Source organism: Poromitra crassiceps, assembly GCF_964638095.1.
Source record: "Poromitra crassiceps genome assembly, chromosome: 7".
Lineage (NCBI taxonomy): Eukaryota > Metazoa > Chordata > Actinopteri > Beryciformes > Melamphaidae > Poromitra > Poromitra crassiceps.
The window spans coordinates 8368171-8440259 of record NC_139628.1 but is presented as its reverse complement, the minus strand read 5'-3'; the positions used below and the strand labels follow the sequence as shown (position 1 = coordinate 8440259).

At 43.2% G+C, this 72089-nt stretch overlaps 1 protein-coding gene across 1 annotated transcript; it reads right to left on the bottom strand.

Moving 5' to 3' along the window:
* Positions 1 to 28772: 28772 nt before the first annotated feature.
* On the bottom strand, positions 28773 to 40505 carry LOC310779942 (claudin-14-like; the record flags this gene model as incomplete). The annotated part of the gene is made up of 2 exons (XM_083640465.1): positions 28773 to 29282; positions 40272 to 40505. 2 exons carry the CDS (start codon positions 40503 to 40505, stop codon positions 28773 to 28775), a joined length of 744 nt encoding a protein of 247 aa, XP_083496591.1.
* Positions 40506 to 72089: the final 31584 nt, after the last annotated feature.

Below are 72089 nucleotides of genomic sequence, written 5' to 3'. Positions count from 1 at the left end.
GGTCTTGCCTGTTGAGCTGCTGCTGGGGTTCTCCTCGTAGCGCCTCTCCCGTCCCCGCGCAGTGCATGCATGTGAGTTTGAGTAACAACAAAGTGATATCCATTCTCCTAGCCGATTGTCACATTTGCCCATGTACACTGTAGGTCATTTAGAGGCACCAGTATTTCATAATCAGTTCAAAAGTTTTGTGTATTGATTTAATTTTAACGTTATACTTATAGCCTACTTCGGCTATGGGCGGAGGGCAGATATGCGGTCGATATGACGACCAGGTGTGGGCGGAGGCAAGTAAACTTGCTATGGAAACAGTCTATATCAAGTAGAGCCGAGTAATACCAGATCGAGTGGAGCTGTACTGTGCCGTTATATGTGGTGGAAATGAGCCATAATTGGAACATTCCTACATATTATGTGGGAGTGTCCTTCAGTTAGCATCTTTTGGAATGAAATAACAAAACGTCTCTCTGAAACTCTTGGGGTACATCTTGTCTGCTCTCCAGAAAGTATGTTGCTCAACGATGACTTGGAACAGAACTTCAATCTTAACTCAAAGACTGCTGTGGCTGTCAGCTTGCCTAGTTGCAAAAAGGATGATGGCTGTTAGATGGAAACCACCGCACCACGCTATCTATTTCTCAGTGGAATCACTCTTTAATAGAGTCTTTATCCATGGAGCTTTCTGTTGCGAGGATGAATGGTGGAGCCCAGGTTATGCTCGAAGCTAGGTAGGAGGCGCTCAATATAGCTAGAACAATGATATATATATATATATATATATATATATATATATATATATATATATATATATATATATATACCTTACTAAGTAAAGATATCTTTAGTTACAACTAGACATCATTTCAATGGAGATTCATATTTCAGATCATCAAAACTGAATTGTACATATTTTAAATTGGAGACTCCATAGAACTTAATGGCAGAAAAACATCAATCATTTTAGTCAAAATGTTATTAGAGAATTCATAAATTAGCATTTTGACAAGATGATTACGGACACTTTTACTAAGACCTATGTGGGATGCCTAGTTCTTCAATCTTCTGTGGTGTTTTATGGCGGTTGCCATCCATCTGTTGCATTACCGCCACAGGATGCTGAGTTCTTTTCCCTGTCCTCCTTTGGTTTTATCCTTCAGAGCAGTCATGATCTTGGCCAGAGTTCTGGGACTGCCTCCAGGCTGCGCTGTAGGGACGTGCTGCTCCTCCTTGCCTCCTGACGTTGGGATGTTGTAGAAGATGGAGGTGGGGGAGAGGAAGAATGGTGGGAAATCTCTCGAGTCCCGTGTCGACGCCGTGGTGCTCGGTGTTCCCTCTTCTTGCTCAGCCTGATGCGATACTTCTGAACCGAACTGTCAAGAGGCCCCTGAGACTTTAGCACAGATAAGTCAGTGTGTCTCAGGCAGCAGAGGTGGGATAAAGCGCACAGTGTCATAAACGTTCTGAGTCCCTGGGCCGTTGGGCCCCCATCGCTCCCTGCTCTTCCTCAGCTGCTCACAGCTCAGGGGTCTCATCTATCAAACCTTGCGTAGAATCCCTACTAAGGATTCCTAGGACTGTGTTGAAAAGAATGACTAACCTATCAGTGACGGCGCACACACCTGAACGCAATTCCCCGTTACCAGCAGCTGCCACAGTGATTACACACAGAGATCTGCCCTATATCCCGTCCCCTGCATGCTCAAATCCAACCAATGGTCAATGCAAATCACAACATGAAGTTACAGCGCATATAAATGAGCCTGATTATCAATTCAAAAGAAAAAGAGTGGCAACATGTTGCTGGCTACAGTAAATGCATGACTAGCGCAACAGAGGGGGAAAAAGGAAATAAAACCGGTCCGATTCAGAGATGGAGGGGAAAAAAGGGGGATTTGGTGCGAGAATGTCATATGTATTATAACATTGCACCTGAAACATGTATTACATGTATAGATATTTTGCTCAGTTAAATTTATTTGGTTCCTCTTCCTGTGAGATCTCTATGGCCTCAACTTTGTAGGCTGCACAATTGTTGCTGGTACTGTAGCCTCAGAGGCAGCGACGGGCGAATGCGAATGGAAAGCTGCTAAAGGTCTAGCCGACATTCGCAATACTGCCTTGCAAGAGAACGTGGAGACCCTGGCCCCTATTCTCCCAGAGGCCTTCGGCGCTAAAACGGGCCTTAAACGCAAAAAAACGTGCCTTGCGCCTGCCTCGGGAAGATATCAATATGGCTTTACGCTGCCAAATGCGCTTTAGGCCGAATGGGCGTGGCGCAGTCCCAGAATGGGCCAGAATGGTCGTGTCGGCCTTAAATGCCGGCGTAATGATATCTTCCCACCTGGCGTAAATTTAGCGCTTTGAGCTTTTGAAAACCAGGCCTATTCAGTGCGCCGGTTGCGCGGAGCACTCCTCTGGCTCCCCTCTGTCACCCTTCTCTGTGTCACTCCCTCTCTCTTGCTCATATCAGTCTGATAGGCACAATACGACTCTCTCTCTCTGACTCCCTCGCTCAGACAGACACAACACGTCCCATAAATAAGTTGTAAGTTCACTGCAATGTGAATGTCCCAGCATGCATTGTGCTTCTCCATTTCGCTACTAAATAGCAACCAAATGAGCCGAAAACCTATATTAAGGGAGGATCTAAATAATGTGTAATGGTAACACAACCTCCAATTGTAGAACATTTCAATATTGGACCAAATAAAACGAAATGAAAACACCACCCTATGTGAAACATATATGTCCTCCTGGGCCTATATATACCCCTTGTCGATTTAACGTGATTTAGATAAGTGACAGCGGAACGCGCTTCTACTGGCATCTGCTATACTGTGATGTCTACTCCAATAACTTGGCCCTATTTCACATTTAGTTTTACAATAAAAACACATTTATGCAATGACTTTACATAATGTAGGGTATATTTATGTGCATCATCCTTCCTGCAGCAGGCGAGAGAAAATGATATCTTTCTGGACAAACTTTCACCAATCTAATAGGCTTATATTTTTTTGATGCATTTAGAACATTCTTTTCACTTTGATCTTGCTATAGTGTAGGGCAGTGGTTCCCAACCTTTTCCAACTCAGGGCCCACTTTTATGTCTCAAAATTTTTCGCGGCCCACCTCCGACCCCATAAATACAAAGGCCATATAATGCGTTCTCAGAGCACTTTTTTATTGAAAATTGAACATAAAGGACTGAACTGAATACAGGAGAAACATGTTGGAAGCTCCACAGTCACTAACACAGCACCTGTAACATGTTGCAACACCTTCAGTATTACAGTTTTCAAGGAGCTGTCCACACACACACACACATACACACACACACACACACACACACACACACACACACACACACACACACACACACACACACACACACAGACACACACACACACACACACACACACACCAATCATTCAAGGAGCTGTCCATCAGCACCACACAGATGTCAGAAATGACAAGCAAGGGGCTGTCTGTAACAGGCTAATTAACAAATGATTAATAAATAACGGTATCCTTCAACAATGGAAAAGTGCATTCTCATAACAATTTGACCTCCAATATCAGATCCAAACAAAATCCAAATATCAGAAGAAAGCCCATTAAATCGATAGATAGGGTTACAAATAAACACAAACCCAATATAAAGATGATGTAAAGATGAAACTTCAATTCAAGCAAAAGCAATAACATCAAAGAAACAAAATTAAAACATTGCACTCATGGCTTTTTCCTTTTAAAATAAAAACTGCAGTGGATCATATTAAGACGTCATGGTGTTGGTGTTTGACATACAATGTCGCAGAACACAACCAAAACCCAAATATCAAAACAAGCCAAAACACAGTTAATTTCCATCCTACTCACGACTCCCCGCATATAAAGAGAGCATGCGTCTGCTGGCTCATATAGGGGCTTTCATCCCCGACGCATTTCCACAGCTCATTAACGAAAAATTACAGATGTGTTTTTATATTAAAATTTAATATAAAAACACATCTGTAATTTTTAAATAATAATAAATAAATAATACATTTTTAAATCATGAGCCTACAAACAAACCAGTGTACAGATTGCAAAATTTAGCATGTAATGTTAGGCCTCGGCAGAAGAAAACTATTTACATACAAGCAAAAGCAATAATTGCAACGAAACAAAATTAAAACTTTTATAAAGCTGCAGTGGATCAGTCCAACAACAGGCCAACAACATGTTGACTCACCTAATGAGACGGCTGGTGTTGCATGGCGGCAACCAGATGCTTGATGTCTGGTACAATGGATGAAAGTTTCAGTCGAAGATCTGGCTCAACATCCAGTTTGTTTCTGTACTTAGTTTTTAATGCCACGAGTGCAGAAAATCCAGTCTCACAGAGGTACGTCGTCGGGAAAGGCATCAGGAATCTCACAGCTCTGTTGGCCAGATCAGGATACTCAGAAGCAACATGAAGCCAAAAGTTTGTCAGGTGCTTCTGTGAGAAGACCAGCTTCAGCGCGGTGTCACAAGCAAGATCCAGGAGACTATCTTGCTCTTTTGCGCTCAGAGCGGCGAGGGCCTCGTCACTGTGGCTGGCGAACGGGTTTTCTATCCAGTTACACTGCACATCTGGGATGGGGAAGTATGCGCGCAGCTGGGTGCTCAAACCTTGCAGGTGCTCTCTGACAGCATTGCTCACGGTGATGGGAAGCTGACTCTGTTCCTTTGTCAGAAAATCGGACAGATTTTCAAATGAGTCATAGTTTGACTGGTCGACACGCTTAGCCCACAGCGCCAGTTTTCTTATGGTCGCTTCCACTTTATTCTGGACATTGAACGTGTTCACTGCTGTCCCTTGAAGACCGAGGTTCAGTCCATTTAAGTGGCTGAAAATATCGGCCAGGTAACCCAACTTAGCCAACCACTCAAAATCATTAAAGCGGTGTGCAAGTTCAAACTTTGTGTCGAGAAAAAACACACGCACTTCATCGCGTAACTCAAACAGGCGCGTCAGTACTTTGCCCCGGGAGAGCCAGCGCACTTCAGTGTGTAACAACAGCTGGTGATGATCACTGCCCATCTCTCCACATAACACCGCAAATAAACGTGTTTGCAGTGGACGGCTCTTGATGAAGTTGACTGCTTTGACCGCCTCATCTAAAACAGTCTTCAGATCCGGGGGCATTTTCTTTGTAGCTAGTGCTTCACGGTGTATGCTGCAGTGGACAGATGCTGCTTGCGGAGCCACCGCTTTCACACGCCTGACAACTCCGCTGTGCTGCCCCAGCATTGCACGGGCTCCGTCAGTGCTCACTCCAACACATTTGGACCAGTCAATCCCATTGGAAACAATAAAAGTGTTCAAAATGTCAAAAATGGCCTCAGCAGTTGAACGGGTGGGCAGAGGTTTACAAAATAAAAACTCCTCTTTTATCTCGCCACTTTCTTCGTACCGCACATAAGCAAGCAGTTGTGACAGACTTGCGACGTCGGTCGATTCATCCAGTTGCAGTGCATAAAAGCGGCTCTCTTTTATGCTTTGGATCAGCTGTTCCGACACATTATCTGCCATGTCATCAATTCTTCGTTTGACTGTATTATCCGACAGTGAGACGAGGTTGATAGGCTGCACTGCCTTCTCTCCCAACATCACCGCAACGATCTGTTTTGCTGCGGGAAGAATTAAAGTCTCGCCGATGGTGTGTGGTTTTCCCGCTTTGGCTATGAGTTGGGAGACCCGAAAGGACGCTTCCACAGCATTCGTATTCTCGCTGCCCATACACTCGATTACCTTCTTTTTACTCTGATATTCCCTGAGCTTGTTCTCAAAAAAAGCCAGTGGCTTGGCTACATACTGTCCATGTTTTGTCTCGAGGTGACGGCGCAGTTTACTTGGCTTCAAGGCCTCGTTTGACAGTATCTCAGAGCACACAACGCACAGCGGTAACGGTTCAGCTTCTGTGCCGGTCCAAAAAAATCCCAGCGCTAAGTACTCAGCACTGTACTTTCTCCAAACTCTTCTTTTTTGTTTGACGGCGGGGAGATCACCTGTCGATTCACCATCGGTCTCTTGTCTCTTTTTAATTCTCCCTGTTGCTAGCCAGCTATCCATCTTTAAACTCCAGTTTCAGGTATCAGCATCAAACGTAAACAAGTCAAGTGCAATGCAGTCCCGCTGCAAAGTGGTCCGACCATAACAACAAAAGTTTCTATCGCTCATTTGCTTGTCACATGTCTAATACTTGAAGGAAAAACAAAACAAAATAATGAAAATAATATTTAAACATTTTTAATATCATTTTAAACATAACTGAGTTTTAACATTTAAAACATTATTCTGTATATTTTTATATAATTATATTCCCCCCCACAAAAATCATACTTTCTTGGAAATGATTTGGCGGCCCACTTGCAATACCTTCGCGGCCCACCAGGGGGCCGCGGACCACAGGTTGGGAATCACTGGTGTAGGGTATTTACATGCTTGCAGTATTTAAACTGCAGTTAGATTGGTTTGAGAAGCATAATAATATGGAATAATAGCCTATATATGGAGACCGACAGACTGGATGAAGGGGGGGGGTGTGCTCTGACAATCTGCATTATTAAAAGCACATACAGTTACAACTGTTTACAACTATTTTCGACAATACAACTGAATGCGTATGTGCTCTGACAATCGCACATTGCCCAGATCTTGATTCCATACCGGGCAGGTTTTGAGGGCATGTACTGCTTGAAGGGGCATCGCCCCTTGAAAGGCAGCAGCTGCTCGTCCACGCAGACGTGTGGTCCCGGGCTGTAGAGGAGGGTGAGCCGACCCACCCATGACCCCCACAGGGGCTGGACGGCTGCCAGCTTGCCTGCCCGGCCTGTCATGCGCTGCTCCCGCTGCTCCTTGTCATCAAAATGCAGGGCGCGGCTGATGTTGGAGAAGCGGGCGTGCGACATGGTGGCACGGAATATTGGCCGCCCGGTGAACTCATCCCACAGGCTCAGGGTTGCTTCATCTCTTGACCGGTAAACACCGGCCAAAATCAGCAGCCCAATGAACCCTCTGAGCTCTAGCGGGCCCAGCTCCACCCAGCCAGTCAATTTCGATCTACAAGATATAAGATAGGCCATATCATTCATATTGCTTTTATTCAGCATTCCTTATAATGTAACATAATAATAATTATGAATAATAGGAAAAATACAATATCTACAATAGCCTACTACAATAGGCTATAGGCTATAATAGAAATAAAATTAGGTAGGCTATAAATTACCTGCGAGCATAGAGGTTGGTCATGAGGACGATATCCACCAGCATGTCATCTGTGATAAAGAGGCGAAATGCCGACTGAATCGTTTGCATGCGGGCCGCAGCGTATGGCGTTATCCCCGGCCGGGGTACGGTCCCTGGAGCAGTGCGCTCCGTTGGCAGCGGTCGTGGGAACCAGGGTGTCCCGTCCTTTGCGCTCCATTCAGGGCCCGGCAGCGGGAGCAACACTCCACCTCTCGCACCTCTCGCAGCAGCGGGTCGCGCCTCATCGTCATCGTCACTGTCATCGCCTTCCTCACTGGAGGAGGTGTCGATCCCCGCTGGCATGAAACTCGGGTCGGCTCCCTCGGACCCCGACTGAGAGGACATCTCCTCGTCCTCGCCCAGGTCGCTGCCATCCTCTGGGGCATCAGCCTCGCCCTCCATCCGTGAGCCACCCTCTTCGGGGGAGTCGGCAGCAGCATCCTCGCAACCCATACCTGAGCCGCTACTCTGATCATCGGAGCCGGAGGCCGCAGGTTGATAGGCCATCAGTTCCATGAAATCTTTCCCGATCTCCCAGTTGGAGTCTAGGGACTCTGAGGACGAGGAGGGCTCATTGGCAGCGGACATATGCCGTGGGTGATGCATGGTCGCGGTAGTAAGAGAGAAATGATCCCCCGCCACATTGACATATATTTATTGATTCGGCCAGGGGTGCACCTGCGTAAACAAAATGCAGGTTCCCAGGCCTTGCAGACGTGTTTTGTTTTTCTCCGATGCGCGGCTCTTTGCAGGTGATCGGATCGCCCCACATTGTTTTTATTCCGTGAATGGGCTTATGTGTAGGTGTGTATGGGCCTCTGTGTGTGCGTGTGCGGGTGCATGATCAGGACACATCGGGATGGAGCTTTGAACTTGCCTATCAAAGTCAGCTCAAGTTTTCTCTCTGCATTTCACATGGCATCAAAGTGTGTGTGTGTGTGTGTGTGTGTGTGTGTGTGTGTGTGTGTGTGTGTGAGAGAGAGCGTGTGTGTGTGTGTGTGTGTGTGTGTGTGTGTGTGGGGGCGGGGGGGGGGTTGTGTGGTGTGGGTGAAGGAGAGGTCAGTGAGGTGAGGTTGTGCACACACCACGCACACACGCACACACGCACACACACACACACACACACACACACACACATATGAACACCAATTTAGCTGAAATGATTTATTCCATTGGGCTGTAGTGGCCCTAATGCAGCACAAACAATAACCAGCAAAATTGCTTGCAATAGATAGCATGCCATACATGAGAAAATGTTGCAATGTGCTGAAAAATATTAAAAACCATAATTTTGAGGCCTTATGTCCAAAATATCTGGAGGAAGTCATAAAAAAAATGCTTTTTTGTGAAAAGTGTCTTAGAGCTCAAAATAGCACTTTTTTGCACTTTATAATGGGTTTCAATGGGGAATTATCTATTCATTTCTGGATAATAACAAAAATGCAGTAAACATTTTTGATTCCCGGGGCCAAAAATGAGCTGAGGCACTGAAGTGTGAAAATCCTTGATATATGCCCCAATCCCCCACCCAATTTCAAAATTCATGGCCATTTGACCATTTATATCACATTTATAACAATGCGAACACAGAAAATTACACTGCACTAGCCAAAAATGTACCAACAGACAGTTTTATTCCCGTTTTCGACACATATTGTCATAAACTGTTCCCTAAGGAACGATCAGACTGCATTTCTCCCCCTCGCTCTTTTCACTAGTTACAGGCAGCCCATTTTTGCCTGTCGGGTCAGTGAGAGACCCAACTCTCGTCTGGAAAGTCTCGAGGGACTTTCCAGACGAGAGTTGAGTGAGGGGGAGAAATGCAGTCTGAACGTTCCTTAGGGAACAGTTTATGACGATATGCGTCGAAAACGGGAATAAAACTGTCTATTTAAATGGAGGAAAAGCATGCTGCCACTTGGCCCTCACGGAGCTCCATTCTAGGAGTGGCATGGACACTATTGATCTCAAAACAACGCCTAGGATGACAAAAACGCTGCGGAGAGCACTGGGTGAGTCGTCAGATCATAATTAATGCGAGGAGAGGGCTGCAGGTTAAAAAAAAACGAAATTCTCCTTTAAATAAAGTCCATAGCTTGGTGTGTGGGTTATGTCCTTAACTAGGCAGAATGAAAGGCACACAACTTACTGTCAAGCCAGGCGAAGTGTGCTTCCTGCAAATACGATTCTTCTCTCACCACCCCCCAGAAACGTCTGCAAATGAGAGCCAGGGTGCGGATTGCAGGGTCGCCATCTTCCAGCACCACAAGGATGAAGATCCTCCGTAAAAGCTCCTCAGGCAGCTGTGAACATAAAACATGAGTCATTACAAAAGCTTGTTGGCTCAATATTAGGTCTCTATCATCAACTTGTAACAAGCACAGTATAATAGTCAACAGATCATTCGTTGTATAACCTTAGCATTTGTGTCCTGCAGATAACATACTGTATTGTCTGTAGTTATTGTCACGTATCGGATTAAGATACAGTAAGAATTGCCAAGCTGGCTTGCGCTCTAACTGACTTACATAATCAGTTAGAGCGCACATCTAACTGATTCTGTTAGGTTAGTGAGACAGATACCATTGCATAGATGTGCTTCACATAAAAAAAAACCTAAAGGAAGGACATCAAATATAGCTACTTGCCTGCAAAATGCCAACAGCCATTCCCTCTGGCTCCTCCATCTGGCATTTCTTTGAGAGGTCAGGTTCCTTTACATCAGGGGAGGGAGATACATATTACCTTATGGCTTAGTACATGTCAACACAAGCTAATTGGCTCTGTAAAAATGTTGCCTATTTCTTACCATGTTGACCTCCTCAAACTTTCTCTTACTGGGGATCCTCAACAGCAGTGGCACACTTCCGCTGTGAATCTGTCTGGACATCTGTTGTCCCTCCACTGTGAAGTGGGCAAACCTTCGTCCATGGCTGTAGTAAATATTAAATAAAACTTACATTGCTGACCCAAATTATTACTAATAATATCTTTATTTTTTCCCCCAACAAGACTCGTACCCTTCAATCTGAAGATTCTCCAGTAACAGTGTGCACCACCACCTCCTCAAACAAGGCATGTCATGCTGAAAATCAGAAGAGTACAATACATTTACAAATCAGTTTATTTGGAGGGCAAAATCACTATTTGCCTAACAGACCCACAACTTTACAACAAACAAAGCAGGATTACTTTTCTCTTGACCCCTCATAGCAAAAATAATATAAAATAAAAAGTCAAGGGTTGTTTATTGGACCAAACCCGAAAATCTAATTGCACTATTTTTAGCATATGAGCATTGATTATATACTTACAACTGTGAAATCAAATGGAGCCTCCATCACAACATACCAGGTGTACTGCAAATATATCAAAGTTGAGTTGGTACAATTTATTCAGTGTACATGTAAATTCACCACACTTAATAGAGAGGTGGGGGGGACGGGGGGGACTCTACTGAAACAAAATGTTAATAAAAATGGCTTTAGGTGGAACTGAGGAAAAGGGAAACAAGTAAAGCTGTGTCAGAGTATTGACATTTGAACCTTGTTCCTTTTGCCAGTTAAGTCAAGGTAAAGAAGCATGATTTCCCTTCTGAAAACATTTTCACTCACCATTAACATGAACAGTCATTGCCAGTGGATTGTTTTGGGAGACCCTGTTTAAAAGAAATTCGTTTAATGAAAAGAAAACTACAAAGTTCAATAGCTTAAAGATTTAGGAATGTGGCTTGGTGGGTTGTAGCTTAATTGGATCTCCAACCAGCCTGGGTTATTAATGTTTTAGCTGTTTTTTAATATGCATTTATTATGAATTGATTATGTATGTTTACATGGACCACATTGGAAACAAAAGCCTATGGCTTATTGTGATTCATCCATTTGGCAGTTTTAATGCTCTACTGTAATTTTTAAAACTGTCAATAAAGTAATCAATCAATCCAAATTCTCAGTGTGAAATCATTAACACAGTAAAGTAAAAGTGTGAAATGACAAATAGATGAAGTAGTAAAAACTGATAAATGCTCTTTGTAAATTGGTTTTACCTCAACATCCAGGCCTGTCAATTCTGACCATGCTCCTGGGAAAATGTGCTGTGCAAGAGACCTGATAAATAAAAAATAGCATCAGTAACTTTTTAGAGATACTCTAACAGTTCTAAAGGTTCAAGCAAGTCTGTGTAACAGAACTCCCAATAACAACAGTATTTCAAACAGTTTTTAAAAAGTCTGGGGAACACGACTTCCAAAAACAACAGTAGTTCAAACAGTTTGAGCAAGTCTTTGGAACACGACTGTCTGAACACGAAACTGGTTACATAGAGGAACCAGTTCCAATGTTGAGATGCAAAATGGAATCTACATTGTAGGTTTTCGGAGCTTATCAATTCCTTTTATCAATGCCATCATGATGACAGGTGTTCATTGCAAAACAATGACATCACGTGTCTATGCTGCTGTAATTTATTTGAATATATTAAAATGTTATTAGGCCATGCAATGCAACCATGACCACCAATCTTGTAAACCTTAAGACATGCAACCCTTAAAAACATGCAGATCAATCTAGGGCTGGGCAATATATTTATTTTATAATGATATCATGATATGAGACTAGATATCGTCTGGGATTGAAGATATTGTAATAGTGGCATAGGTTTTGTCTTTGCCATTATATAAGCATTACTGATGATTATCACATATCACGTTTACATTGAAAGCAACAATAGTCATCCCCTCAATATTGATAGAGATATTTTGTCCATATCACCCAGCCCTAGTGCAAACAGTTGGAGCAAGTCTGGGGAACACGACTGCCAAATAAAATTACTTTGAACAGTTTGAGAAAGTCTGGGGAACACGACTTTCAGCAAACATCTTCCTTTCAAAACCTCAAGATCTTTTGATAAGGCTCGTGAGCAAAGCCTTTTCCCCTGTGATATTTCGAATCCAGGAACAGAAGCTCTCTCTTAGAAGGTTTCATAACCTATAGGGAAAATAGTCTCGGAAATGAGTACACACGGTTTGACCATTACACCACAGAACAAGTCAATTGACACCACAGATGAAGTCACACCAAATCTCTTCACAAAATATAGCTGAATTACAAGCTCACAACAAGATCATTCTTTCTATCAGTGTGATTTGGCAATCAATACTAAAGATTCACTTACACACAGAACAAAGTGCCCCGGGATCCACAGGGGGAAAATCAGGGCATCTTTCTTGTGGGGGTCCATCTTAAACAACAAAGAAAATATTGCAAATATTATTTTTGATTAAGACTTTTTTCCACACTTTCATCTTTGAGGTCAGTTTTTAACAGCTACTTTCTTGAAACTCCTCATTAGATTTATAACTCTTTCTTTTTAATCCATGTTGTATGTCCTTAAAGGTTTTCTTGTGTGTTGTGATTTGTTTAAAAAGTGTTATACAAGATTTAAGGGTTATTAACAACAGTTGAGTATTGTGGCTACTTACTGGAAGAGAGAGTAGAGGGTCACATAATGAGGGTGGCAGCCAGGTGGGTGGAATATGTAGACTCACAATGTAAACATCTTTGCCCTGTATAAGACATCAGTAATTACAGTTTTTCTATTGAATTTGTCACACATCTTTATATAATTTATATACAAACACACCTGATACTGAACGGCTTCCTGGATTAGCCTCAAGCAAGCATTTCCCACCTGTAAAGACATCACTTTTAATCCAAATTTCAGAAAAGTGACAAAAAAAAAAAAAAGTCAGACTAAAAATGTTCCTCACCATTGAATCGATTTCACGGCGTAGTCCCAGGGTTACAAGGTTCTCCCTTGTGAGGCCTGTCTGGCCATCTTTGACGATTAGCTCTTCCATTGGTCTGGTTTCATCCAGTACATAGTTGACCTTCACATTACGCATATTTCAAACAAATAAGGAATTAAAGCAAGAAAAGATTTGAGAGATTGAAAAAGTTGTCCAGGATGAAATGTGTAAAATGAATAATGCATAATTGCAACAATACATTGTATTGTATTAAAACTTTGTGACATGGCAATGCAACCACATACCAATTTGTCTTGAAGGGGATGCACTCCTGGGGTCCATGTGGTGCGACAGGGCCTGATGTTTGAAGTCGTCGTCAGAGGCTCACACTGATCCCCACAGTGCTGTGTCGTGTTGACATCTGTAGCGACTCTGTCATGCTCGTCTGTGACATCTTCATGCGTGTCTGTCTGCACTGAAAGACAAGGTCAACATTTCATAAATGTAGGTTTCTGTGATGTTCGACCACAAGAATGCTGCTGCTAATTAATTAGCCAGTAATGACTACCTATGGTGATCTTTCCATTTGCATCAAGGCTTAAGTCTGCATTGTTTCCCACAATTTTTTTGAACTGTTGTTTAGCGCAATGTTGTGGTGATGTAAGATATTTCTCTGGAGGAAGATGTGTGCAGATGGGGTGAGCATGTTCAGGAAGTAATTGTTTTTCCGCATTCCGCAGAATAACTGCTCGGCACATTGGCTGTTGATGTGTCCAGCAAGTTCCGGAACATGTTGAATTCTTCGCAGGAGATCCTTTTCATCTTTGCTGTTGCATTGATGGAAAACATCAAGCAAAGCATAATGCTCCGAAGAGCCAGTGACTGGATGGCAGTCCTTGTCCTCTTCTGCTTTCCTGTGCCTAAGCCATGGCAAATGCACCCTAAGCTTCCTTTCTTCAGCCAGTTTAATGTTCTCTGGTGATGGATGAAGTAACCTGCCCTCATGTGGTCGGAAAGGAGGATCCATTGGCTGTCGGTTATTGGCATGCCTGGCCAGCCCTCTTGCGTAGTCGTACACGGTAATGTTCGGAAAATGCTTCCATGAGAGAAGCATGTCAGTGAAGTCTCTGGGACTCTCAGCTCTTAGAATGAATTTGACCGAGTATACAACTCCACATGGGCACGTTATGACAGCCCACCCACCTGGAAGGAAAGACAACTCAGTAAAATTGGTGGAATGCTAATCATACAATTTGATTTGGACAAGTTGTCAAAATTGAATTGATAACATAAATCTGGACTATTCTTTATTCTAAAAAAAGTAGAGAAATTTGACAGATGGATCACTAACCAGAAGCACCCCAGACTTTGTCAAACACTTTATTGTATGTTGTCCTGCTGGCCATTTTTTCACGAAGACGAAGGACAAGGTCCATTTTTGAGCCCTTGCTGTCAAGGCCACACTGCTTACAGAGAGCTCTAACCTCTGCTACCTATTGTGACATAAAAGTAAATGTATTTAATCACAGTCAATTAAAAATAGTTTCATCATGCCACTGCAAAAACTCTCGATCTTACCAAGTTAATTTGTCTAATTTCTAGTCGAAAGATGTCATTACACTTAAAATAAGACAATTACCTAATAAGTAACATTTCAAGAACTGTTTTTAGACAATGCATATTTTTTCAAGAAATCTTAACATTTTACTTGTCCCATTGGTCGATTTTATTTTTACTTATTTCAAGCAAAAACACCCTTGTTTACAAGGTGTTTGAGTACCAAAAAATATACCGTATATGAAAAATTAAAATTAGCTCAAAAACAAGTCTCTAAGTGTTACTTTTTAGGTAAGTGTTTTTTATATTAAGTGTTATGACATCTTTTGATTGGAAAATATGCAAATATACTTGTTAATATTTGAGTTTTTGCAGTAGATCGAGGTACTTTATATACCTTGAGATTTAAAACCTCATCAGCAAGTCGCTCCTCTGTCACATGCTCATCTGCATCAGTGGAGGTGTCTGGTACGGCTACGGTCTGCCTTTCCGAAGCCCTGCCACTCCGAACGTTAACTTCCATTATTCGGACTGGCGGTCGTTCACCTTAGAAGCCGCAATGCCGACCTTAGGTTTAGGCGTGGGGGTGGGAGAGGTTAGGTTTTGGGTTATGGTCTGGGGGAGGTTAGGTTTAGGCATGGGGGGAGGTTAGGTTTGGCGTGAAAAACGGGGAATATAGAACCCGGGGAACATAGACATGATCCCTTTCTGAGTGCCGATATTTCGGAGTGGCAGAACGTCGGAGTGGCAGCACGTCGGAGTGGTAGCATGTAACCGTCTGGTACATGGAGCTTGGCATACTCTGTGTTGAACACAGTGTCAGACTGCCTGGTTTGCTGTCCAATCCATGGTGCCCAGTTTTCATAGCTTGGATGGACAACAAAAGGATTCTTCTGACCACCTATATGATATAGGTAAAAAATGTTAAGTTTATGAATTAAAATTACTTCAAGTATGCAACACTAAATTATCCGTCATTGTGTGATGTAGGCTGTTGATATACAATTTCACACATTTTATTTGCCTTCAAACTGATTGTACAAATGACTTACAAGGGTAGAAACCATGGCTAAGGATTTCCATCGTCACTGCATCCCAGAAGTCTTTCACATCGACTCTCCCATCAAAATGCTGTGGTGGAGCTGGAATTTCACTGACTGAGGAGAAAACAAGAGGAAACAATGGAAAAATCATGACTGTACTAAACAAAGACCCTGATAAGTCATTCCCTCCCAAAATTTTTGATCTTGCAAAGCATTTCTTTTGCCAGACTTACAGTATTTTTATTAATTAGAACATTCTACTCCATTTTACAAGCTTCTTACCAGGCATGCTGAAAACCCCCTTCTTATCTTATCCATGATGAGTGTTGGAGGGTGGTACCCACAGGATACACAGGAATACATGTAGTCATGTTGAGTGAGGGCCTCGAAGGAGAGATATGCGTGCAGTACCCTCTCCTTGTTAAGAAAAGACACTCCTTCAGTTTCCTCTATGATCTCAATCACACGACTAACTGCAGTGTGGGTCTGAAAAAGAGTGACAATTATTTTAAATCTTTCATTACCCTCTGTTCAAATATATACTGTATGCTGCAAAATATACACTATGTGCTGGTGAAAAACTTAAAAGTCTAACCTGTAAAGCATTCCTTAAAGTGAGGCACAAATGGAGAGAGAGCATCACATGGTTGTCAAAATTGTGGATTCCATCCTTCCATTCTTGATAGCGGTAGACCATACCACAAGTGGGACATGTCTTTTTGTATGTCGATATGTCTAAAATTGAAAATGTAGCATACAGATGTTATTTTAATTGGGTTGCAGCAACAATCTTCAAAAGCTGTACTGTCAAAAGTATTTTAACACATTCACTGCCAACAGTTTTTCCAATACAGTAGGTAGCTTCTGCCAAGGGTTTTTTGAGGATTCTGGCTCATCTTTCAAGAGCCGAGGATTATTTTCTGCTAGGACTTTGTGAACACAAAATATCTCAAAAGAACTAATAGAATGTGTGCTTTCTCTGTCTAAAAGAGTTAGTTTTTATCATGTTCTGTTATGTAGGCATTAGCAGTTGAATACAGCATGGTTTCAGCGTCTGAGAAGGAAAGCTGAGAAAAATGCATTTTTGTGAAATTCGATAGAACAGGCAGAACAGTCACTTTAACCATTTATTTTTGGCATCAGTGAGACATCAGACATCTAAACAATAGTTCTGAACAGTAATTTCCTCCATAACAGCACCCCCACCCCCCTCTCCTTCAAACTCCTCCCTCCGTGGGTGTGGCTCTGCAGCGTGTGTCACAACTTAAGCGAGTCTCTGCTGCCTGTCTGTGCTGCCTGGCGGCCGCTCGTCGGGCGAGTCTGGATCGGGCTCGTTCGTTTCTGGGTTTTCTGTTGTGAGCTGGGATGAAGCTGCGTGCGATTCTGGGCTTTCTGCTGGTGTTTCAAAGTGTGTTGCACAAAGAGTCTATTTTTGGAATCCCCCACCGTTGTGCACCAGCTCCCAGCGCGAAAGCGTTTTCGCCAAACCATTTTCATGAGAATGGCTTCCTCACGCTTTTTCCTCCTGTTTTTGCTCGGCTTTCTCTAGTCTGGAGAGCACTGTCGCCACTTAGTGGGTCGGTAAAATAGGTTATACACATTCAATAGCTCCCATATTTTTATAGGAGATGTAAAAGGGTTGATCCACATCCCACCGTCAATTTTTTTATTTTTATTTTTTGACGAGTTAACTCGTCGACGGCAGTCAACCGTTGTTGTTTTTTTGACGAGTTAACTCGTCGACGGCAGTGAACGTGTTAATACTGATAAATACAATTCTAAAAATTTGAAAAAATATCAATAATTTTTTAGACTATTGTTTAGGCCCCCCTAAACAACATGCTCTTCTCTCCCAACCGCAGATTGAAACACACTCTTGTAGTGCTTACATAGCAATAAATCCCCCAGGCCAGAGCAAAAAAACAAACATTGAGACTGTGGTTCACTACAGTAGCCTGATTATATTTATCTTTTAATGAAAATCTGAAATTGAATGCCCTCGATGTTGTATCAACTTTTCCCAGTGGTATTGAACATAATTTCAAATAAATAATTTTCAAGCTATCGTCCCAAAGTCAGAAATCCTAGCAGAAGGACAACAATACTTTAAAGAACTACTTTTATGTATTGCTAGGGTAGCAAGTAGGCTACAGGATCTATGCATTGTGACAGACCTTCAACGATGCCACAGGAAGTTAAAATCCTTGCTCTACAGGTGATCAGCTGGGGGGGCATAGAACACTCTGTTCAACACATTCCTTGCAGGTGACCTCAGCAGGGACAAGCTGCTTGGGAAACTCAGAAGTTCTGGAGTTTGCAACCAGTGTCTTACAAAGTTTAGCTGGTATTCTTTTGTGGGACATGATGTAGGTCAACATCTTTTCAACACTGTTGTCACTGTTGGGGTCATTTTCATTGTCAGAGTGACTCAGTTCGCCTTCAGTCAGTGAATATTTCTCTTCTGTACTTTTTACTTTTTTGAAGAGGTCCCGATTTGTCTCAAAAAGATGCCATTTGCCAATAGCCTTGTGGATGCATGACTTTTTGTATGATGTTGTACATTGGCAATGGCAAGTGTTTTTCTTTGCGTCATATCCCACAACAACCCTCCCAAGTCTGCTGTAATATGACACGGAAGGTTCATACACAGAGATGTGCAACTTTGTCTGGGATCCACCAACATTTACAAGAGCTGAAAGGGGTGCATCCTCCAGTTTAGCATCCTCTTGTTTCTTCAAAAGTTCATTTTTGCGGTTTTCCCCAAACCAATGGTTTTGAACCATTACACACAGTGTCTTTTCAGTCAGGCCAACATTTGGAACATTGGCACGAGGACAAAAGAACAAAGACCGAACGTGTTGGCATTCAAATGGAAGAAGACCACTTCTGCAGGCAAAGTCTGCATTCAAATTGCACTGATTGACCTCACACTCAGATCTATGTGTTTGTGACCATGTGTTTTTGATGACATGAACAGGGGTTGCTGGGCCACTGAACCACTTCTCAACAGCAAAGACTCCTCTTTTAGCATCTACACACTGCGACCTCAGATATCTTTCTTCAGAAATTGTATCCAATTTTTCAGCATGTTTCCTCCTTAAATGAATTCTCAAAAAAAAAATCAATTCCAAATTGCACTGCACACATTTTACTGTGTCAGTTTTTTTGTGTTGTCCAATAAGAGGACGATCACCAGGCTTCTTTTCATGTGCAGCAGGAGGTGGCCGAGCAGTTTGTTCCCTGGCTTGTGGTGATTTGACTGATGGTGGTTCCACTGGAGTTGGCAGGATTCCTTCAGATTTCTGCTTGGTTTCGTTGTCATTTTTTTCACAGGGTTTTTCATTGATTGTTGGCAGGATTCCTTCAGATTTCTGCATGGTTTCGTCATCATTTTTTTCACAGGGTTTGAGATTGATTGTTGGCTGGATTCCTTCAGATCTCTGCTTAGTTTCGTAGTCAATTCTTTCACAGGGTTTTTCATTGATTGTTGGCTTGATTCCTTCAGATACCTGCTGTGGTGGATTAGGGTGAGTTGAGTACGGAAGTAGTTGTGGTCGGATGGTTGTGTGCATTTTGTGACTTGAAAGGTGCTTGATGATTTGGTCTCTCCGAATAAGTGTAGCAGGGCAAAAGCAACAGTGGAAATGTGTTGCTGTGCGGCACTTCAGGCCACATCTAACAATGGTGAACTCTGAAAGAAAAGATTTTGATTCTGGGTTAGGGTTAGTTAGTTAGTTAGTTTCAATCCAGAAAATAGGCTGGGTGTTATGAGGTTAATGTGTATTATTTTCTGTTAATTGTCTTTCACCTTTATACTTCACTGTTGCATGGTTCTGCATATGGCAATGCACATAATGCCTCGCTGCATTCTTGTATGAGCAGAATGGGCAGTGATATGATTCTGAAGACTTTGTAGGCACAGGCTCTTCTCCATCTTCTAAGATGGTGAGGTGTCTGAGGCAGATGTCAAAAAGGTAATAAATAAACATCCAAATCTAGGCTACATAGAGCAGAGGTTCCCAAACTTTTCCGACTAGCAATTACGCATGTTAAAGTAAAAAAAGTGTTACACTGCTGCTTACCTATGTGCCACCTCTGCAGAGTCTGTAACTGTTGGACTGATAACAGGAGACTGCGTTGATGAAATGGGGGCCACCACAGTTGGAAGCACGGCTGTAGACGTTACAGCAGACTGTGGGCAGAGAGACACAGTTACACAGGATGTTCCTAAATGCCCAACACAATAGCTAAACTTCTTTAACCGTAAGTAAATCTGGTCACCGGAATAGTCTGGTGGATGATGTGCTGCACTGTGGGCTGGCCAAAGGTCAGAGGTCCATCCCCGCTTGAATTTGACATTTTATAAGACCTAAAATGGTGTAAAGAGTTGTACTTGTACATTCATTACAGTATTGGACATACAGAAGATATTATGGTTTAAAATCAATTAACACGTTCACTGCCATTGACGAGTTGATACGTCAAAAAAAATCCAACGGTTGACTGCCAATGACGAGTTGATACGTCAAAAAAAAAAAAAAAAATGTTGACGGTGGGACGTTGATCTAACCCTTTTACATCTCTTATATAAATATTGGAGCCACCGAACGTGTACAACCCATTCCACCGACCCACTAAGTGGCGACAGTGCTCTCCAGACTAGAGGAAGCCAAGCAAAAAGCAGTGTGAGGAAGCCATTCTCATGAAAATGGATTGGCGAAAACGCTTTCGCTTTCGAGCTTGGGAGCTGGCGGTGGGGGATTGCAAATTTGCATAATAGATTATGGGTGCAACACACTTTGAAACACCTTTGAAACACCAGCAGAAAGGAATCGCAAGCAGCTTCATTCCAGCTGAGCTCACAACCGAAAACGAACGAGCCTCATTCTCATACTGTAGGCGAAAACGCTTTCGCGCTGGTGCACACGGGCGCACAACGGTGGGGGGTTCCAAAAATAGACTGGGTGCAAAACACACTTTGAAACACGCAGCATAAAGCCTAGAATCGCACAAAGCTTCATCAAAGCTCTCAACCGAAAACCCAAGAAAAGAGCAGCCCCATCCAGACTCGCCGACGAGGGGGCCGCCAGGGAGGGAGGCTGCTCAAACTCGCAGCAGCAGCAGCAGAAGAAACTCGCTTGTGACAAACGCTGCTGAAAGCCACCAGAGACACGCCCACGGAGGGAGGAGTTTGAAGGAGAGGGGGTTCAGAACTATTTTGTTTAGATGTCTGATGTCTCACTGATGCCAAAAATAAATGGTTAAAGTGACTGTTCTGCCTGTTTGATTGAATTTCACAAAACTGCGATTATCTCAGCTTTCAGTCTCAGACGCTGAAACCATGCTGTACTCAACGGCTAATATCTACATAACTACTAACTCTACAAACTAACTCTTTTAGACAGAGAAAGCACACATTCTATTAGTTCTTTTGAGATATTTTGTGTTCACAAAATCTTAGCAGAAAAGAATCCTCGGCTCTTGAAAGATGAGCCAGAATCCTCAAAAAAACCCTCTGGCAGAAGCTACCTACAGTAAAAAAAAAACCGGCTGGCAGTGAATGTGTTAATCAGAATTAGGGCTGCAACTAACGACTATTTTGATAGCAGACTAGTCACCGACTATTGAAACGATAATGAATCGCATAATTATTAAATAACTCTAATGTAGCTATTAGCTTTTATATTTCGAACAAGGTTTTTTTAATTTATGTGCTAATAATCAATAAACACAAGAAAGATGGATACTTAATTTAAAAATACATCTTTTAATCCACTTTGCTGCTGACATTTGGCTGACACTGATACAAAAATAAATAAAAACCATTGTGTTAGTTGTTTGCTCTATAAAATGGTGGAAAATGTTGATCATTGTTCCCCAAAGCCCAAGATATTCACTTAAAGTTTAACTACAGAAATATTCATATTTAACAAGCTGCAATCAGAGAATTTTGACTAGTCGATAATCAAAATAGTTGGTGATTAATTCAATAGTCGATTAGTCATCGATTAGTTGATTAATTGTTGCAGCTCTAATCAGAATCATCTTTATTTGACATGTTTACACATAGAAGGAATTTGACTCCTATTTAGTGGTTCTGAATGTACTTACACAAAATAACAACAATCTTCAGAGATATACACAAAGAATATTAAATACAGGAGAGGAGAAAACATTTCTTTAGACTGTGAGTAGGATATAATACAAACAGTGCAAAGTAGTGTAGCGATGTGGGTTTTGTAAGTAAACATGGGTTTGTCTGGTTGTCACGTTTAGTTGCTGGTGTTGTACCATTTTGTGTGTGTGAAACGTGTGTGTGATGGCTAGACTGTTTTGGGGAAGCTAACTGGAGCTACAATTGCTCAGGTATATTTTGGCTGTAGGTCAAAGCCTAGAACAGTGACCTAAGACTGTGAATAAATGCACGGATTGCAAGTCGTACTTCGTCTCCTTCCTCCTTGCTTTCGGTCCGGGAGCGGATCATTACAGTAGGTTTAAGGCCTGTTGAGATAATTACATATTACAACAACTGCATCGTTACAAATCAAATATGAAGTTAACATACGATCACTTTTTGACTTCATACAACACAATTAACAGACGCGATATCAGGCCAGTAAGATAATAAACGCTTCGTCTGGTGGTTTTGGTCCGGTAACATTAAAAATAAAAAAGCTAGCGAGCTATCGTAGCTAGCAACAAGCTAACGCTGTATTCGCTAACCTGTTTTTCATGCACAATGCTGAACTTTGGAAACAATACAACGAGTGGCTGCTGCAGGCACAGCTAACGTTATGCTTCATGCATATCGATGCATACCGATGCGGTTTCCGTGTCCCCACGGCTTCTTCTGTTTTTTTCCTCACCTTTCTATAATCTGGAGAGCACTGTCGCCACCTAATGGGTCCGTAAAATAGCTTTTACACATTCAACATCCCCCATACTTTCACAGGAGATGCATCAGGCTTTGATCCACGTCCCACCGTCAAAAAACGCAATTGACGACTTTAGTCGTCATTGGCACTCTACGTTACTATTTGAATTGACGACTATAGTCGTCATTGGCACTCAATGAGTTAATAAGCTCTGACCTTATCGGTTCTGCTATCGGTACTGGTGTGTGCTTTGCGGTGCAGGGCAGCTCTCTCGCTCTGACACATGCTGCAGTGTGCTGTCTCAGTCAAATGGTCAGATTGAATTCATAAACGCTCCCATTTAAAGATTTTTGAACTTTTTTGTTAAATATATTAAACAATTTCTGTTTTTAATTTATGTATTTTTCTTAAAATGTGTCTTAAAATTACACCCAGGTGTGTAAGCGGTGCAGACATCACACTTAACCAATTTTAACTATAAGAAAAAAAAGACAATTGCTCGAGTGACATCACTGATGACATCACAACTGCCTGATGACATCAGTCGAGCAATTGCGTGATATCATTTCGAGTTGAGTGGCATCCATTCACAAAGACGCCCTCTTCCTTGTTGCCTCGATCCTAGTCTTGCTAGCCAGCCTCTCTTCCTTTCCGTCAGAGAGCCTGGCGTCGCAGGTTTCCATTGTGGGATTGTGAAAAAAATGCTCTGTTTGGGTTAACCAATCAGCCTCGTCTTGCAGGCGGTGCTTAGCGTTAGTGCCCTTGGAAAATAGTTTCGGGGTGGAACTTGTGCCGAGCAGGCCTTCTTTATTGCACAATCCAAATTTTCTTCAAAACTTGCCATTTTCAGCGTGTAGCAACGAGTTAGCCTGTAGGTTTCTGCCGTTAGCTTTCTACGCTAGCTAGTTAGCGTTCGGCGGGAGCATTACAGCGACACACATGGGAGCGGAAGCTGCTCTGATTGACATGGTCGGAGCCAATGAACAGAGCGTGACAGAGCTTGCAAGCGGGGGAGCGGATATCCTGCTGCCACCGAAACAGCCGCTCGAATGGGAGAGCAGCTTTAGAGCAGGGGCGGGCTGATCCCTGTTGCCTGTTTCCACAGCGCCAGACTCTCTGACGGAAAGGAAGAGAGGCTGGCTAGCGAGACTACCTCGATCCAGACCCAAATCCAGACCCAAATCTCGGGTAACATCACAGTTGAGCAATTTGCAAATGCAGTCAACACAAACACACACACACACACACACACACACACACAACTGCCCGACTGACATCACTTCCGTCACACATCACAGTTGCTTGAGTGACATCACAGTCGGGCAATTGCAAATGCATTCAACACACAGGTTGTCGGTTCAATCCCCGGGACCGGCAGGATAAATCTGGGTGGGGAAAGTGAAAAGGCAGCGCTTGCCCCTCCCTCATTACCACCACTGAGGTGCCCTTGAGCAAGGCCCTTATCCCCAACCGCTCCAGTGGAGCTGATCAGTGGCCAGCAGATCAGACTGTGGTTGTACTGGTCAGCTTCCAGGTATGAATGTGTGTGTGAATGTGAACAGGGCGCTCCTGAAAGAGAGCATTGCTGTCAGTGAGACTCCCCCTGTATAAAAAAGAAAAAAAGAAAAGAAAAAGAGTGACATCACTTCCAGGTGACTCTTAGGTGATTACATTTTAGGTGACTACAGCACAACTTTGCATGTGAGCGGAGTGGAGCGGTGATAATTACCGCTCCTCGCTCATGGAGCAGCCCTTTCCACCCGCGCCATCGCTCCACTCCAGACCGCTCCCCGCTCCATACAGATTTCACCCACTCCCACTCACCGGTCCGCTCTGCTCCAAAAAATAAAAAAGATCAAAAGGCCAGGGCGTTTTAATTTGCGTTTAAACGCCTGGGCAATGGGCATTGCTCACTACAAATAATGAGCTCAGCACAGAAGGGTGCATGTTCGTTGTCGGACCCGGCCGCAGTTTAAAAGTAATAGCCTAATAGCCACAGTCTCACAGAGACAACACAGTCAAGGATCAAGGATCAAGGAAACTTTATTGTCATATGCAGCAAGCTACAATGAAATTTAAAAGCCTCGGCCCATGACTTTGCTGTACAGTCTCACAGACAATTGTAAAATAGCAATGTTTTGGACCAATGTAGCTACGTTACAATTTTGGCTCCAAAATTGAAAATGGTAACGTTCTGAGATTTTAGGTTTAGAGTTAAGGTAGGGGGAGGGGTTAGAAACGGAAAATCTCCACGCCCACCCCTGTATAAACGTACGTTACCATTTTACAATTTCGGAGCCGAAACGAACGTTTTGGACCAACGTTGCTATTTAAAAAAAAATTGGAGATCGGGTTGCAATAGCGTATATGTGTCTTTATGTGTGGCTTGTGTGCCAAGGGGAAAATGGCGAATGCTGGCAGAAAAAAATAGATACTCACAATTATCTCATGAATTATCAGACTAAATTGATCGGATTCAATGTATATAGATTAATATAAACAAATTTAAAAAAGCTGATAGAGACCATGTGGGTAACACTTTATATGAAGGTCATGTCTATAACGTATTATGAGCACATTCATAAGGCATTATAATGCATTTATAAGGCTTTATAAGACCCTTTATACATGTTTATAATCATGCATAACAACTTATAACAAGGTTTATACCTATTATAAGCGGTGGATATAATGTCTTACAGTCCTGGGTTACATAGCACGTTATAACTACCATAACTTTAGCCATTTATAAAGACACAGAGAACTGCACTACCGTATCAAGACCGACAATACATTTTAAGTTTCTGGATTGGAATAATAGCTTATAAACATCAATAAGGCGTTATAGCTTGACTTTGGGGGCTTTAAGTAAAGTGACAACACTGTATAAGGTTATTAGCAATTGTATGATGCTATAACACAATTATGAAGACTCATGAGCAGTATTTGAGCACTAGGGAAAGCGCTATATAAATACCATGTATTATTATTTGCTGGCTGCAAGTAAAGTGTAACACAAAAAAAAACATTTATCAAAGCAATGTCAACTGAACTCTTTATTTTCCACATTTTCACCCAGGACTAAGATTGTTCTTTCAAACACTTATGTGCTTGGAGATATAAAGCATTATGAATGCTGAACTTATAAGACATTATATCCACCACTTATAATACTTTATAAACCTTGTTATAAGTTGTTATATGATTATAAACATTTATAAAGCGTCTTATAAAGCCTTATAAATGCATTATAATGCCTTATGAATGTGGTCATAACACGTTATAGATATGACCTTCATAGAAAGTGTTACCAAAATGTTTGCTGGTGCAACGAAATTCAACTTCAAACAGAGCGCCATCACTCAGCGCGGCTCTCAGTACGCTGCGTAATTACGCACGCAGCAGCCCCGCAGCGGAGATGCAGAAGCAGAAAAGGAATAAGTATACCGCTTATTACATGTGCAATAATAGCCTGAGGAGTCTTACTCAGACTCCTCAGGCTATTATTGCACGTTTCATTACATAAATAAACAAACGTTCTGTCTGTCTTCCGTCAGGGTCCATGAGTCCTTCTCGTCTCGCAGCAGCTGGCAAGAAAATAGTGGGCGTGCACACGGCCACGCACCGATGCATTCTGGTTCGAAAATGTGATCGAACCTGGAGCGGGACTGAGCGGGTGATCGGTGCCGCTCTATCTTTCGCTCCGGTACCGCTCTGGTCCCCGCTCACCGCTCAAGCCAAAATCCCCCCGCTCCGCTCCGCTCACATGCTCTGCAGCACAACTACCGGGTGACATCACAGTCGAGCAATTGCATGACATCATTTAAAGTTGAGTGCCGTCACTTCACATGGTTTTTAACACGAGATGGGTCAGCAGTTGACGTTGGCGAATCCATCTCAGGTGAACTCCAGGTGCATACGGACAGTCACGCCATAGAAGCGGTTGCACCGCTTAAAAACGAAACAGAGAGTATGAGCAATGTGGAGCAAAATCAACTGCAACATGACAACATACCATTTGGAAAGCATTCTAGTTGAATGCATAATTAAAAATATATTATCCAGCAGGGGCAAGCAAGTGTCCACTAGGAGTCTTATGCCAGAATAAACTGATCTGAAGTCAGTTTTGTGGATATTTACAGGACTATACTGCCACCTTCTGGTCTTTAGTTTGACCATCAGCTTTCCTCAATTCAGCCACACAGCGTCAACTAAACAGCTCTCCTCTGCCTTAAAGCCGACTTTAAAACCCCAAACTGGACATGGAGACTACCTGCTTAGAGTTTGGGTCAGAGATTAAACTGGACATAGAGACTACCTGTTTAGAGTTTGGGTCAGAGATTAAACTGCACACCCTTGCTGGGCGAAACGTTGTTTGTGGAGGGAATAATTAAAGCACGGGATAGCATTATACTGTGTGCGGACTTTTCTTTTCTTTAAATCTACAGTGTTTTGTGATCCAGCACCAGTTTATTGAGGAGTCCGGTGGATGTGCATATTTTTTCATATCAGAGATTAAACTGGACATATAGACTACCTCCTTAGAGTATGGGTCAGAGATGAAACTGGACATAGAGACTACATGCTTATAGCGTTTAGGTCAGAGATTAAACTGGACATGGAGACTACCTTTTTATACAGTTTGCGTCAGAGACTAAACTGCATATGGAGACTACCTTCTTATGGAGTTTGCGTCAGAGATTAAACTGGACATGGAGACTACCTGCTTATAGAGTTTGGGTCAGAGATTTGCGGGGCTCTCTCAGACTTGAACAGATTAAAGTTCGAGGAAAGCCTGGGCAGTTTGGCAAGTTGTAATTTCCTTACGAGTGTTCTTGTTATATATATTCCTCCTTTTTGCTGCTTGTCTTATGTTTAGAATTATCTCCCTATCTTTAATTTGCGAGCATGATTTAAAGATTTCACGTTTGAATTTTGTAAGTAACCCCGCCCTCTGACTCAAATAGCCCCCGCGGGCCCGCGTGTGCTTAGATTTGCTCTGCTTGTCTTCAGACTGTATGCTCACACTCAAAACTATTATGCTTACATTTCAAGTAGCCCCTGCTCACGCTTACATTTGCTCTGCTTGTGCTCAAACTCTGTGCTTGCATTCTGAAACTGCTTCTGTGCGCTCTTGAAACTTCTGCTCTTGGATTTCTTCTCTGCTCTTGGATTTTTGTGTGCAAAAACACTGTCAGAAATCCCCAACCAATAGAATACCAGGTATAGTGTTGACCAATGAAATGATCTCTGAGTCGTTGCGGGTATGGTCGCTCATTGGTTGACTGCAAGCACAGAGTTTGAGCACAAGCAGAGCAAATGTAAGTGTGAGCAGGGGCTTTTTGAGTGTGAGTGCATGAAATCTGTCCAAGCATAATAGTTTTGAGTGTGAGCGTATAGTTTGAGCACAAGCAGAGCAAAGCTAAGCACATGTGGGGGCTATTTGAGTCCGAGGGTGGGGTTACTTACTAAATCTGAATGTGAAATTTATAAATCATGCTCTCAAATTGCTTTCACATTGCTAGGCCGCACTCCTGATTAAAGATAGGGATATAATTGGATATAAAATGGATTATATCAGTGTGTTCAGGGACACTGTGGGGACCAGGGTTGTGCATAGAGCTGAAGAGGGAGCTGAAGACAGCCAAGGAAGGCTATAGGAAGAGACTGGAAGGGGGACTGGAGGCCCATAGCTGCAAGGAGATATGGAAGGGATTTAGGAAAATAACCGGTTACAAACAGAAAAGCGTTGCCGTTGAGGGGACCCGGGAACATGCCAATGAACTAAACCGGTTCTTCAACAGGTTTAACCAAGCTCAGCGGGGAAGACCTGTCACCCCCACCTCGCCTCCCCCACCCTCCCCCCAGGTCCACAGATCCACGTAGAATATCACGTTTATGAAGCAAAAAATACATTCCATATCACGTTTCTAGATAGGCTATGTATTAACGTTATACACGTCATAGAGTCTGCTATTGAAGCGTGGTGGCCAGTAAGGAAGAAGGCCAGCACTCTAGAATGTCCTTTTAGAGTTTAATGGTCATCTGCTACAACGCTGGCTGTCTGTAACCTTTTTTAATGTTATTTAAGCCTAACCCAAACCAATCCTACCCTTAATCAAGTTGTTTTACTTGCCTAAACATAAGTAACCAAAGTTGTCAAAGTTGTTTTATTTGCATTTAACGTTGGAAAGACAGCGAGGTTGAGATTGTGCGTATGATGCAGATATTTTATTCTGGGTTGGTTATTGTGTTAGTATCCTCTCTTCTTCTTAGACGTAATCACTGAGCCTATAGCCGCTGCTGGAGATGGAGACAGAGGAGGGAGAATGATTGTCCTTCAGGGCCTCAGGCGGCCTGTAGGGGGGAGCAGGGGGATACATGGTGCTGAAGACAGGAGCAGGAGGTGCGGACGCCTGGTGCCGGCGCACGGGGAGGGGGTTCGACCCCATGGCACCACTGTTCCAGCACAGCACCAGCCCCCCGGTCAGGCTGAGGCAGGCCGAGGCGTAGCCCACATAGACGGCCAGGCCGATCTCATACTTCATGCCGCTGTGGAGGAAGGGGTTGTAGAAGTCCAGGATGACGTCGTTGGTGGTCCAGGACACGGTGACCAGGCAGAGGAGGCCCCCGCAGAGGAAGCACACACCCCCGCTCAGCGCCAGGGCCATCTTGGTGGGGGGCGACCCGCGGGCCAAGCGGGTGCACTTCATCCCCGTCACGGAGAACAGGGTCGCCAGGGTGGAGGCGACGCACGAGAGCACCATAAGTGCCCGGGCAGCCTAACGTGGAAGAGGATAGAGAAGCCTGAAACCAGAGTTTGAAGGCCTGCATGAACAGAATCCTGTATGCTAGTGGTTATTTCTCTCAAATAGCAGTTAACGGTTAGCCACTAACCATATGACTTGACAACAGTGTAGCGAAAATCGTCTGGTGGCGTTCATTAAATATTGAATATTTAATGTACAGATCTCTCCTCTCCAGAGGTCACAGGAATTGACCTCTGGCTGCGCCTTGCATCTGGGGCCAGCCAAGAAGGGCCCATGGCGCCAGCCTGTCTGGAGATACCAAAGGAGTGATTTCTAACTGCTGACAGTGTGTTTCGTCAATGTCCGTTCTGTCCGGTTGGTGGAGATTTAGTTCACACGGACGGGACCCCGGGACAGGACTCTGGAAGCAAACAGTTTAGGAACTTGTGTACTGTACGTACAACTCATGGAGTGTTTGGTATCAATATTCTCCGAATCGCAACCCACATTGATCTATATAAATCATGGGTATGTTTAATAATGCTTTGTAAATGTATTATTTGGTCCCATCTTCCTCCTTAAACCAAAGGTCATCGAATGGAAGTGGGGGGTCAAAGGCTATAAACCACTTCACATTCCTTTTTAAGAAGAGCCAGCAGACATTCACAAAAAGACCACGAGTCTTTTTGTGTGTGGCAAAATGGAATTAACAAACCTCATGATTCTATATTTTGTCAAGATATAAGTGTTGTATGTGTGAAATAAAGAGTCATTTATCTTATAATAAGATAATACTAAGTACAATTAGTATACAACCTGTCCCATATTACTGAATCTAGTAATTCCTTTGGATTCACCCGAGATAAGTGATTAATTAACCTGTGGTTCCCTTAGATATGGTTTGGTTGTGTACACATATATAGGATTTGGTAAAGATACGTGTTCCAGAAATAGTTTTGGTTTGTTCCTTAAATATAAAGATACACCACACATGTTTGATTTCAAAATAATCAGAATAATATGTGGGATGTAATTGTGAATGTGCCATGGCCATGAGGTCATTTGACGAGATGTTTGAATCGTGTTATAAGTTTTAAGGGAAAAGAGAGCAGAAGCTCTTCCCCATCTGGGCTTGTCTCTGGGAAAACACAGTCATAAATCTCTCGGCCAGCCTGACTCCATCCCTGTGTAACAAGACCAATGCTTGTCTATATCTACTTTGCTATCTTATCTGTTCATCTCTCATTTCCATCTATATTTTGTTTTCTCACACCAAGAGTGATGTCAAGAAATATAAATAGGTTTGTAAAAGAAGTACATAGTTTAGTTAAGTTCTATAAATAGTGAAAATTACTATTCCTTATCTCAATGCATGAAAGGGCCATGTTGCAAGGGGCGTTCCCTGCCCCCTTTCTCCTGACAGGAGGAGATAAAACTGTGGCTGGCTGCGCTCTCTAACAGACTTGTGCAGACGAAAGAAGAACTTTTGAAACAACAAGGACTTTTTAGAACTCAAGAATTCAAGATGTAGTCCTTACTTTTAGGCCTCAAAAGATGCCATGCTTTTGAAGGCGATGATATGACTACCACCCAGTCGAGAGGCGTGATAGTCTGGCCAATTTTATATGCAGTCAGTCACTTGACAGCAGAGCAACAGAACACTGATGGACATTAAGCGTCTGATTTGAGGAGCTTTTTGGGCTTGATAACCAACCCACTAATATGATTTTTGGATCCCTTGGCCCTGACGGAGGAAAGCCGTGTCAGGTCCCATGACCATGAGACCGCTTCCCGAGAACAGGCATGTGGACAACCAAGCTCCATTCAAACAGTATTGACTCGACAAACGGCAGCAAGCAATAGTCTGGAGCTTATCGAACTAAATATAAGGCGATCCCCCCTTTCTCAACGGGATGAGATAAAGACAATTGAACCAACAACCAGCCGGTTTTGAGACCCCTCGCCTGCCCGTCCAAGAGCAGACACGGCCACCCTTCGTTGCAATGGCAGCTCCTGCCTTCCGGTGGGATCCCAGCCGAGCCAGGAAGGCCGTTCTCCCACAGACGAACAGAGGGAGAGAACCCTCGACTCTCAGACAGGCAAAGTGACCACACGTCTTTCTGCTTATTGTGAGAGTGCTGTGAAGATAGAGTAACTTAGAATACTCACCTATTGAATTAGAATATGTATTTAATTAGGTTAGGTTTAAACTAGGCTTTCTTTGAATACCTTATTTCCTTTCTTTCACTTTTCTCCTACTTCCTCCTTACCTCTCAATCGAACAAGGTGTTATGCATAATACTGTGATTTTACTATTTGGTGGATTAAATAAACGCATTCTGTTTTGAAGTTAAAACTTGTTCTTTGCTTGTTATAATAATATCAGTCGATTAAAGATCTCCCTTCCTTTAGAACTGATTCTGATTCCTGTGACCGACGGCAGGGGTAATAGATTACTTATTAAAGTAATATAAATTGCTTATTAAAGTAATATAAATTACTGATGAACGTGGTGGTGCCCCGGGGTTTTGATATTAACTTATTGAATCAATAGTGATATCAAAATCCATATTTCTATCTAAATTCCTTACATATTTGACGCGCCGTGTGAGGATTGACATATTATTTTGACAAGCAACTGAACTATCATTGACCAAGGTGAATGCAGTGTTTTTGCCATATAAGCATGTGTTTATAAGACATAGCTGAGTATCGATTCTGAGAAAGAAAAAGAAGGAACACAGCATCGCTGTGTTAAGAGGACAATAATCTGAGGATTGTGAGTTCGTTATGATAACAGCCTATTGATTAAAGACCTCTTTTGATAACACGATTCAAGTGTTAGGAGGCCCTTTCTCCGTCTGCTCAGTACAGACGGGACCAAACATTGAGTCAAATGGCCAGCCGCTGCGATTGGTCAGCTGGCTGGAGGAGCCAAGCGTCTCCCTGCTCCACGGCTCAGGGCAGCGATACGCTGCCGTTGCTCTGTATAGACTGAGCTGGTCTGCGCGAGACGCCGAGCGTATATCAGGGGGTGGAGCCAGGCGAGGGCGTCACTGCTCACAGCCCTACACCCTACACCGGAACCGCGTTGTTGACAAGTTAGCTGCTGCAGTGGCTACCTAGGCTTAGCTCAAAGGCTAAGCACAGCAGAGCTCGCTGCTAACAGTGAAGTGTGAACGAATGCAGAGTGAGGTTTCACTGCGCGTTGTCCGCAGTTTGAGAACTGACATAAAGGCCAAAAGATAGCTCTAATAAGTGGTTAATCATGCTACGATTCCTAGTGATGATAAATCCACCCGGACTCCTTCGCGTTTAAATCAGAATAGCTCCCTGATTTTATTGACAAAGCTATATGAGCTGAGAAGGTATCTAGTACTAAATCTGCGCGCGTGCCCGTGGAAAAAGGAAAGATATAGGTCTGGGATAAGAGGTTATGCTACGATTCCTAGTTCATTTAAACCCACCCGGACCACTTTGCGTCTGGGATAAGAGGTTATGCTACGATTCCTAGTTGATTTAGACCCACCCGGACTACTTCGCGTTTTTTAATCAGAATAGCTCCCTGATTTTATCGACAAGCTATATAAGCTGAGAAGGCTTCAAGTACTAAATCTGCGCGCGTGCCCGTGGAAAAAGGAAAGATAAAGGTCTGGGATAAGAGGTTATGCTACGATTCCTAGTTGATTTAAATCCACCCAGACTAACCTACTTCGCGTTTGTAAATCAGAATAGCTCCCTGATTTTATTCACAAGCTATATGAGCTGAGAAGGTTTAATCTGGTCACAGAGAGTAGATATCTTCTTAAATTGCATTAATCGAGTATTGATCTGCGCGTGTGCCCGTTGGATTTCAAGAAAGATAATGTGCTCCGGAATGAGGAAGGAATCATGCTACGATTTCTAGCTGATTTAAATCCATCCGGACCCCTTCGCGTTTTTTAAATCAGACTAGCCACCTGACTTTATTTGACCAGCTATGAGCTGAGAAGGTTAATCTTGTCACAGAGAGTTGAAAACTCTACACCTGTGAATCAAAATGCAGATCAACAGCGAGTGACGCGCTCAGCAAGCTGCTTGCCCTGTGTTTTCTGCCATGTGCATTGGTGCTGCGTTTAACCAGCCCGATGCTGGCTAGCTAATTACTGGTATGACATGTTATGTGTACAGTAGAGTAGGCCTAGCCTATAAGCGCGCCGTCCTAAAACCTAGATGCTGACAGTCAGTCAAACACTGTGATCTGCATGTGTGTATATACTGTATGCAGGGACCAGTGCTGACGTCAACACGTCAGTCTCTTATGGGGGGGGGGGGGGAGCAAACCCCCCCTCCTTTCAGTCTCCCCATGAGAGCGGGGGTGCGCATCAAGCAGTGTTTTGCTTTTAAACGAAAATGCATTTTAGACTTGTGTGAAGTGAATAGCCTACATTTATCCCACAAGCTGTGTGGATGGAACACTTCGGCACTGACATGTTGGGTTACCATGTTTGGCATAGCCTACGCGAGGAAGCAAAGGGGGGGTTGATCTCAAACCCCCCAGTCATAGCTGCCGCCACACATATAATCTTATTGTACAGGCAAATATAATCCGCTTGCATGATGCATCCTTAACTAATAATTGCTTTGCATACATGCGCCTGCTTGTCAGGATGTGAAAATACGGCCTGCCAGCCAGTATTAATTATAGCGTTATATGAACAAATTCAGCTGGGGGCGCGTTTGTCCGTTTGAGCTGAAAGATTTTTCATTTTCCAACGTGACTGTTCGCCAGATATATAAAAAAAAAAACCGTTTGCTGTTGAATTAGAATTGCTCAGGATTCGGGTCCTTAGCCGCTGGTTGTGACTGACGGCCGGAAAACAGAATTTACCCATCAGTCAGGACCATTGAATTAAATACAAGGCCATGTGATCGGGTTTATGTACGCTATGGTATCGTCACAGAGAATAGCCTACAGACACACACAGTCAATAAAGTGGTTATTTTGTGATATGGCAGTCTGGTGTACATGATAGGAATATAATGTCCCATATGTTCTAACCCTTTGTCACATGATGGAATAGGCACTTGTTATTGTGCTAGCCCAGTGGTTCCCAACCTTTTCCAACTCAGGGCCCACTTTTATGTCTCAAAAATGTTCGCGGCCCACCTCCGACCCCATAAATACAAAGGCCATATAATGCGTTCTCAGAGCACTTTTTTTATTGAAAATTGAACATAAAGGACTGAACTGAATACAGGAGAAACATGTTGGAAGCTCCACAGTCACTAACACAGCACCTGTAACATGTTGCAACACCTTCAGTATTACAGTTTTCAAGGAGCTGTCCACACACACACACACACATACACACACACACGCACACACACACACACACACACACACACACACACACACACACACACACACCAATCATTCAAGGAGCTGTCCATCAGCACCACACAGATGTCAGAAATGACAAGCAAGGGGCTGTCTGTAACAGGCTAATTAACAAATGATTAATAAATAACGGTATCCTTCAACAATGGAAAAATGCATTCTCATAACAATTTGACATCCAATATCAGATCCAAACAAAATCCAAATATCAGAAGAAAGCCCATTAAATCGATAGGGTTACAAATAAACACAAACCCAATATAAAGATGATGTAAAGATGAAACTTCAATTCAAGCAAACGCAATGACATCAAAGAAACAAAAATCATACTTTTTCAAGTATGATTTTTCAAAATCTTTCAAAAAAAAAAAAAATTTTTTTTTTTTTTTTTTTTTCTTTTTCAAAAATCATACTTTTTTGGAAATGATTTGGCGGCCCACTTGCAATACCTTCGCGGCCCACCAGGGGGCCGCGGCCCACAGGTTGGGAATCACTGTGCTAGCCTATACCAAATTTTGATAAGATGTCTGAACATTATTTTCAAACAATGAAATCTGAACCGTGCCTGGTTTACAACCAAGGTGCGCTAAAAGCAACCCCTTGGTTGCGAATGAAACAGCCACTAATAAAATCGCTGGAGTAACCTCGTCAACCAGCAGTGAAGTGAGCGGGTTAACTATTCCACAGGATCACACAATTAAATCCACACTCCTGTTGAGTTGGTTATTTCCTATCAAACTTTAAGAGGTTGTTTTAGGAGAAGTGATAAGCAGAATGGTTTCTTCTTAAGAGAAGGGGGGTTAGGTTCCCCCTTCAGTGGTTAAGTATCGGTCCCAGTGGTAAACTTTACAACCTATAAGGGCACTGTGCGTTAAACCAGAGTCTTCTCAGACTTCGAATGAAAGAACAACCTTTGGTATGTTTTCAGTTTTGACCGCTCACACATATGTGGAAACTATTATTAAGAGTATAAGTGACAGGAATATGTGACATAGGTTATTCTAAATGCGATAGGCAAAGATCTTATCTTTCCCTTTATCTGTTCTATCCCTGCTTCATCTATCTGCTTGAATATAAGGATACAGCACTCTCATGCAGGAACGTGGTCACTGCATCTACCATCTGATTTATTCTCCTTGTCTCCCAGAAGATCCGGAATGCTTCTAGGATACAACGGGGGGGATATGTAGCGAAAATCGTCTGGTGGCGTTCATTAAATATTGAATATTTAATGTACAGATCTCTCCTCTCCAGAGGTCACAGGAATTGACCTCTGGCTGCGCCTTGCATCTGGGGCCAGCCAAGAAGGGCCCATGGCGCCAGCCTGTCTGGAGATACCAAAGGAGTGATTTCTAACTGCTGACAGTGTGTTTCGTCAATGTCCGTTCTGTCCGGTTGGTGGAGATTTAGTTCACACGGACGGGACCCCGGGACAGGACTCTGGAAGCAAACAGTTTAGGAACTTGTGTACTGTACGTACAACTCATGGAGTGTTTGGTATCAATATTCTCCGAATCGCAACCCACATTGATCTATATAAATCATGGGTATGTTTAATAATGCTTTGTAAATGTATTATTTGGTCCCATCTTCCTCCTTAAACCAAAGGTCATCGAATGGAAGTGGGGGGTCAAAGGCTATAAACCACTTCACATTCCTTTTTAAGAAGAGCCAGCAGACATTCACAAAAAGACCACGAGTCTTTTTGTGTGTGGCAAAATGGAATTAACAAACCTCATGATTCTATATTTTGTCAAGATATAAGTGTTGTATGTGTGAAATAAAGAGTCATTTATCTTATAATAAGATAATACTAAGTACAATTAGTATACAACCTGTCCCATATTACTGAATCTAGTAATTCCTTTGGATTCACCCGAGATAAGTGATTAATTAACCTGTGGTTCCCTTAGATATGGTTTGGTTGTGTACACATATATAGCATTTGGTAAAGATACGTGTTCCAGAAATAGTTTTGGTTTGTTCCTTAAATATAAAGATACACCACACATGTTTGATTTCAAAATAATCAGAATAATATGTGGGATGTAATTGTGAATGTGCCATGGCCATGAGGTCATTTGACGAGATGTTTGAATCGTGTTATAAGTTTTAAGGGAAAAGAGAGCAGAAGCTCTTCCCCATCTGGGCTTGTCTCTGGGAAAACACAGTCATAAATCTCTCGGCCAGCCTGACTCCATCCCTGTGTAACAAGACCAATGCTTGTCTATATCTACTTTGCTATCTTATCTGTTCATCTCTCATTTCCATCTATATTTTGTTTTCTCACACCAAGAGTGATGTCAAGAAATATAAATAGGTTTGTAAAAGAAGTACATAGTTTAGTTAAGTTCTATAAATAGTGAAAATTACTATTCCTTATCTCAATGCATGAAAGGGCCATGTTGCAAGGGGCGTTCCCTGCCCCCTTTCTCCTGACAGGAGGAGATAAAACTGTGGCTGGCTGCGCTCTCTAACAGACTTGTGCAGACGAAAGAAGAACTTTTGAAACAACAAGGACTTTTTAGAACTCAAGAATTCAAGATGTAGTCCTTACTTTTAGGCCTCAAAAGATGCCATGCTTTTGAAGGCGATGATATGACTACCACCCAGTCGAGAGGCGTGATAGTCTGGCCAATTTTATATGCAGTCAGTCACTTGACAGCAGAGCAACAGAACACTGATGGACATTAAGCGTCTGATTTGAGGAGCTTTTTGGGCTTGATAACCAACCCACTAATATGATTTTTGGATCCCTTGGCCCTGACGGAGGAAAGCCGTGTCAGGTCCCATGACCATGAGACCGCTTCCCGAGAACAGGCATGTGGACAACCAAGCTCCATTCAAACAGTATTGACTCGACAAACGGCAGCAAGCAATAGTCTGGAGCTTATCGAACTAAATATAAGGCGATCCCCCCTTTCTCAACGGGATGAGATAAAGACAATTGAACCAACAACCAGCCGGTTTTGAGACCCCTCGCCTGCCCGTCCAAGAGCAGACACGGCCACCCTTCGTTGCAATGGCAGCTCCTGCCTTCCGGTGGGATCCCAGCCGAGCCAGGAAGGCCGTTCTCCCACAGACGAACAGAGGGAGAGAACCCTCGACTCTCAGACAGGCAAAGTGACCACACGTCTTTCTGCTTATTGTGAGAGTGCTGTGAAGATAGAGTAACTTAGAATACTCACCTATTGAATTAGAATATGTATTTAATTAGGTTAGGTTTAAACTAGGCTTTCTTTGAATACCTTATTTCCTTTCTTTCACTTTTCTCCTACTTCCTCCTTACCTCTCAATCGAACAAGGTGTTATGCATAATACTGTGATTTTACTATTTGGTGGATTAAATAAACGCATTCTGTTTTGAAGTTAAAACTTGTTCTTTGCTTGTTATAATAATATCAGTCGATTAAAGATCTCCCTTCCTTTAGAACTGATTCTGATTCCTGTGACCGACGGCAGGGGTAATAGATTACTTATTAAAGTAATATAAATTGCTTATTAAAGTAATATAAATTACTGATGAACGTGGTGGTGCCCCGGGGTTTTGATATTAACTTATTGAATCAATAGTGATATCAAAATCCATATTTCTATCTAAATTCCTTACAACAGATACGGAGATTATTGTTGTTATTGAGAGAGATTGCTATTAAGAGCCCTTAAGAGCACACAACTGACCAATCAATCAACCCACTGATTCATCAATAGATTGGTCCAAATTGTTTTACCAATAATAAGTGTGCCAAATGATATTATGTTCAATTTATTCTTTACCCTGAGTTACCCATTTACAACCAAGATCTACACTTTAAGGGCCACTTTGATGATTTTCAACGCTTTGTCATTTCAAAATCAGTAGTATGAAATATATATATATATATATATATATATATATATATATACACACACACACACACACACACACACACACACACACACACACACACAAAACATATATGTGTGTATACATATATATATGTGTGTGTGTGTGTGTGTGTGTGTGTGTGTGTGTGTGTGTATATACTGTATGTATATATATATACATATATTTATATATGTATATATACGGCTCACCAAACAAAATTCTCAATAAAGTGCAATATGTCCAGAACTCCGCTGCTTGCCTGCTCACCTCCACCCGTCGCCGAGATTACATCACCCCTGTCCTTCACAACCTCCACTGGCTCCCAGTCAAACACCGGATAGACTTCAAAATACTACTCACCACCTACAAAGCCCTCAACAACCTGGCCCCTCCCTACCTCCTCCTCCGCCACACCCCTACCCGCCTCAGGCCTGCTGACACTAACAGCTTGATAACCCCGAGGACCAAGCTCCGGACCTGGGGCGACAGGACCTTTTCAGTTGCTGCACCCTCCCTCTGGAACGCCCTCCCCATCCACATCCGCCAGGCAACCACTCTACCATCCTTCAAACAGGCCCTCAAGACCCACCTCTTCAAACTCGCTTTCACCTGCTAATCATCCTCCCCTCCATCATTATAACTCATCCAATTTTAAATCACGTACTTTGTTTTATTGTTATTATTATCGTTATGTTCTTTTATGCTCTGTATCTATTACATGATTTTATTGTGTGTAAAGCGACTTTGAGTATTTAGAAAAGGGCTATATAAATCAAATGTATTATTATTATTATTATTATTATTATTATTATTATTATTATTATTATTATTATTATATGCAAATGAACAATGTTTAAGGAGGACATGCATCATTTGATCATATGACTAGTTCATCTGCATTTCACCTCAGACAACACAGGACACTGCTTTCAAGTCTGAAATTGACATAGATTTTCTACATTAACATTTCAGCTTTTCGCCAACTCGGGCCCTGTTTGATGATGTCACTACATTGACTGTAGAGTAGTAGTAGTAAAGATTTTAAATGTTTTGATTAATCAAAACAACCACAATCCCAGTCAGAAACACAACTTTGCGCCTGTTAGAATTCCAAATACTACCAACAGTTAGCCTGTACTCCACTACTGTACTGTACTGTACTGTACAGTCAACTAGTCAACTGCCTTCTTCAGAAGCTGCATATAGTGTGACTCTTAAGGCAGTGACCGAAACGTCTGCCTGCACCATGGACTTCATGTAAAATAAAAGAAATCAACGGTTTTCCTGAGTGCGGATCAGTTTATATTGTATCACTTCACTATTACTGTCACTATAAGTATCATTAGTTAACTTCCTGGACCAAATGACATTATGGCATCATTAGGCCCAGGAAGTTATGTGAATGAGCTCTCGGTCCAGACAAGATGGACAGAAGTTAAACATTGTTCATTTGCATAATTATACTACTGATGTAATGATACAAAGCTGGTTGAAAATGGGCAAAGTGTCCCCTTGAAGGTCATGATGTCTTGACATCAATCAGTCAATCCATTGATTCATCAATCTATCTATCCATCGATCAAAACATAGACTGATCAACCAATGATTTGGTTGATCAATCAGCAGTGTTATGGACACATTTAAAGACAATGCTGCTCATCCATCCATCCATCCATCAATCCATGGGTTTGCGTCCCATTGGGGCAAACTATACTATAAAAAACATGTGATAATGTAAGCCAGTGTTTTGGATAAAAGCGTAGGATATCTCTACCTGCAGGTCAGGTGGCAGAGCCAGGAGAGATCGGTGCAGCTCACACTGGTAGATGCCTGTGCTGTGCCACACACACTCCATCCACAGGCCCTTCATGTAGGAGGTGGCTGTGATGATGTTGGAGCCCACATGGGCCATGCTGCGCCAGTGAGGCAACATAGTGGCCACCACAGTCCCCACCAAGCCCTGCACGCCCAGGAAGAAGCCCAGCAGCTGGACCGCCATGTTGGCCATGATGAGGGGCTCACTGCTTTGTGGGGCAGCCGCAAAAATCCAAGAGTAAAGAGCTCACACGGTCTTATCCAAAGTCGAGTGCTTTCAAATCCTCTTTGATAAGAATTTAAACATACTGGGAGCAATTAAAAACATACACTTGTCTCCAGAGCGCACATCGCCCAAGTCTGGCACTTTGAGCAGAAGCAAGTTCCACTTTGGATCCTGGTCTAACTCAAGATGACACACAGAAACTACATGACGAAGTGCAACCACGGATAGAAAACACGACTACAGTCCCCCAGGCTGGAGAATATACTGGAGTCTCACTCCACAAGTTGCTGGGGTGGTGAGTGCCTCTGGCTCTCCGGACTCTGTGGAGGCCTTCAGTTTTCTGGCTGTCCTCTCTGGTGAGTGCCTCTGGCTCTCCGGAGTCTGTGGAGGCCTTCAGTTTGCTGGCTGTGCTCTCTGGTGAGTGCCTCTTACTCTCCAGAGTCTGTGGAGGCCTTCCGGTTGCTGGCTGTGCTCTCTGGTGAGTGCTGCCTCTGGCTCTCCGGAGTCTGTGGAGGCCTTCAGTTGGCTGGCTGTGCTCTCTGGTGAGTGCCTCTTACTCTCCGGAGTCTGTGGAGGCCTTCCGGTTGCTGGCTGTGCTCTCTGGTGAGTGCCTCTGGCGCTCCGGAGTCTGTGGAGGCCTTCCGGTTGCTGGCTGTGCTCTCTGGTGAGTGCCTCTGGCTGTCCGGAGTCTGTGGAGGCCTTCAGGTTGCTGGCTGTGCTCTCTGGTGAGTGCTGCCTCTGGCTGTCCGGAGTCTGTGAAGGCCTTCAGGTTGCTGGCTGTGCTCTCTGGTGAGTGCTGCCTCTGGGTCTCTGGAGTCTGTGAAGGCCTTCAGGTTGCTGGCTGTGCTCTCTGGTGAGTGCCTCTGGCTCTCTGGAGTCTGTGAAGGCCTTCAGGTTGCTGGCTGTGCTCTCTGGTTAGTGCCTCTGGCTCTTCGGAGTCTGTGAAGGCCTTCAGGTTGCTGGCTGTGCTCTCTGGTGAGTGCCTCTGGCTCTCTGGAGTCTGTGAAGGCCTTCAGGTTGCTGGCTGTGCTCTCTGGTTAGTGCCTCTGGCTCTTCGGAGTCTGTGAAGGCCTTCAGGTTGCTGGCTGTGCTCTCTGGTGAGTGCCTCTGGCTCTCTGGAGTCTGTGAAGGCATTCAGGTTGCTGGCTGTGCTCTCTGGTGAGTGCCTCTGGCTCTCCGGACTCTGTGGAGGCCTTCAGTTTGCTAGATGTGCTCTCTGGTGTGTGCCTCTGGCTCACTGCATCTGGAACTAATGAGAGTGTTGGTTTGGCTTCACCTGGTTAACGTTGTTCCCCTCTGTAGGCAAACCGGAGCAGTCTATTCGTTAAGCGCCCCGCCGCCCCTCAGGAGAGGAGAGACAGAGAGCAAATTAAACATTCACAGAAAGCAGCCGAGCTGAGAGCACTGTTACAAACCACTAACTTTGAAACGACGGAGGCTTTCCACAGCTCTACAGTGTGTTTGAGGGGAGAGACTGAAATGGCTTAATGATCGAGCACTTCCAGCTGTCGGGGGCCACATTCTTATAATGATAATCAGAATAATCATAATCATAAACCTGCCAATAATTGCCCTAATGACAGCAGTATGTGTTCAAATTAAGTTCTACCCTGTGTTCAGCTTGCAGCTTCTTTATATTCACAGCTACACAACCCAGATTTCACACATTTTGGTTAGGGATGCATGATATTTTGGCAATCATATCGGTATCGGTCGATGTTAACCATTTTGTAATATATCCGATGAGCAATAACAGCAATGTTAATATTGGTATAAGCCAACATTTTCATGAGAGGAAACAATGCGACAAATCAATGATTCATGGGCTTTTCCAAATGTTTTGGAAAAAACGAAAGACATGAATTACCTTCTTCAAATTCACAGTGTTTACATGTCTTTTTCAGTATGTCCAAAATGTAATTATCATAGAAACTTGCTTTATACAAATAATATCAACATTGATAAATATCGGTTATTGGCCATAACAGCAATATCACTTGTCATTATTGATCGGTGCGTCCCTTAATCCTGGTCATTCTCTCTTACACAGCTGTCAGCTGTCAGTGTATTACCCCCCCCCCCCCCCTCCCCCCATCAGCAAGAACATGTGAAGGTCAAGGGTAGTTAAGCATTGACTCACCTGTCCCTTCCTGCAGCGTGTGACCGGGCTCAGCAGACTGCTCTTGGGGAAATGATCTTGACTTGTGAGCTGGCTTGTTCAGACAGGTCTGCAGGGGTGGCATGACCCGGCCTCCACCGAATGAAACATACATCCACAAAACAAACTCCTACTTGTTTTTAACACTAGATTGATGAGTAACTTTTAATAGAGCCATTATCCTTCCTCATGACAGAGCAAAAGACAGCATATAGCGCCATTGTTTAGACTTCTTCAAAGAACAGAGGCTGTCTTCCGTTCAGTGTTGGGCCTCTGCCAACACGGAGACGTCACAGACACAAGCCTCATTGTCCTCACTGATCAACCCAATCGCCAGGATAAAATGTCAACATTGGAGGTTTATGGATTCCACGGAAATTATACATTATACTTCCCTTAACAAAATAGTTAAATATGGACATTTCAGACCTCCAGCACAAATGAATATTACCATATCCAAAATCAAAGTCGATGATATCTAGTCTCATATTATGATATAATATCAAGTGTTTCCCCTACCATTCTACAGGCCTGGTGGGGGCGCCGTTGGCCTGGGGGGCCCGCCAGGCCAGAAAAAAGAATTGCAAAACATTTTAAAAAAATTAAATCTTTTATTTTCTGTTTTTTTTCTGCTCTACCCAAAATCTCAATAAACCTTTATGGCATACTATTACTACTGGTGTTGACAGTGCTGAAAGTAATAGAGGATGCCAAATCATTCAAAACAATAAGCATTTTGCTTTTAGGAGCATCGTGCCAGCGTGCGGCGCTGTTCCAAAACGTGTCAACGTGTGTCGTTGTCTGGGAAACGCACATCCCATAATACAACTGTTCGCATCGCATCCCATAATAGTATGACGATACTTGGGATGCCATTGCCAACATAGATGTGAACAGGTTAGCTAAAAGTTTAGTGTCGCCAGCGAGGGCCCGTTGCGGTACGTTTCGAAATCCCTCCAGGCCTGAATTTTTTTCTAGGGGAAACACTGATATCGATATTATTTCCCAGCCCTAGGCTGTTATATATATTATATATATTTATATATATTTCCCAGCCCTATAGGCTGTTAGCAAGATGTACTCAGGGTTCAACCGTAGATTGTGTGATGATATTCAATTTTTCATGACAAAACATGACAAGGATTTGTCCATGTAGAGATGTCCACTTGTAGAGAATCTGATTGAGATGTTACATTAAATTCAGTTTAAGGCTTCCCATAAACAGCAGAATTGATCAAGTGTGTGTGTGTGTGTGTGTGTGTGTGTGTGTGCGTGTGTGTGTGTGTAGGCCCGATATCAGTCCAAGTTATAATACTGTACATGCATAACAAAAAAGTATAATCTATTCTCTCTCTCTCCCCCTCCCTCTCTCTCTGTGTGTCTCTCTGCTTCTCTAGCGCTCTCTCTCCCTCTCTCTGTTTCTCTCCCGCTCCCTCTCTCTCCCTCTCTCTGCATCTCTAGCGCTATCTCTCCCTCTCTCTGTTTCTCTCCCCCTCCCTCTCTCTCTCTGTGTCTCTCTGCTTCTCTAGCCCTCTCCTTTCCTCTCTCTGCTTCTCTAGCTCTATCTCTCACTCTCTCTGTTTCTTTCCCCCTCCCTCTCTCTGTTTCTCTAGCGCTATCTCTCCCTCTCTCTGTTTCTCTCTCCCTCCCTCCCTCTCTCTCTCTCTCTCTCTCTCTCTGCTTCTCTAGCGCTATCTCTCCCTCTCTCTGTTTCTCTCCCCCTCCCTCTCTCTCTCTCTCTCTCTCTGCTTCTCTAGCGCTATCTCTCCCTCTCTCTGTTGACTTTTACCCAAGTAAAAGTGAAAATTGCCATTTGAGGAACCATATGAAGTAGAGCAGGTATAGGCTGATCAAACCATATAGCCTCTATATCCTTCTCTTCTAGCCTACAACTAAGTTATGACCATCCGCCCACTCTCTCTCCATCTCTTCCTCTATATCCTTCCCTTCCTCACCAACCCTTCTCTTTCTCCATATCTCTATATTATATGTATATATATATACTAGGCATCTCGCGTGCTCGATTCCTAGGCTCGCCCGCTCCTCAGGGATGCTGGATCACCTGTCCTGGAGCTGGCAACATACAGCTGTCCATGGCTGAAGATGGGGGTCTGAAACCAGACTCCCACTTCTTTCAGTGTCTGCCCCTGGGACTTGATTTTGCTCTTATGACATCATTGATGACATCATCAGTGGGCATCACTGATGTCACAATTTATGACATCACTGGGAAGGTGTTGGGAAGGTAAACAGGTCATAATTCCCTATCTATTTTATATTAGTGTGAAAACCATTATACCTTCTGTATGGACACGCCTCCACTGATTCATGTGAGGTAAAGCTTGAGAAAGCCACTGGATGGCAGCAACAGTCTATGAAGAAGCTATGTCATAAACTGTGGATGGAATTAGGAATGACCGGCTGAGTCTTACAGTTTTTCACGATTGTTAACACACGTTTCTCAAAACAATAACGGCTTTCTCAAAACTGCACACACAAAACTGAAAACCTCACACACAAAATGCTAAACCTGACACTCCCTTTGCAAGATGACTCTTTGCCATCAAATCTCTTACAGTTTTTCACAATTGTTTAAACATATTTCCTGATAGACTACCTCACTTTCTCAAAACCGTAAACACAAATCTCAAAACTCACACACAAAATGCAAAATTCTACACTTCTCTTGCAAAAGCACACTTTGCCCTCAAAACAGTGTTAACTCTTCACTAAATGGTATTTTCTTTTCAAATGACAAACACATACATCATATGAGTAGACATTTCTAAGCACCCATTGAACACTGGTGTGCAGAATGGAAAACACTATAGTATGAATGGAAAACACTATATGAATGCTTTATCAATTATGCCTTTGCATGTTCAGTGTTACACTTTCAACTGTTGGATGTAAAATATTACCATGTAATGTTTTACGTATACTCAAATAGAACACACAATAATTTAACAACAAATAATATTTTATTTGTACCCACAATGTGCAGTCTACTGTTGCCACCATTCATTGTTCTCCAAACAAACCAGGAGCTCATCTGTGACCCTTCTATAGACCAAATCACCGTGACGTCACCATGTAAACATTTACTTCCAGGTACCACTTCGGTAAGGCGACAGGTTTAAATTTGCGTGTTGTCAAATAAATGCTGTCAAACTCTCGTTGTTTTCGGCTGACTACTTTCAATTTAAATGCTCAAACGGTTGGTAAACATGCTTGTCCGACGTATCTAGCCTTTCTTCTGTGTTTGTTTTATGTAGTGTTAGCTAGCTAATAACGTTTGTTTACAACTGTCAAACTCGCTGTTTTTTTGCAGACTCGTTACAGTTTTTCACAATTGCTTACAGTTTTTCCTGGTTGTTTAAACAGATTTTTGGGAACATCAGACACAATGTGCACAATCTCTAACTCATTTACCAACTGCTAAACCAATTCTGCTAAACTCCAAGCACATTTTCCTGCTTTAGACTCTTCTTCCCATTCCATACCACACATTTCCTGCTTTAGACTCATCTTCCCATTCCATACCACACATATTTCTGCTTTAGACACATCTTCCCATTCCATACCACACATCTTTCAGCTCACTAAACACAATTCTCCATATCTTGCACACTCTTCCTGATTTTCCACTCCTGATGTTCACTCAGAACACACTGCCAATCACATTCCTAAACTCCAAAGGCTGTTGTGCAATTTGCAATTTCACATCCAACAGGTGAAACACTGAACATGCAAAGTCCTGATTCCACTGCTAAGGCATTCCTACAGTGTTTTCCATTCATATATAGTGTTTTCCATTTTGCACATCAGTGTTCAATGGTGTCTGTTTCCCCAAAATTCTAAGCACAAAACACTTGTGTTTTGTGTTTTAGCAATTGGGGAAGAATGTATTTGTATTGCATTCCATTCAGTTTGCTGTTGGGTCTGAGATACAGTATAATATTTTCTTTTTTACTACATTTCTGTTGCTTTATATTTGGGTATTTTACAAAAGGAGAAAATTCTAGCCTACAACATGAACATGCAAAGGTATCATTCTCCTGATCATTCATAAAGTGTTTTCCATTCATACTATACTGTTTACCATTTTGCACATCGGTGTTCAATGAGTGCTTGGAATGTCTACTCGTATGATGTATGTGTTTGAGTTTTGAGAGCAAAGTGTGCTTGTGCAAAGGAAGTATAGGATTTAGCATTTTGTGCTTGAGTTTTGAGGGCAAAGTGTGCTTGTGCAAAGGAAGTGTAGGATTTAGCATTTTGTGCTAGAGTTTTGAGGGCAAAGTGTGCTTGTGCAAAGGAAGTGTAGGATTTAGCATTTTGTGTGTGAGTCTTGAGATTTATGTTTAGGATTTTGAGGGAGTGAGGTAGTGAATCAGGGAATATGTTTAAACAACCAGGAAAAACTGTAAACACATTTCCTGATAGACTACCTCACTTTCTCAAAACCCTAAACACAAATCTCAAAACTCACACACAAAATGCTAAATCCTACACTTGTCTTGCAAAAGCACACTTTGCCCTCAAAACAGTGTTAACTCTTCACTAAATGGTCTTTTCTTTTCAAGTGACAAACACATAGATCATATGAGTAGACATTTCTAAGCACCCATTGAACACTGGTGTGCAGAATGGAAAACACTATAGTATGAATGGAAAACACTATATGAATGCTTTATCAGTAGAATTATGCCTTTGCATGTTACACTTTCACCTGTTGGATGTAGAATATTACGTTATGTTTTACGTTTTACGTTTTACGTTTTTACGTTATGTTTTTACGTATACTCAAATAAACAACACACAATAATTTTTATTTGTACCCAAAATGTGCTACTGTAAATCACAGCAAACAGGATGAAAATGGGATGAAATGAAAGAGATAGCAGAAAATAGGCAATAAACAAAACAACTAGGCTGCATCCTGCGTTCGGTCCCTGGCTGGCCACAGGACCTCATCACCTCTCTCTTCGATGTTGCCACCATTCATTGTTCTCCAAACAAACCAGGAGCTCATCTGTGATCCTTCTATAGCAAATGTATTTATTTTATTTATTTATTCGTTTATTGAACAGGGACAAATGCATTGAACATGATTTCATATGACCTACAAAACAGATGTCATGCATACAGGTTTCTAGCCGAGGCTAATTTGCAACCCCTGTCCCTGGTTAGGCCTTTACTATTACTGTAAAACAAAAGTTCAAGAGAAAAGTTCAAGCAGTACCAAAACGTTAAAAACAAACCATATGAAACAGAACAAAATAAAGACAAAAAGCAAAAACACAACAAAAATTGCTGATTGCTAATTGCACAACAGCCTTTGGAGTTTAGAAATGTGATTGGCAGTGTGTTCTGTGTGAACACCAAGAGAGGGAATTCAGGAAGAGTGTGCAACATATAGAGAATTATGTGTAGTGTTGTGAAAAATGTGGTTTGGAATGGGAATCTGAGTCTAAAGCAGAAAATGTGCTTGGAGTTCAGCAGAATTGGTTTGGCAGTTGGTACATGAGTTTCAGGTTGTGCACATTGTGTCTGATGTTCCAATTAATGTGTTTAAACAATTGTGAAAAACTGTAACGTTATGTTACAGACAGAGGCTACTGACGCCGCTCGGATCCAGCTCGGAACCCGGATGTTGTAGCTGTAGTAAGCCTGTGCCGCCGAATCCAGAGTTCTCTTTGCTCATGTTTGCCCTTTACAGAGGGAATTCTGAATAATCCAAATCTTGACCCGCTCTTTATGGTCACTGGACACCCAACAACACAACACGAATGAACCATTTTTGTCTTCTTTGTCTGTTTTTGTCTTCAACACGTCAGTTTGTGCGGAGGTAACCGGAACCAGGGGTAACCGGAAGTAAATGTAAACATCCCCGCTGATTTGGTCTATAGCAAATTGCTGATTGCTAATTGCACAACAGCCTTTGGAGTTTAGAAATGTGATTGGCAGTGTGTTCTGTGTGAACACCAAGAGAGGGAATTCAGGAAGAGTGTGCAACATATAGAGAATTGTGTTGTGAAAAATGTGTGGTTTGGAATGGGAATCTGAGTCTAAAGCAGAAAATGTGCTTGGAGTTCAGCAGAATTGGTTTGGCAGTTGGTACATGAGTTTCAGGTTGTGCACATTGTGTCTGATGTTCCAATTAATGTGTTTAAACAATTGTGAAAAACTGTAACTCTTCACTAAATGGTCTTTTCTTTTCAAATGACAAACACATACATCATATGAGTAGACATTTCTAAGCACCCATTGAACACTGGTGTGCAGAATGGAAAACACTATAGTATGAATGGAAAACACTATATGAATGCTTTATCAGTAGAATTATGCCTTTGCATGTTCAGTGTTACACTTTCACCTGTTGGATGTAAAATATTACCATATAATGTTTTTACGTATACTCAAATAGAAAACACACAATAATTTAACAACAAATAATATTTTATTTGTACCCAAAATGTGCAGTATACTGTAAATCACAGCAAACAGGATGAAAACAGGATAAAATGAAAGAGATAACAGGAAATAGGCAATAAACAAAACAACTAGGCTGCATCCTGCCTTCGGTCCCTGGCTGGCCACATGACCTCATCCACGTCGCAGGCGATGTTCTCCCTGGCCAAGCAGCGGGGGAAGAATCGCCTACAATGGCGCATGAAGCCTTGACAGGCCTCAGCAGTGACATCGCCACATGCGTCCTCCATGGCTTGCAGCAGTGGGATCCGTGTCTGCGGATTCCTCTCGTACACCTTCCATCTCCAGGCAGAGAAAAACTCCTCAATTGGATTGAGGAAGGGAGAGTATGGAGGGAGATGCAGGACGGACATTTCAGGATGGCCCCTGAACCAGTCACGGACCAGAGCAGCCCGGTGGAAACTGACGTTGTCCCAGACAACAAACCTGATCACCTCTGTGTCATCCATCTGGTCTGGTTGAACAACGATGTTGTAGAGTGTGTCCAGGAATGCTATGAGAAGGGCAGTGTTGTAGGGGCCCAGGTTGGCATGGTGACGGAGGACGCCGTGGTGGTTGATGGCAGCACACATTGTTATGTTCCCTCTGCGCTGGCCAGGGACTTCAGTGATAGCACGCTGGCCGATTACATTTCTGCCCCGGCGCCTCTTTTTTTACAAGGTTGAATCCCGCTTCATCAATGAATATAAATTCATGCAGGTCTGCTTCTGCATCTAGGTCAAGAAATCTCTGAAACAGACAACATGACAATATTATACACCAAGAGTGGTCAATAAAGTATAGGCTATTGTGAAACATTGTAAAAAGGACAACATGTGTCAGTGCTGATAGGACACAGTTGTGGAATGTATAGGACTTACTTGTACATAGTCATGGCGAATCTCCTTGATTCGGTCAGTGTTCCTTTCAAAAGGAACCCTGTACACCTGCTTCATCCTCATGGAATTGAGTTGGAGAACACGGTCCAGTGTGGATAAACTCACTGTTGCTATATTTTGGAATAAGTGTTGATCTGCAATGATTGCATCTTGGATTTGTCGGAGGGTTATGACATTGTTCGCCAGCACCATATTGACTACTGCAGTCTCCTGCTCATCTGTGAGGAGTCTTCCTCTCCCACCACGTTGTGGTAATCTTGCAGTTCTGCAAAAGATACAAATAGATACAAATACAGCAAGGTCCTTGCAACACTAATTGAATACTGTATTGATATGCAGTACTACAGTAAGACGAGTAGGTTTCTTACCTATGCTCATTTCTGAAAGTCCGAATTATTGAGGCAACCGAGAAGCGACTCAAGTTGGGTTGGACCCTCTGGCCAGCCTCCCTCATGGGCAAACCATGGTTGACCACATGATCAATGACAGTGGCCCTAATCTCATCAGAGATTATGGTTTTTCTCCTTTCTGCTCCTTGTCCTCCTCCTCGTCCTCCTTGTCCTCTTCCTCCTCCTCCTCTGCGTCCTCTTTGTCCTCTTCGTGCTCCTCCTCCTCCTCCTCTTCTTACTCTCACTCATCTGCCTTGCTGCTCACCTCTCTCTTCGATGTTGCCGCCATTCATTGTTCTCCAAACAAACCAGGAGCTCATCTGTGACCCTCTATAGCAGATTGCTAATTGCACAACAGCCTTTAGAGTTTAGAAATGTGATTGGCAGTGTGTTCTGTGTGAACACCAAGAGAGGGAATTCAGGAAGAGTGTGCAAGGTATGGAGAATTGTGTGTAGTGTTGTGAAAAATGTGTGGTTTGGAATGGGAATCTGAGTCTGAAGCAGAAAATGTGCTTGGAGTTCAGCAGAATTAGTTTGGCAGTTGGTACATGAGTTTCAGGTTGTGCACTTTGTGTCTGATGTTCCAATTAATGTGTTTAAACAATTGTGAAAAACTGTAACTGTTCACAAAATGGAACTCGTGTTTTCATTTGGCACACACAGCCATATTTTCAAATGACACATACATACCATTCATTGATTACACACAACTAAGCATTTGCTGCACACTACCAAGCATTTACAGCACACTGAAGTGCAAAATTGAAAACACAATCATAGAAATGGAACACACCATATGAATGACAATGACTCTGGAGAATGAGCCATTTCTCCTTTTGTAAAATGTCTCAGTGTAGGCCTACTTTTTTCAGAGTCAAGCATAAAACAGCACACAAATATGCAGCAAAAAAAGTTTTATTTCGGTACAGTACAGTAAACCAGCCTGCTCAATCCCCCCCTCCCCAAAAATGAATTAGGCATCACGCCTCCGGTTCCTGTCTGGCTAGAGGGCCTCATCCACATCACAGTGGTCAGCCATGATCCTAGTTTGTATGGGGACTGCCCCCTAGTCCGACACCTCACGAGACCGAATTTGGGTTAGGGTCTGGGGGAGGTTAGGTTTAGGCGTGGGGGTGGGAGAGGTTAGGTTTTGGGTTAGGGTCTGGGGGAGGTTAGGTTTAGGCGTGGGGGTGGGAGAGGTTAGGTTTTATGTTAGTGAAAAACGGGGAATATAATGCCTCTTTTTTCGGACTCGTGAGGTGTCGGACTCGTGAGGTATCGGACTCGTGCCATGGCACCGTTTGTATTTGTCGGCGTGTGATAGCGTTGTTCTCACAAACCATATTTACAATTTCAGTCTCCTGTTCGGCTGTGAAAGTGTGTGTTCTTCCTACACGGTGTGCTTTCAGTCCTGCAAAAGATTCAAGATTCAAGATCTTTATTGTCACTCCGTAGTACAAGTATCACGTGTGAAATTCTTGTGCTGTGAACTCCGTTTACAACAGAGTACAAATATAACAGGGCATATGAGTGCAAAAACAACAAGAGACACAACAAGCAATAAGGCAGTAGAGTGATAAGACAAGTCAGAGACAGTGGCATATTCACTGCACATAGGTGCACATGTCATGTGCATACTTTGGACGTACTTCAACATTTTGAATTCGACGTATTTGACGTACAGGTGCAAATAGCATATACCTAATTACAGTTTTTCACAATTGCTTAAACACATTTCCTGGTAGACTACCTCACTTTCTCAAACCCTAAACACAAATCTCAAAACTCACACACAAAATGCAAAATCCTACACTTGTCTTGCAAAAGCACACTTTGCCCTCAAAACAGTGTTAACTCTTCACTAAATGGTATTTTCTTTTCAAATGACAAACACATACATCATATGAGTAGACATTCCAAGCACTCATTGAACACTGATGTGCAAAATGGTAAACAGTATAGTATGAATGGAAAACACTTCATGAATGATCAGGAGAATGATACCTTTGCATGTTCATGTTGTAGGCTAGCATTTTCTCCTTTCGTAAAATACCCAAATATAAAGCAACAGAAATGTAGTAAAAAATAAAATATTATACTGTATCTCAGACCCAACAGCAAACTGAATGGAATGCAATACAAATACATTCTTCCCTAATTGCTAAAACACAAGTGTTTTGTGCTTAGAATTTTGGGGAAACAGACACCATTGAACACTGATGTGCAAAATGGAAAACACTATATATGAATGGAAAAAACTGTAGGAATGCCTTAGCAGTGGAATCAGGACTTTGCATGTTCAGTGTTTCACCTGTTGGATGTGAAATATATTGTTGTATGTACTGTATACCCAAAGAGAAAACACACAATATTTTGCCATCAAATTATATTTTATTTGTGCCCCAAATCTATACATAGACTACTGTATGTCAGGGCAAACATGAATGATGAACATGAAGGATGAAAACAGGAAATGGAATTACAGCAAATGAGAATATATAAACACACGTAAACAAAACAAAACTAGACTGCATCCTCCCTCTGGTCCCTGCCTGGCCACAAGATCTCATCCACATCACAGGCGATGTTCTCCCTGGCCAGACAACGAGGGAAATATCGTCTGCAATGGCGCATGAAGCCTTGACAGGCCTCAGCGCTCACGTCTCCACATGCCTCCTCCATGGCCTGCAGAAGAGCGACCCGTGCGTGTGGATTTCTCTCGTAAACCTTCCACCTCCAAGCGGAGAAGAACTCCTCAATTGGATTGAGGAAGGGCGAGTAGGGAGGGAGATGGAGGACAGACACTTCAGGGTGGACCCTGAACCATTCCCTAACTAGATTCGCCCGGTGAAAACTAACGTTGTCCCAGACGACAACAAATCGGAAGACCTCTGTGTCGTCCATCTGTTCTGGTTGGACAATGATGTTATAAAGTGTGTCAAGGAATGCAAGGAGGTGGGCAGTATTGTAGGGGCCGACCGTAGCATGGTGATGGATGCAACCATGGTGGTTGATGGCCGCACACATCGTGATATTGCCTCCGCGCTGGCCAGGGACGTCCGTGATCGCACGCTGGCCAATGATGTCCCTGCCCCGACGTCGTCTTTTGACAAGGTTGAACCCTGCTTCATCCACGAAAATGAACTTGTGCTGGTCTGCAGCTGCATCTAGGTCAAGGAAACTCTGACACAGACAACATGACACTATTACAGTATACACCCAGGCAAGAGTGGTCAATAGAGTCTAGCCCTACAGTATATTACAGTAGATCATTACAATACAGTCATGTGTCAGTGCTACAGTCACATAGTAAGGGTATGCATAGGACTTACTTGCACATAGTCATGGCGCGCCTCCTTGACTCTGTCAGTGTTTCTCTCAAAAGGCACCCTGTAGACCTGCTTCATCCTGAAGTCATTCTTTTTGAGAACACGGTCCAGTGTGGACACACTAATGGAAGCAATGTTTCTGAATATGTCCTGGTCTGCAATGATTGCATCCTTGATCTGACGGAGGGTCAGAATGTTGTTAGCCAACACCATGTTGACTAATGCAGTCGCCTGCTCATTGGATAGGATCCGTCCTCTCCCACCACGTTGTGGTAATCTTGCAATTCTGCAGAGGATACAGACAAGACACAAATACAGTAAGGTTCTTGCAACACTCATTGAATACTGTATTGATTTGCAGTACTACAGTAAGGCAGGTAGGTTTCTTACCTATTCTCATTTCTGAAGGTCCGAATGATCGAAGCGACGGAGAAACGACTCAGATTAGGCTGGACCCTCTGGCCAGCCTCCCTCATGGGCAAACCATGGTTGATGACATGGTCAATGATGGTGGCCCTAATCTCATCAGAGATTCTGTTTCTTCTTCGTACTCCTCCTCCTCCACCTTGCTCTTGTTCAGCTCCTCTTTGTCTTCCTCTTACTTCTCCACCGCCTCCTCCTTCTCCTCTTCCTCCACCACCTCTTCCTCCACCACCTCCTCCTTCTCCTCTTCCTCCACCACCTCTTCCTCCACCGCCTCCTCCTTCTCCTCTTCCTCCACCACCTCTTCCTCCACCGCCTCCTCCTTCTCCTCTTCCTCCTCTTCCTCTACCACCTCTTCCTCCACCACCTCCTCCTCTCCTTCCTCCTCTCACTCTCAGTCCTCGTCCTCCTTGTCCTCCTCCTCTTACTCCTCTGTCTTGCTGCTCACCTCTCTCTTCGTTGGCACCATCCATTGTTCTTCAAACAAACCAAATTCTCACCTGTGACCATTATATAGCAAATTGATGATTGCAAATTGCACAACAGCCTTTGGAGTTTAGGAATGTGATTGGCAGTGTGTTCTGAGTGAACATCAGGAGTGGAAAATCAGGAAGAGTGTGCAAGATATGGAGAATTGTGTTTAGTGAGCTGAAAGATGTGTGGTATGGAATGGGAAGATGTGTCTAAAGCAGGGAAATGTGTGGTATGGAATATGAAGATGTGTCTAAAGCAGAAATATGTGTGGTATGGAATGGGAAGATGAGTCTAAAGCAGGAAATGTGTGGTATGGAAAGAGAAGATGAGTCTAAAGCAGGAAATGTGTGGTATGGAATGGGAAGATGAGTCTAAAGCAGGAAAATGTGCTTGGAGTTTAGCAGAATTGGTCTAGCAGTTGGGAAATGAGTTAGAGTTTGTGCACATAGTGTCTGATGTTCCCAAAAATCTGTTTAAACAACCAGGAAAAACTGTAAGGAGTCTCGTGGCCTGCGGGAAGAAACTGTCCCTCAAGCGATGTGTGCATGCTTTTGGGACCCTGTATCTTCTCCCTGAGGGTAACAGAGAGAACAGGCTGTTGTGGGGATGGTTTGTGTCTTTGATGATCTTCAGGGACCACCTGAGGCACCGCTGGTTATATAGTTCCTGCAGTTCTGGCAGCTCACATCCTGTTACGTGCTGGGCTGCGCGTCTCACTCTTCGTAGCACCCTGCGGTCCATGGTGGTACAGTTCCCGTACCAGGTGGTGAAGCAGCCAGTCAGCAGATTCAAATACATACCTGTTCTCCTTCCTGAAGGTTCTAATGATGGCAGCAACTGTGAAGCGGCTGAGATTTGATTGGACCCTGTGGCCAGCCTCCCTCTTGCTCAACAGACCTGAATGTTTAGAGATTTGAATATTTGTGTGTTGTAGGTTGATGCTTTGAGATTTGACCTGAGAAGTGTGTGCAACAACTGAACAATGTGTGTAGTGTTTTGACAACAAGGTCATGTGTAATTGACATCAGCGTGTAAAGAAGGAAAGTCAGAGTCTAATGCAGATAAGGGAGTGTGAAGTAGTGCCAAATTGGGGCGAGCGATTGGTACATGAAGTGAAGGTTGTGGAAATTGTGCCGAATTTTCGCTTTTTGTGTGTTAACAATCGTGAAAAACTGGTAATTGGTATAATTATGTGTGGAATGAAATTAATTATCACTTAGGAAGCTTCATGAATGCTGGTTACGATGTCATGTTCGATCCATGGTGTATCATTGTCTCCATAAATGCTGATATTGCAGGCTGGGCTACATGCCTAACTAATAGACATGTGGGCAGGTTTCTGATCGGAGTACTAAAGTATAATTGATTTTTCCTTTCTAATTGAGACATGGAAAATGGTCACAAATCGAAATTGAAGAATGAAAAAGTCAAAACTTTTTAAAATTTAAGCTGAAAACCAATTTTCAAACAGAATCGAAAAACAAAAACAATTGAAGTCTGCCCCCATTTTTCGTTTTGGCCATTCCCTTTTTATCATTTTTCATTTTGTATTGCAAAAATTGAAAAAGTCACTGGGGGAGAGATAGCCCTTTACCTTTGCTAGGAGCCTTAATTAGAAAAGGCTAGTTTTGATAACAGAGCTAACCTGTTTATCAAATTTAAAGGCGCTGTCAAAGGTCACATGCACCGAGATTTTTGACAGAAGAACTGTTTGGAGTGAAGGGCCCCAGAAAACCGGCAGTAACTACCAGTAACTAACTGACCAGTAACTTGTCAGTAAGTTGATTAGTGGAGGGACAATGGAATAATGCATTTCATGTCGTTTGGAATTCAGTAGAGAAATTTACATAACGAGCCAGTTACATGTCTTTGCATTCTACATTAAATGAAGACATTAGCATTTGTTTTATTTTGTATGGTACATACTTATTGGCCAGGTAACATTTATGGGCTAGAAAATCCTGCCCATGCAGGTAACAGGTACTAGGCAGCCATCTTGCCTGCTCAGGATTTTCTTCTCGCAATGAAGATTGATTGACAGCTGTCATGTCATATGATTGGATGAAATGGGGTAGAAATTTGATAGTTCTTGGTGACATCAGCATACTGTAGTTACAGTTATGAATGAAATCCTGAAAAATGAACGTTTGATGTGAAAAAATGTGAAAAACGAATTAAATTAGTTTATTTTTGCATATATTAAATTCAATTCAATTCAATTCAATTCAATTTATTGTCCACAATGTGGAAATTTGTCTTTGGCTTCACAGGTTTGCTTGCACACATGAAAGGCACAGTATATGCAACAAACACCAGAATACACAGTACACAGCACAGGAAACGAGAGGATACTGACACACCATGGGAGCACGGCCCAGGGACCCTGCATCGGGCTGTGGTGAAGGAGCTGTCCAAAGTGCTGAACCGGCCAGAGCGCGAGTAACCAGGACGCGCGGGGCCAGGCCGTCACTGTCCATGGTGCTGAACGCTCATAACAGCGGCGGGAGACAACAGCCTATAGAAATTGCCATGACATAATCATACTGATTTACTGTGATTTTCTGCACCTGGCTGGCAGCCTATATAACCACTTATAACCACACCCTTAGTTAGCTGTCGGCTGTCCGACATCCTGTATAGGCTAGATTTAGCTGGAAGCTTAATTGCTGCTCTTTGTTTATTTGTTCATTTTGTATTTTTTGTTCAAAGTCTAAGTAAAAAGACATCTATCTGATTCCTGCCTCTGTCGTCTCTGCTGGGTCCAAATACACTCACACAGCCTAACAGATACATAATGCAAACACCAGGATACACGGTACACAGCACAGGAAACGACAGGATATATAATACAACATAGAACAATACAGTCAGCGATAAAGGACATGGTTCTGATGTGGATGACGTTTATGAATTTAGGAGATTTCTTAGCTCCTAGCTTCTCATACCGTGTACACATGTCAAAGGTCAAAATACTTCCAATAAGACTCCTGTAGACAGTCTCCAGAATAGCTTTGCTGATCTTGTATTAATCCAATTTCCTAATTAGAAACACTGCATTGCTTTTTAAAAGATGCATTCTGTGTTGCCTGTGAAACTTCCAGCTCGTCTCCTCGACCATCGCTGGATTCCCAGGGCCGAACACCACTTCGCCTCCCTCCAGCAGACAGGCGCCCCATGCAGCGTCAGCCCAGACGGCCGTTTTCTCCTCGCAGGCGCCGAAGGCCGGCGAGAGAAGACCGTCACGCCAGGCACCGCACTGGCCCCCGCCGTCCCGCTCATCAACCTCCCGCTCCCGCCATCTCCGACTGGACCGTCGTCCGCCTTCAGCAGGCACTCCGGGACAGAGGGGTGCACTTGAGCAGAGCGGACAACAAGGCCACGCTCTACCACCTCTACTCAACCTCCGCATCGGTGCCACGGCCAAATGTTCGGGCGGTTTCCGGCGGGCAAGTTCCGGCGGCCCCCACCGCCCAACCCACAGCCACGGTCCAGGCTGCTGCAGCCCCCGTAGCGGGCCAGGTAGTACTACCCCCACCCCTTTTCGTTCTGGATGCCTCTAATGCCGACGCAGCATCCCTCCTTTATTTTTTCCTGTCCTCCCTGTGTCCACCTGCACAGGGCGCACTAGTCCCCCGTGCACACGCGTCCACACTCCCCCCCCCCCCTCCCATCCTCTTCTTTTAGCCCTTGGCACTGGGGCCCCGATAGCTCCGCCTGACACCGCAGCCCTTTACCCCCTACCTACTTTCCCTCCTGTTCTAAACCCATTCGGCCCCCTAACCCTCCCTCCCCCAACCCTCGTCCCCCCCCCCTTCCCCATCACCCCAACGTAAATAACTCTTCTGTCATAACAACATCCTTGTTTCCACAGGCCACACTAGGTTCTGATGCACATGCCTCCTCTCGTCCGCCCCTCCCCTCCCATCCTCTTCTTTCTGCCTCCGCGGCACCCCCACCTCCCGCCACAGCCTCTGCGGTCCTTGGCGCCGTTCCCTTTCCTCCTGCTCTGAACCCTTCCGATCCCCCCCCCCCCCACCCCTTCCCCATCACCCCCATGTGTTCTCCGCCATTTCCGCGCCCGCCGCCTCTGACCTTTTTGCTTTCCCTTACCTCGATCCCACTGCCGTCACTACTAACTTTACCCTGGCCACCGCCATTCCACCCGCCCAGCCCCCACGGGCTACACACCCTTCCCCCCGTTTCGACAGCTCTCAGGCAGCAAATCCTGGTGGGCAATTACGTCGACCTCGCCCTGCTCCTTCAGCCTTCCACCAATGACGCCACCCGCCTCAGGGAGCGCACGACTCCCTACGGCGCTGTCCAGCTTAAGCTCCCCGTCCCCTCCCGCTCCAAGGAACTCACGGCCACAGAGTTCGCCTTCGCGTTCTCCCTCCTCCGAGACATCGTTTGCTCTGGTTACCCCGAGCACAGGGCCGAACTCAACGCCTACCTGTCCGTCGTCCTGGACTTGGCTTTGCAGTTCGGCGGCACCGGCTTTTACAATTATCACGTCATGTTTGCTGCACAGGCCGCAGGCCGCCTCCAGCAGTTCAACCAGGGCACCTACTGGGCTGCAAAGCGAGCGTTTCATAATTTCATCTCTGAAGCACCGAATTCCTAGCCTGACTCCGCCAGATGGGGGCGGCATTGTTCCACAAATTCACAATCCCACCTCCATCTGACCTCGGCTCAAGATTGGAGTTTAAACTTTTTACCGTCTTACAAAAATGCAGACATGAAGCGGTCTAATTAGAAAAGTATCAATTAACGTTAGTCTTTACTGTCGAACACATGGCAGTTCGGAGAAATTGTTTCACAACAAGAGACTGTGTGCGGAGTGGGGGACTGGGTTAGGTTCATTGTAGCTGCAGATTTAACAAAAAAAGGTAGCAAAATATTTGGGTGTGTTTTTATGATTCATTGAAATATCCTGCAGAATTAAAATCTCCTACCACTGCCAATACCAACATTCAGTTAGAAAAAGCATAAACAGTGGTGTAATAGTGGTAAATACAGAGGTGGGTAAACGGTTTCCCCTCATCGATGCAGTTGAACTGAAAATAGGTGAGCAAACTCTGCCTCATTTTAATATGCCGCTGAATAAAGCAAGACATTATTTGCCTGCTACACTCACCCTCAAATCACTAAATCCCCCCAACACCCAATTTGTTGCACTTGTGACAACAAGCATTGTCAGAATCATCTGTCCAGTGAAGTAAGTAATCCACACTTTTTGATCGTTTCCTTCTGTCTAGCTGCTATCTCTCTTTTCACTGTGACTCATTTGAGTGAAGAGGGGCGGTGCACAACACACACACACCTTCAAAATAAAAGCTAGGCACCTTCCAAATAAAAGCTAGGCCCCTTCCAAATAAAAGCCCAAGACCTTCAAAATGAAAGCCCAAGACCTTCAAAATAAAAGCACGACACCTTCAAAATAAAAGCCCAAAACCTTCAAAATTACAACCATGAACCTTCAAAGTAAAAGCCTCGGACCATCAAAATAAAAGCCCAGCACCTTCAAAATAAAAGCCTGGACCTTCAAAATAAAAGACCAAGACCTTAAAAAAACAACTTTAAACCTTCCAAATATTTTCCCAAAACCTTCCAAATAAAAGCCCACTTTGTGTATGTTACCCAGTTGGGCCCCACCTAAGACCAAGTGTAATCCTGCATGGAACCCATATGGGAAATTGACATGGGGCCATTATGGAACCCGTGGAAAATCCCACTTATAGCCCATATTTCAGCCCATGTAGGACCCATGTAGTACCCACATAGAACTTTAAACTGGGACCGAGTTGGGTGTTGTGTATGTTACCCAGTTGGGCCCCACCTAAGACCAAGTGTAATCCTACATGAAACCCATATGGGCAATTGACATGGGGCCATTATTTAACCCGCGGACAATCCCATATAAGACCCATTTTACAAACCCATGTGGGCCCCCTTTTTCAGCCCATGTAGGGCCCACATGGGCCCCACATACAAATGTTAGCTGGGCACAAGCCTTGAGATGCCAAGTTGACTTGAAAAGATGTAATTTACACCCTGATTTTAGCTGAAAAGCTTCACTGTAACCAGGCGGGCCACAAATGTCAGATGTAGTTACTGTAGCTTGGGACAATGAATATCTAAAACAGGGTGTAAATCAGTGGTTCCCAAACTGGGGTACACATACTAGGGATGGGCAACAAATTTAAAATTTTCGAATAATAATTTTTTTAATTATTATTATTTTTTACCGGCGCCTGTCTCTTTAAGAATTGTTTTCAAATGTTGTCCAACCAACAGATTATTATTCTGTAGAGTACAGCACTGCTTAGGACAATATCTCTATATATTGGCTTTGATTGTACATACCGTAAATCCTCTAATAGTGACCGGGGCCTTTATTTACTGAGCCGCAGAGAGCCCCGGGCCTTTGTTGGAGCCAGGCCTATATTAGAGTAGAGGCCTTTATTTCTTAATATTAAACTCTCATGGACATACTCCTTTAATTTCCTGACTTTTATTGCAAAATATTGCAGAAAACCAAACACAAATCAAATTAATTAATTTCACAGTTAAGGTAAGTTGTCTTAATAACAATCAGATCAGTAAACTGGAATACCACAGGTATTAGCAAAATATAACATACCCTGTAAATGTGCCCAATGTCACATAAAAACAAAACAAATGCCAGACTGGCCAGTTTTCAGCACAGTCAATAAGAATTAGGGATGTCCGATATTATCGGCCTACCGATATTATCGGCCGATATTAGCATAAAAATGTCATATCGGAAAATATCGGTATCGGTTTTCATGCCGATAACTCATGCCGATAATAACACTTACAACTTTAACACAACATGCATATTATATATTAAACTCTTCAGCTACTTCTGCTCTCACTAAAAATGTAAAAATAATATATAAGTGATGTGATGTATAGTTTTTTAGAAATGAGTATTTGTTTGGCAACAGATCTGCATTACTGAGACGTTTACCCGGCGCACGCTTGATGACCTCATCAAACCGCGTCATGAGTGAAGCGAATCAACAACAAACAAGCTAGTAGGAGTTGGTGGCTACTAGCCGTGGCTAACAAGCTTGCTCGCCTGACTAACGTTATGTCTTTGGTTTGGAATCATTTCAAAGTGTCACCTTCTGAGACTAAACTTGCGATTTGCAATGACTGCAAAGCGTTGGTTATGTGAGGAGGAAGCAAGACGTCTTCTTTCAATACTTCCAATTTAATCTCCCACCTCAAGAAGAATCACCCGAGGATACACGCTAACTTTGTGCAGCAACGTGATGAAAAGCAGGCAACACCGAAAAAATCCATCCAGTTGTCGCTTAAAGAATCAACGGAGAAAAAACAACAGTACGACAGGAACCACCCCAGGTCGAAAGCCATCCACCAGAAAATAATAGAGTGCATCGCACTGGATAACCAGCCATTCTCGATTGTGCAAGACGCTGGATTCACCAAACTTGTGGAGTTTCTGGACCCACGCTATGCAATGCCCAATCGCAAGTATTTCACAGGGGGTCATCCCTATGTTCCCCGGGTTCTATGTTCCCCGGGTCCTATGTTCCCCGCTTTTCCCAAATAGGGTCCTATGTTCCCCGCTATGTTCCCTGGGAGAGGTTAGGTTTTGGGTTAGGGTCTGGGGGAGGTTAGGTTTAGGCGTGGGGGGTGGGAGAGGTTAGGTTTTGGGTTAGGGTCTGGGGGAGGTTAGGTTTAGGGTTAGTGAAAAACGGGGAATATAGAACCCGGGGAACATAGAATCCGGGGAACATAGAATCCGGGGAACATAGACATGATCCCTTTCACAGATGTGTGCTTACCCGACTTGTACAATATTGTCTACAGCCACGTCGAGAAGCAAATTTCTGATGCTGTATCCATTAGCTTCACAACGGATATCTGGTCTTCCAGCGTTAGCCACGTTAGCATGTGGAGCTTGACCGCACAATGGCTAGATGACGATTTTGCGCTGAAGAAGGCTGTGTTACATTCCCAAGAGTGCCGGGGATCTCATACAGGAGAACGTATCGCAGCTGCTTTTGAAAGGATGTTTGAGACGTGGAAAATCCCCAAAGAGAAAGTTCAAGTAGTGGTGAGGGACAACGCACGTAACATGGCTAAAGCTACAATGGAGTTTGGTGTGCCAAGTCTGCCCTGTCTGGTGCACACCTTGCAGCTTGCAGTGAATGGAGGTGCCCTGTCTCAACGCAGCATTACAGATGCTCTGGCTGTGGGGAGGCGAGTGGTAGGCCACTTCAAGCACTCACCGCTTGCTTGCAGTCGTTTTGAAGACATACAAAAATAACTCAAAATGCCTGTTAAAAAGCTGCAACAAGATGTCCCCACCAGGTGGAATTCCACCTATTATATGATGCAGAGCCTGGTGGAGCAGAAGAGGGCTTTAAGTCATTATGCTGCTGATTTTGAACTCCCTGCAACATTCACAGCATCTCAATGGGGGATTCTGGAGAAGATGATCACCCTAATGGGACCCTTTGAACAGCTAACCAGGGACATCAGCTCTGCAGAGGCCACTGCTGCAGATGTCATCCCTGGTGTGGTGTCCCTGACACGGCTGTTTGCCAAGGATGATGAATCAGACAAAGGTGTGAAAACAGCCAAACGCACTCTCCTGGACGCTGTCAGTGATCGCTTTAATTCTGTGCAAAGTGAACCTCTTTATGCCATTGCAACAATTGTTGATGCTCGTTACAAAGATCGTTACTTTGACACGGATAAGAAGGAGAGAGCACGCCAGATGCTTCTGAAAGTGGTGGCTGAAAATGAAAGGGCCGGTGGCAGTGATGATCAGCAAGGAGAGGCTGCTGGTGCCAGTGCAAGTGCAGATGACCCAGGCCAGGAGGACCAGGACCCCCCACCTAAGAAGGCCCGACCTGGAAGCTCGAACCTGCAGGACATGTACAAGGAAATCCTCGCGGAGAACGAAGTCGCCGAAGAACAATCTACAGGCGAGACAGCATCACAGGTCTGAGTAAATAAAAAACTTTATTAGCAAGATAATTTAATTTAATTTGCTGAGTGCTTCACATGAAAATGTACATAAAATGAATAAAATAATCATTGGGCTGTCAGTGCTTTGAAGAAAAGTAAATTGAATTCTATTTTTGTTATTTGTCTTTTCCTTTAGGTGCATGCATACCTGGGAGAAGCAACCATCCTCAGGAAGGCATGCCCTTTGAAGTACTGCGTCCAACCAGACCCGCTTCCCTGCTGTTGCCCGTGTAGCACGCAAGTACCTCACTGCACCCTGCACCAGTGTCGACAGCGAACGGCTGTTCAGCGCTGTTGCCCATGTCATCGATGAGAAGAGAAATCGCATACATTGCGACAATGCTGAGATGCTTGTTTTCATACAGAAAAATCTACCTCTCACACGTGAGAAGGATAAATAGATTAGGCCAGTCATATAGCCCATCAGCATCAGCCTGAGCCTCATTTGTTGCACTTTAAAGGAGGCATATGTTTACAATTAGTCGACTCTTCTCTGGACTGAAGTTGGTTTTATTTTTTGTGCCTTTATTTTATTGTTTTACTTGCACATTTTTGTTACTCATACGAAAGAGCAGATTGAGCCCAGTTTATAATTTTATTTTTTGCATTAATTACCAAGTTCTGGCCAGTTATATAGGCCAGCCAGTCTTTCAGCCTCATTCATTGGACTTGGACTAAAGAAGGACTATGTTTACTACTCTGGACTGAAGCTGGTTTAAGGATTGTATTAGCCCAAGTAATGAGCGAGATTTGTGCACTTTTATTTTGTTTATTATTACATTCTTTGCACTTTACCTACCTCACTCCTAAAGTGTTGCTTGTAGCTCTCTGTCTGCAGTAATATGCAATCTGAAGTTTTGTACTGAAATTGTACAGTATAGTTGCTACATTGTACTGTATACTCTGAGTCCTACTATTTTTGAATTAATTCAAAGATTGTTCATGAGGCATGTGTGAAGACAATACAGCAGCCTACAACTGAGGGTCATCCTTGGCGAAAATGATTTCAAGAGGCTGAATCTGCCAGCTGGGATGCCGGACTCCATACAGGCATTGTGTCAAGCAGTAAAGACACGTTTTGCATTGACCAGAGACTTTCGGCTCCAGTATCAAGATGCTTCTTTCAACAATGAATTCTTTAACCTGGAAGACATGTCGGAAATAGATGACAGAGCCAATATAAAGGTGGTCTACTCACAAACAGAAGATGATCCAGTGACACTTATACCTCAAGCTGCCTCAAGCCCAGCAGATTCCTCCTTGGTTGACACGGAGCCCTCCACATCTTCTGGTTCATCTACAAGGCACTTACCTTCTGGTTCATCTACAAGGCAGTTGCCTTGGCCAAGTATCTTTCTGATCCCTTGCTTCAGCTATGATGCTGAACTGATGATTGAAACAGGTAATGCGGAGTACAGGGCTAGTGGAACTCTTCTAACAATAACACTGAAGCTGTTAAGCCAAATCTTGGGAAGACTGGCAGATGAAGTTTATAAATACAAAGCCTACCCAGAAAGTCACAACATGGATTTGGTTGCACAAGCCCTTGTGAATAAACATCCTTGTCTGAAGGAGAAGGGATCTGTTGGTGGCTATGCCGCATGGACTATTAGGCTCAAGACGATAATGGCCAACTACAGAGTAATGATGAGAGGCCTGGGCTGTGAGGAGGTGAAGATAAATTCACTAAAGAACAAGACAAGACAAGACATATCTCAGGCAGCGAAGAATGTGAAAAAGCCCAGAAGAGGAGAAGTCGATCATTGTCCAGGACATCATTCTGGAGAAACCACTGAGAGTCTGGAAGAGGAGAGAATTGCTCTGGTTTCAGAGGTTAAGAAGAGAAACAATGACCACATAGTGACACAGAAAATGGACAAGACTTTATCATACAGAAGGCAAGAAGGAAGTTCTTCAAGAAAAGCCCATGGCAGAAGAGTTCAAATGCAGATGGCCAGCCCTGTTCACTGAGAAAGAGGTGCATGTTTGTGTTGAGTTTTTAACTCATTGAGTGCCAGCCACTTTTGGAGAACGGACGCTCCCAGTGCCAGAGTTTCAGAGCGTTTTCAGTGATTTCTCGAGGCCCACAGAATATTGTGTGATATTACTATGTAAACACCGAACACGCAAAAAGAACAAGGAGACTCTATTGTATCATCAGCAAAAAAAAGTTTATTGATACCATTTTCCTTCTTTAGTTATCAGCCGGAGAAGATAGGTCAAAAACAGCAAAAATATGCTTTTCTATCAGGAAGCTGAGATATTCACCCTTTTGTGAAATGCAGCATTTCAAGCACATTCACTGACTCTAGATAATATCTTCTGATGATGTGACCTGGTTTAGTTCTGTGGTGCATGCGTGCCCCACCCCCCTCTCCCCCTCTCTCCCCCCCTGAGCTGGAAACTCCTCCCCACACGCACAAAGTCTATTTTCGGAGCCGCTTTTTGCGCCGCGCGGCTCCTTGCAGCTCACAGCAGCAAGGAGGAAATGCCTAACGCTACTGCAGGTAAGGGTTGGCCCTTCGGCGTGGGGTGCTGCCTTTCTGGTGGGTAATCGTGTGAAGAAACTATGCAGACAGACAGACAGGCAGAGGAGCTCAGTTGTGTGCGCGGATTGATTGCTGTTGGCAAGCAGCCCAGAGCCATCTACATGATGGCTCTGCGCTGCAGCATGAGCGCGGTTTGTCTTTGATCACGGCTTTGTCAGGCTGTATTCCTGACATTTCTGTCATCTGGAGAGCACTGTCGCCACCTAATGGCTCGGTAAAATAGGTTATAGACATTCAACATGTCCCAGAATTTTACAGGACATAGATCTGGCTTCGATTGACATCCCCCCGTCAAAAAACGCAATTGACGACAGTCGTCGTCTTTGGCACTCTACGTCAGTATTTGAATTGACGACAGCTGTCGTCATTGGCACTCAATGAGTTAAATGCCCCCAGAGTATCCACATACAGTACATAAGAACAGGAAGATCAAATCAAATATAATAGTGTAATAATAGTGTGAATAGAGTGATCAAACTGCTAGTAATTAATTGTTCATTCATCATTCCTGTGTTGTATATCATTGTGATGTTCTGATAGGTGTGTTGTTAATGTTTTTCAGATCGATAAGGAGTTCCAACGCCTCTCAACTGTACCTCTGCTATCTACATTCTTTGCTGTGCTCGACCGGTACTCATCACGTTTGATGGAGATCTTTCAAGCCAAAGGTGGGGTGAAAAATTCAACATGTCATGGAGGCCATTTCCCAGGTTTGTATGGCTAGACCTCTGCTTATAAAGCAATGCTTGATTTGATCTTTTATTTGATTTGATCTTTATTTGTCTCGAACAAAGAACATAAAACTGTTTTAAAAACAAAAACAGGTAATTAGACAAGACCTTTTCCAAGGTCAGTTCAATAACTGTTCGAGAAGGGACAGGGGGAAGTAAAAGACTTATCAAGCCCTGCCCCTCCTTTACAATGATTTAAATTGTGTTATGAAAAGAAAAATAATAAAAACAAATAAAAATAATAAAATAAAGAATAATAATATAACAAATAATCAAATACAAGTACAATCTTTTAAATGTACATATATATATATATATCCCATTATCAAATGAAAAATATAAATCTAGTTGGCACCTTACTGCTCAAGCTCCTCTTTCTTATATGTGTCCATAAGTGCATGTTTATAACTGCCTTTAAATTGTTTGATACTATTACTTAACTTAATACTCGCATCCAGACCATTCCAGAGTGATACCCCACAAACTGCAATAGACATGCTTTTAAGAGTTGTACGTACAGTAGGTTGTTTTAAAGTTAAAGTCCCTCTAAGATTATACCCACTCTCTCTAACCAATAATTTTTTTTGAATGTTGCTTGGTAGTTTGTTTGTTGCCAGAAACATAATTTGTACAGTTTTGAATTTCACTAAATCCATAAATTTAAGTGTTTTGCTCTTTATAAACATACTAATTGTGTGATCTAAATATCTACCATGATGTACTATCCGTATGGCTCTTTTCTGCAGTGTACATATCTTTTGTAAGTTGCTTTTATAAGTATTCCCCCAAATTTCAACACAATATGATAGATATGGTGCAATGAGTGTGCAATACAATGTGTATAGAGTATTTTGATCCAGGATGTATCTAGTCTTGCCCAGTATGCCAATCACTGATTCTTGAGAGTTGGGACAAAACAGGTTTTAAAAATCTTTTTTTTTTAATCCACACTATATTCATTAGAGTTATATATTTCTGTAGAGAAAAGTCTTAGCTATTTAACCATGTAAAGGAACAGGTTCTAAATAAAAACAACGTTTTTACTAGGGATGCACCGATCGATCGGCACGTGACCGGAAATGGCCGATTTTCACGTGATCGGCCTCGATCGGTGATCTGTTCCGGTCACTCTAAATAGCCGATTCTGTGAGCCGATTTTCACATGACGTGCGCGCACCCCAAAGCACCGAGACAGGCACCCAGCCACCACACCACACACGCCAGCATACCTTCCTCGTTGTGGATTTTTTTCACCGTCAGTGAAGTAGACAAAGCTCGCAGTTTGTCACACATGCAAGTCGAAAATAAGCCGTGGAGACAGAGGTGCGGCCGTGTCCCGCTCGGCTGGAGTCCAGTCAGAGCGGCTCGCTTCACCTCGGCCCCTCTCTCTCTGCTCTCTCTCCCCGGGAAGCGGTGCTCCAGCAACCCGCCACCGCGCACAGCCGGCTTGGCGAGGTGAACGCGAGCATTGTGTCCAGTCCCCGACCTGCTTTTCCATTCCACATCAGCGCTGCTGCCTCAGCCTGTCAAGTCATGTTGTAACGTGACGTGGATACAGGAGAGACTATTTGTTTCGTATTGCAAATAGAACGAGATGAGAACGACGGACATAATAATAAAAATGCATCGGACTCACAAGTGTGCAACGTTTTCTGTGCGTGACGATATTTTTTCGGATGGCAGATAAAAATACGCATACCAAACTTCGGACTGTGTGTAAACTCCGCCTCCGCCTGATATTCAGACTGAAGATCGTTACTGTAAAGGTCCTTGCACACAGAGTCCGAATTGTTCGCTGCGTTTTTTTAATCCGTCATCCGGGAAAAACTCATAAACTCATTTCCCCTCTACTCAAGAGGACTGGTCTGGAGCCAGTCTATAAACTCCTTGTCCATGGATCATTTTGATGTTCTGTTGCACCTGTTTTCTTTTGGAAAAGTAAATGCATGATAGCTGTGGGATATAGGCTATTGGATTTAATTTAATTTTTGTATTCATTGTATTTGCACAAAAAAGCTCTGTCCAGTAGCCTAACCTGGAACACTTTTATTTTGAGATGTGTTTGAGTGAGAAGGTCCTACTTCATGCAAATGATAAGAATTGTTTATTTGTTTATTTGGATCCCCATTAGATGTAAGAATTGTTCTATGAATCTTAATTTTTAAACAAAGTTACAAAAACGTTTGTGTAAGCTGTCAATTGTTGTTTTTAGAAAAAAAAATCGGAATCGGCAATAATCGGTATCGGCAAGTCAGACTATTCAAAAATCGGAAATCGGAATCGGCCAAGAAAATGGCAATCGGTGCATCCCTAGTTTTTACAAATAAACATGTTTCCCTTTAGAACTTGATTTGTGTCAACTCCGTCAGACACACTAAAAAGTATACAATTTTAATTATCCCAGTCCAACAAGAATCTAAAGTTCTGAAGTATGTTGTAATAATGCTTAGTTACTCTGATATGTAATAAAATACAATATGTAAACTTAAGTTGTGATTTCACACTATTCCGAAAACCCAGATTTCTAAAAATCTGCATTTTTCAAACTTTGTTTTTAATTTTAATAGTATAAAAACAATTTCCTTAAATAAATAAGACATAAGAGGATGTAGATCAGATGCTCCTTTATTACATAAACAACATAAACTGAAGAAAGAATAAACATTTTTTTCAAAAATTAACCAAAACATACATCTGACGGTGTTGACAAAGAACTGACGGTGTTGACGAAAAACTGACGGTGTTGACAAAAAATGTGTGTGCATTACTAATTAACGAACAAATGGGTTTTTAAACAGATAGAGGTGACAATAGATTAAGAACTTGAACAAAAATGTAATTATAATAAACATAAGAATAAGTAAATTACACCATTTCCAACTATTATAGATGTCAAAAAACAGCAGTAGCGAGCACACTCCAAAATAAAGTAAATCAAGGTGCAGGGCCAAGGTAGAAACATAAAATGGAGAAAAGGCCAGCACTCTAGAATGTCCTTTATGCGTTTAATAGGTTGAGTACAGCACAGCCACAACGTACGCGTTTCAGCAGGTGTTGTGGAACGCTGATGAAGGCTACCTGACATTCTAGAGTGCTGGCCTTTTCTCCATTTTACAACTATTATAAATGACACTGTTTCCAACTATTATAAATAACACTATTTCCAACTATCAAAAGAACAATGATCTCCTTTCCCTCCTCTCCCCCTGTGTTCATCTACCTCTCTACCACCTCCTCCTTCTCCTCCACCTCTTCTCCTCTTCCTCTCCACCTGTGTTCCTCTCCCCTCCTCCTCCACTTCCTCCTCTACTCTTCCTCTCCTCTTGTCTACCTCTCCTCTCCTCCACATCCTCCGTCTCCACCTCTTAGCCTGTGTGGGTCATCTGGTGCCTTTCTGGTGTGGGTCCTGTGACTAACTGGAAAGATAAATGAAAAGTGTCAGATAGATTACAATTCAATACTGTCAGTTGTTCATTTGCTTGGTCTTCATTGTGATTTTTATTTTTTAAAGTGGCATGCATGTGTGGGTGGGGGAGGGGTGTGTGTGTATGGGGGGTGAGAGAGAGTGGGTGTGTGTCAATTAGCTTATTTAAGATTTAATTTTTGTCTAACCTGCACTCATGCCTTGAGCAACAGACGTCGGACATGCTCACGCTCTATGAAGTCCATCACATCAGGGGCGATGCTGTAGATCTCTTGTGTTCGTGATTGGACTGGTGATGCATTTCCCATTAGTTTCACTATGATGTCTTCAACTGGGCAGAAACAGACATCCTTCCTGCCAAGCTTAGGTCGAACCTTTGCTGTTGGACCATGGGGATGCAGAAACTCCACTTTCACGTCTTAATGCTCAGGACCTTTCTGAGGCTCCTTATCCAACTCCTCCTCCACATCTTCCATCTCCATCTCCCCTTCCGTATCTGTCCAGCTCCTCCATTAGGGCTGCACAATTAATCGTATTTTCATCGTCATCGCAATATGAACATGCACAATAAACACATCGCAAAGACTGCCTGAAACGCAATGAATAACAAAAGTGGTTTTATTTACATGCGCCATGCATTCCCACTCAGCATCTGATCATTTTGTCTTGAGTTGTAAATCCAGCATACACCTTTCCCTTACAACAGTACGCTCTGCCCCTCTGCCAAAGCCCAAACACGCTGTGTGTAGTTTCAGCTAGAGTCAGTGTGTATTTCATTTCTTTATTCAGTGGGCACAGGCTATGTTTGGAGTCTATTAAGGTCAGGCACAAGTTAGGGCAGCTAAGTGTAGGTGGAGCCTGGGAAATGAGGGTTGACTTGAATGAACAGCTAGTCATCCCAGCATATATAGTTAGCACCCGGCTACGTCCGGACTTGTTACTGTGGTCTGAGGTAGAGAAGAGAGTTTATTTTATCGAACTCACAGTCCCGTGGAAAGATCGAGTTGAGGAGGCTTATGAGCGCAAGAAAGCTAGGTATGCTGAAATGGCAGCAGAGGCAGAGCAGCGAGGTTGGAGGGCTCGAGTGCGGCCTGTAGAGGTGGGCTGCCGTGGTTTTGTGGCAAAGTCCGTTATTGCCTTACTAACAGAGTTGGGCATTCGGGGACGGAGCCTGAAACTTGCGGTTAGCAACATGTCTCAGGCAGCAGAACGAGCAAGTGAATGGCTGTGGATAAGGAGGAAACATGCTAGCTGGGGAGCTCGCTAAGGTCAGATTGATTGTTTGTTGTTGGTCATGATTAACGCATCAACAGGGCTGAATCATTGACAGTGGTGGTGTAGTCAGGAATGTCATACCGAACCGACCTGGATACCTAGGCTTAGATAGTGAGGTACTGTAATATGCAGTTGTGCGGTGGTAGCATGGAGGGGGGTGTTTCCAGGACGCTGGATTACACCGTTAAGCCTTCTTGAGGTGTCGTGGGCCTAACTTAACGAAACGTCGGTGAAGGAAGGTGCCCACTTGAAAACCCCAATGACATGCTTCATACTGCTGTTGGCTAGGGTAGGTAACTGGTGATTTGTGTCTTGTTTATTAGTTTGTTAGCCTGTTAGCTTGTTTTATTCTGGATTGGGCTTCTAAATGTGTTTTTCCTTGGATTTTGGCACAAGGGATAG